The 72,089-nt window shown below is 38.6% G+C and overlaps 3 pseudogenes, besides 1 other annotated feature; 1 reads left to right on the top strand and 2 right to left on the bottom strand.

Moving 5' to 3' along the window:
* LOC100533728 (endogenous retrovirus group FRD member 1, envelope pseudogene) lies at positions 36,606–38,175 on the top strand (annotated as a pseudogene).
* On the bottom strand, positions 43,328–43,434 carry RNU6-867P (RNA, U6 small nuclear 867, pseudogene; annotated as a pseudogene).
* MMADHCP1 (MMADHC pseudogene 1) lies at positions 64,971–65,765 on the bottom strand (annotated as a pseudogene).
* Positions 68,925–69,668: an enhancer, noted in NCBI's record as "H3K4me1 hESC enhancer chrX:75439133-75439876 (GRCh37/hg19 assembly coordinates)". NCBI's record gives its function as "activates a minimal SCP1, AML or CMV promoter by ChIP-STARR-seq in naive H9 embryonic stem cells {active_cell/tissue: H9 hESC(naive)}" and the evidence as "EXISTENCE:reporter gene assay evidence [ECO:0000049][PMID:30033119]".

Raw genomic sequence — 72,089 nt, 5'->3', positions numbered from 1 at the left:
TCAGACCGCTGTGCTAGCAATCAGCAAGACTCCGTGGGCATAGAACTCTCTGAGCCATGTGTGGGATATAATCTCCTGGTGTGCCGTTTTTTAAGCCCATCGGAAAAGTGCAGTTTTCGGGTGAGAGTGACCCGATTTTCCAGGTGCCATCTGTCACCACTTTCTTTGACTAGGAAAGGGAACTCCCTGACCCCTTGTGCTTCCCGAGTGAGGCAATGCCTCGCCCTGCTTCGGCTCATGCACAGTGCACACACCCACTGACCTGCACCCACTGTCTGGCACTCCCTAATGAGATGAACCTGGTACCTCAGATGGAAATGCAGAAATCATCCGTCTTCTGTGTCGCTCACGCTGGGAGCTGTAGACTGGAGCTGTTCCTATTCGGCCATCTTGGCTCCTCTCTCATCACTGGTTATTAGGGAAATGTAAATCAAAACCACACTGAGATACCATCTCACGCTAGTTAGAATGGCGATCATTAAAAAGTCATGAAACAACAGATGCTGGAGAGATTGTGCAAAAATAGGAATGATTTCACAATGTTGGTGGGAGTGTAATTTAGTTCAACCATTGTGGAAGACAGCGTGGCAACTCTTTAAGGATCGAGAACTAGAAATACCATTTGACCCAGCAATCTCATTACTGGGTATGTACCCAAAGGATTATAAATCATTCTATGATAAAGACACATGCATATGTATGCTCCTTGTGGCACTATTCACAATAGCAAAGACTTGGAACCAATCCAAATGTCCATCAATGACAGACTGAACTAAGAAAATGTGGCACATGTACAACACGGAATGCTATTCAGCCATAAAAAGAGACGAGTTCATGGTTTTTGCAGGGGCATGAATAAAGCTGGAAACCATCTTTCTCAGGAAACTAACACAGGAAAAGAAAACTAAACACAGAATGTTCTCACTCATAAGTGGGAATTGAGTAATGAGAACACATGGACACAGGGAGGTGAATGTCACACACCAGGGCCTGTCAGGGGGTTGGGGGCTAGGTTTGGGATAGCATTAGGAGAAATACCTAATGTCAATGACGGGTTGATGGGTGCAGCAAACGACCATGGCACGTGTATATCCATGTAACTAACCTGCATGTCCTGCACATATACCTCAGAACTTAAAGTATAATAATAAAAAAAGAGAAAAAAAGAAAGACTAAACAATGAATCAATCAAAAAGAATAACTACAACAACTTTTTAAGACATATCAGTAGAATAAGATACTAATATATACAAGAAAAAGTTAAAAAACAGGGAGATGAAGTCGAGGTGTAGAGATGTCAGTTTTTTAGTTTTTCTTGTTCATTTTTTGAGATGGAGTCTCAGTCTGTTGCCCAGGCTGGACTGCAGTGGTGCAATCTCATCTCACTGCAACCTCCACCTTCTGAGTTCAAGTGATTCTCCAGCCTCAACCTCTTAAGTAGCTTAGATTACAGGCATGTGCTGCCACACCTGGATGATTTTTGTATTTTTAGTAGAGAGAGGGTTTCACCATGTTGTCCAGACTAGTCTTCAATCCCTGACCTAGGTGATCCACCCACCTTGGTCTCCTGAAGTGCTAAGATTACAGAAGTGAGCCACTATGCCTGGCCATTAGGTTTTTGTTGTTGCTGTTGTTGTTTGTTTGTTTATGCAAACAGTGTTCAGTTGTCATCAGCTTAAAATAATGGGTTATAAGATAGTGTTTGCAAGCCTCATAGTAACCTCAAAGCAAAAAAACATATAACACACATACAAAAAATAAAAAGCAAAAAACTAAATTATATCAATGGAGAAAACCAACTTCACTAAGAGAAAGGCAGGAAGAAAAAAAGAAGGAAGAAAAGACCACAAAACAGCAGAAAGCAAATAACAAAATGACAGAAGCAAGTCTTTACCTTTATCATTAGTAGCATAGAATGTAAATGAACTAAATCTCCAATTAAAAGCCATAGAGTGGTTTAACAGGTGAAAGCACAATGCCCATTGATCTGCTGCCTACAGGAAGCACACTTCACCTATAAAAACACACAGAGTAAAAATAAAGGGATGGAAAAAAGATATTCTATGCCAATGACAACAAAAAAAATAGCAGAAGTAGCTATGCTTATATTAGACATAATAGATTTCAAGACAAAAAACTATCAAAAGAGACAATTGATATCTCTATATAACAATAAAATGGTCAATTGAGCAAGAGAACATAACAAATTTAAATATATATGCACCCAACACTAGAGCACCCAGACATATAAAACAAATATTATTAAAGCTAAAGAGAGAGATTGACTCCAATCCAATAATAGCTGGATACTTCAATACCTCATTCTCAGCACTGGACAGAACATCCAGATGAAAAATCAACAAAGAAACATAGTCTGAACTATATACCAAATAAATGTAGAAGACATTTATGGAATATTTCATCAAATGGCTGCAGAATACATGTTATATTCATCAGCACATGGATTATTCTCAAAGACAGACCATATGTTAGGCCACAAGACAAGTCTTAAAACATTTTAAAAATTAAAATGAGGCAGGTCATGGTGGCTCACACCTGTAATCCCAACACTTTGAGAGGCCAAGGTGGGTAGGTCATCTGAGGTCAGGAGTTTGAGACCAGCCTGGCCAACATGATGAAACCCAGTCTCTACTAAAAATACAAAAAATTAGCTGGGCAGGGTGGTGTATGCCTGTAATCCCAGCTACTCAGGAGGCTGAGGAGGGAGAATCACAGGAAACCAGGAGGCAGAGGTTTCAGTGAGCTGAGATTGCATCACTGCACTTCAGTCTGGGTGACAGAGTGAGACTACATCTCAAAAAAAATTAAAATAATGTCAAGTATTTTCTCTAACCATAATGAAATAGAATTAGAAATCAAAATCAGAAAAAAAAGAGCAGTTTTGGAAAATATACAAATACATGAAGATTGCACAATATGCTCCTGAATATCTACTGCATCATTGAAAAAATTTAGAAGAAAATGGAAAGACATCTTGAAACAAATAATAATGGGGGCATGATATATAAAACCTAAGGTATACAGTGAAAGCAGTACAAAGACGAAAGTTTATAGCTCTAAATGCCTACATCAAAAAAGAGAAAAACTCAAAATAAACAATCTAACAATGCATATTAAAATCACAAAAGCAAGAGCAAGTCAAATACAAAGTTAGTAGAAGAAAAAAATTAAGATCAGAGCAGAAATAAATAAAATTGAAATGAAGAACCAATTCAAAAGATCAGTGCAACAAAAAGTTGGTTTTTTGAAAAGTTAAACAAAATAGACCAATTGTTAGCCTAATCAAGACAAAAAGAGAGATAATACAAATAAAACAAAATAAAAAAGAAGACATAATGACTGATACCATGGAATTTCAAAGGATTATAAGTGGCTACTATGGGCAACTATACGACAATAAATTGGGAAATCTAGAAGAAATGGAAAAATTCCCAGACACATTCAACCTACCAAGATAGAACCTCCAGAAAGATATAAAAATCCTGAGATCACTAACAAGTAATGAGATTAAAGCTGTAATAAAAAGTCTCCCAGTAAAGAAAAGCCTGGAACCCAATGGCTTCACTACTGAATTTTACCAAACATTTAAAGAAATAATACCAATTAAACTCAAACTTTTCTGAAAAATAGAGGAGGAGGTTATACTTTCAAACTCATTCTACAAAGCCACTAGTACCCTAATACCAAAACCAAACAAAGTCACATAAAAATAAAAAACAAACCAAAAGAAAACTATGAGTCAATATCACTGATGAATATTGATGCAAAAATCTTCAACAAAATACTGGCAAACGAAATTCAACAATAGTTAGATAGAATATACAATATGGCCAAGTGGGATTTATTTCTGGGATACAAAAATGCTTCAACATATGCAAATCAATCAATGTGATACACCATATCAACAGAATGAAGGATAAAACCATATAATTATTTAATTAAGGCTAAAAAAGCATTTGATAAAATGTAACCTCCCTTCACTATTAGAAAAGAACTCTCAAAAAACATGGTACAGAAGGGACATACATCAATGTAATAAGAGTTATCTATGAAAGACCCACAGTGAGTACCATACCAAATGGCAAAAAACTGAAAGCCTTTCCTCTAAGATCTGCAACAAGACAAGGATGCCCACTTTCATCACTGTTACTCAACATAATACTGGAAATTCTAACTAGAGGAATCAGACAGGATAAAGATATAAAGGACATTCACAATGGAAAAAAAGAAGTCAAATTATCCTTGTTTACATATAATATGATATTATATATGGAAAAAAATAAGGGCTCCCCAAAAATAAACTATTAGAACTGATAAACAAATTCAGTAAACTGGCAGGATACAATATCAACATACATAAATCAGTCACGTTTTCATATGCCACAGTAAACAATGTGAAAAAAATTAAAAACCAATCCCGTTTGTTAATACAATAGCCACACATTAAATTAACCTAACCAGAAAAGTGAAAAATCTCTATAATAAGAACTATCAAACACTGATGAAAGAAATTGAAAGGAACATAAAAAATAGAAATACATTTCATGTTTATGGAATGGAAGATTCAATATTTTTAAAATGTCCTTACTACTTACAGCAATCTCCAGATTCAATGCAATTCTTATCAAAATACTAAAGACATTCTTCAGGTAAATAAAAAACATTCTCAAATTTATATGGAACTACAAAAACACAGCATAGCCAAAGCTATCCTAAGCAGAAATAATAAAACTGGAGCAGTCACATTACCTGACTTCAAATTATACTACAGAGCTATAGTAACCAAAACAGCAAGGTGCTGGCATAAAAACAGACAGACCAATGGAACAGAATAGAGAAGCAAGAAATAAATACATACACCTACAGCAAATTCACTTTTAATAAAGGTGCCAAAAATACACTGGGGAAAAGACAGTGTATGTTTATTGTTTTTCAATAAATGGTGAAGAAAAACGGGATCTCCATATGCAGAAGAATAAAACTAGTCCTCTATCTTTCACCCTACACAAAAACTAGATCAAAATGAATCAAAGACTTCAGTCTAACACTTCAGTTTATAAAACTACTTCAAGAAAATGTTCAGGAAAATCTCCAGAACATTACTCTGGGCAAAGATTTGTCAAGCAATGCACCACAAGCACAGGCACGCAAAGCAAACATCAACAAATTGGATCACATCATGTTAAAGAGCTTCTGCAAAGCAAATGATACAATCAACAAAGTGAAGAGACAGTTCACAGAATGGAAGAAAATATTTGCAAACTACCCATATAACAAGGGATTAATAATCAGAATATGCATGGAGCTCAAACAACTCTATAGGGAAAAATTTAATAATTCAATCAAAAAGTGCACAAAGATTGGTATACACATTTCTCAAAAGAAAATATAGAAATGACAACAGGCATATGAAAAGGTGCTCAACACCATTCACGATCAGAGAAATGCAAATCAAAACTACAATAAGATATCAACTCGCTCCCGTTAAAATGGCTTATATCCAAAAGATAGGCAACACTGGAAAGAATGTGGAGAAAAGGGAACACTCATACACTGTTGGTGGAAATCTAAATTAGTACAGCCACTATGGGGAACAGTTTGGAGAATCCTCCAAAATGAAATCTAAAAATAGAACTACCATGCAGTCCAGCAATACTACAGCTGGGTATATACCCAAAGTATGAAAACCAGTATGTCAAAGAAATATCTGCACTCCCATATTTGTTGTAATGCTGTTAACAATAGCCGAGATTTGGAAACAATCTAAGTGTCTCTTAATAGACTAATGCAAAAAGGAAATGTGTAAGGTGTAAGGAAGTGGTCCAGTTTCAGTTTTCTGCATATGGCTAGCCAGTTTTCCCAGCACCATTTATTAAATAGGGAATGCTTTCTGCATTGCTTGTTTTTGTCAGAGTTCTCAAAGATCAGATGGTTGTAGATGTGTAGTGTTACTTCTGAGGTCTGTGTTCTGTTCCATTGGTCTATATGTCTGTTTTTGTACCAGTACCATGCTGTTTTGGTTACTGTAGCCTTGTAGTATAGTTTGAAGTCAGGTAACATGATGTCTTCAGCTTTGTTCTTTTTGCTTAGGATGGTCTTGGCTATATGGGCTCCTTTTTGGTTCCCTATAAAATTTAAAGTATGTTTTTCTAACTCTGTGAAGAATGTCAATGGTAGTTTGAAGGGAATAGCATCGAATCTATAAATTACTTTGGGCAGTATAGCCATTTTCATAATATTGATACTTCCTATCCATGAGGATGGAATGTTTTTCCATTTGTTGGTGTCCTCTCTTATTTCCGTGAGCAGTGGTTTGTAGTTCTCCTTGTTCCTTCACATCCCTTGTTAGCTGTATTCCTAGGTATTTTGTTCTCCTTTTAACAATTGTGAATGGGAGTTCATTCATGATTTGTCTCTCTGCTTGCCTATTGTTGGTGTCTAAGAATGCTTGTGATTTTTGCACATCGATTTTGAATCCTGAGACTTGGCTGAAGTTGCTTATAAGCTTAAGGAGTTTTTGGGCTGAGATGATGGGATTTTCTAAATATATTATTATGTCATCTGCAAACAGAGACAATTTGACTTCCTCTCTTCCTATTTGTATATGCTTTATTTCTTTCTCTTGTCTGATTGTCCTGGCCAGAACTTCCAATACTATGTTGAATAGGAATGTTGAGACAAGACATCCATGGATTAAAGACTTAAATGTAAAACCCCAAACCATAAAAACCCTAGAAGAAAACCTAGGCAATACCATTTAGGAAATAGGCATTGGCAAACAATTCTTGATGAAAATGCCAAAAGCAAATTCAACAAAAGCCAAAATTGGCAATGGGATCTAATTAAACTACAGAGCTTCTGCACAGCAAATAAACTATCATCAGAGTGAACAGGCAACCTACAGAATGGGAGAAAATCTTTGCAATCCACCTATCTGACAAAGGTCTAATATCCAGAATCTACAAGGAACTTATATTTACAAGAAAAAGCAAACATTCTCGTCAAAAAGTTGGCAAAGGATATAAACAGACACTTCTCAAAAGAAAACATTTATGTGACCCACAAATATATGAAAAAAGGCTCAACATCACTGATCATTAGAGAAATGCAAATCAAAACCACAATGAGATACCATCTCACGCCAGTTGGAATGGCAATTATTTAAAAGTCAAGAAACAATAGATGGTGGTGAGGGTGTGGATAAAGAGGAACTCTTTTACACTGTTGCTAGAAATGCAAATTAGTTCAACCATTGTGGAAGACAATGTGGTGACTCATCAAGGATCTAGAACCAGAAATACCACTTGACCCAATGATCCCATTACTGGGTATATATCCAAATGAATATAAATCATTCTACTATAAAGACACATGCATATGTAAGTTTATTGCAGCACTATTTACAATAGCAAAGACATAGAATCAACCCAAATGCCCAACAATTCTAGACTGGATAAAGAAAATATGGTACATATACACCATGAAATACTATGCAGCCATAAAAACGAATGAGATCATGAGATTTGCAGGGACATGGATGAATCTGGAAGCCATCATCCTCAGCAAACTAACACAGGAACAGAAAGCCAAACACTACATGTTCTCACTCATAAGTGGGAGTTGAACAATGAGAGCAAATGGACACAGGAAGGGAAACGATACACACCGGGGCCAGTCTGGGGATGGGAGGTAAGGAGAGGAAAGTCATTAAGAGAAATAGCTAATGCATGTGGGGCTTAAAACTTAGATGATGGGTTAATAGGTGCAGCAAACTACCATGGCACACAATACCTATGTAACAAACCTACACATTGTGCACTTGTATCCTAGAACTTAAAGTAAAATTTAAAAAAAGAAAAAGAAAATGTACATATACACAACGGAGTACTATTCAGCTATTAGAAAATAAAATTCAGTTATTTGCCATACACGGATGAAACTGGAGTTTATTATGTTACGTGAAATAAGCCAGGCACAGAAAGACAAACATCACATGTTGTCACTTTTTTTGTGAAATCTCAAAATCAAAGCAATTGAACCCATGGAGATAGAGAGTAGAGTGACGGTTGTCAGAGGCTTCGAAAGGTAGTGGGGCAGTGAGCGGGAGGTGGGGATGGTTAATGGGTACAAAATATAGTTAAAATGAATGAACAAGCCCTAGTATTTGATAGCACAACTGGATGACTATAATCAATAATAATTTAATTGTGTATGTAAAAATAACTAAAATAGTATAACTGAATCGTTTGTAACACAAAGAATAAATACTTGAAGAGATAAATACCCCATCTTCCATGATGTGATTATTATGCATTGCCTGTCAGTGTCTAAATATCTCATATACCTTATAAACATATACACCTATTATGTACCCACATAAATTAAAAATTTTTAAATTTAAAAAATCAAATGGCGATATGGTAGATTATAAACAAATTATATATAAAAATTAGCAGATTCTGAGATATATGCAAAAATACTAAGGGCTAATAATGTCCAGGGAAATCCTAAAGAAGTTAAAGTTTTAACACAAGATGTCAAAAATAATTATAGAGTTTCAATTCTAGCATGGCAATATAGAAGCAAGTTTGTTTCTCTTTCACCCACGAAAAACAAAAACAAAAAAAAAATATATAGCACCAAGATCTTCACAGGCAACAACCCAGAGCTCAAGTATAAGGGTGGACAGTTATCAGGGTCACAGAGCAGTGGAAAAACTCTGAGCAGACCGTAGGAGATCTGGAAATTCACATCCACAATGCCCTCCCCTCCATTCTTCCAGGCACCAACCATAATGAGTAACTCACCTCAACTCATGATTTCTACACTGGGAAAAGTAAAATTGAGCTGGTCAACCATCATTTTCACCTTCTTGGTTCCCTTGGCAAAAAACAAAAAAAAACTGTTTGTGCCTTAATTCATAGGTACTATCACAACATCCAGAGGGAGAACTATCCCTGAGGACAGGCAGAGACAAAGGAAAGAAGAAAGACTAGCATCCTTAGCCAGGAAATTCAGCTCTGTAAGTCAGCCAAAAAGATCCCAAATGAGAGTGGCTGGAGGTACATTCTCCAGGTCCCCAGGGAAAAATCCAGCCAGACTTCCCACTCTGCTGGGATAATCCCTTTAGGATCTTCCACATTTGGAACTGGTAGTGCTCTGACAATTTACTAGAGCTGAGACAAACCTGGGGTTAGGGTGCCACCTAGAGCCAAAAAGGAGACAGCAACCTATCAGTAAACCTAAAGCAAACAGTAAAACTTAAGCAAATATATCTAGTAAAAACCAGAACAAGCTAGATAAAGAAAAGTGGAATAAAAAATAAATACTTCAATGCAAAGACATAGATTTATAACCACAGAAAACTACAGCAAATGGAAACATAACCTTCCCCAAATGACAAAGCAAAAATCCAGTGACTGACCAAAACAAGATAGCAATTTGTGAGCTCTCTGACCAAGAGTTCAAAGTAGCAGTTTTAAGGAAACCTATTGATCTCCAAGATAACAATAAAAAGTAAATTAAAAATTTATCAGAAAAATTTGACTAAGAAACTGACATAAATAATAAAAAGATATGTTGGAAATGAGAAACACATTTGCTGATCCAAAGTCATTAGAGGCTCAAAACAGTAGAATGGATCAAGTAGAGGAAAGAATCAGTGAGCTTGAAGACTGGCTATTTGAAAGTGCACATTTAGAGGCCAAAAAATAAAAAAAGAATAAAAAGGAATGAAGATCAACTACAAGGTGTAGAAAATTACTTCAAATGATCAAATCTAAGAATTATTGGTGTTCAAGAGGGAGCTGAGCAAGAACAAAGGCTGGAAAGGTTATTTAAAGGAATAATAACAAAAAATTTTCCAAAATTTGAGCAATATATAAATATCCAGACACAGGAAGGTCTGATAACAACAGATTCAACCCAAATAAGACTACCTCAAAAGGAAATAACAATCAAACTCTCAAAGGCAAGAACAAAAAGATCCTATATGCAGCAAGAGAAAAGTAGCAAATAACATGTAAAAGAGATTCAATTCATATGGCAACAAATTTCTTAATGGTAACCAAAAATGCTGCAGGAAAAAAAAAGACATTTTCAAAGTGCTTTTAAAAAAAACCCTGTTGGGGGATCTAGAACTAGAAATACCATTTGACCCAGCCATCCCATTACTGGGTATATACCCAAATGACTATAAATCATGCTGCTATAAAGACACATGCACACGTATGTTTATTGCGGCATTATTCACAATAGCAAAGACTTGGAACCAACACAAATGTCCAACAATGATAGACTGGACTAAGAAAATGTGGCACATATACACCATGGAATACTATGCAGACATAAAAAATGATGAGTTCATGTCCTTTGTAGGGACATGGATGAAATTGGAAATCATCATTCTCAGTAAACTATCGCAAGAACAAAAAACCAAACACCGCATATTCTCACTCATAGGTGGGAATTGAACAATGAGATCACATGGACACATGAAGGGGAATATCACACTCTGGGGACTGTGGTGGGGTGGGGGGAGCGGGGAGGGATAGCATTGGGAGATATACCTAATGCTAGATGACGAGTTAGTGGGTGCAGCGCACCAGCATGGCACATGTATACATATGTAACTAACCTGCACAATGTGCACATGTACCCTAAAACTTAAAGTATAATAAAAAAAAAAAGAAGAAAAAAAAAAAACCCTGTTGGAAGGGAGCATCACACACCTGTCGGGGGTCAGGGGCTAGGGGAAGGATAGCATTAGGATAAATACCTAATGTAGATAATAGGTTGATGGGTGCAGGAAACCACCATGGCGGGTGTATACCTATGTAACTAACCTGCACATTCTGCACATGTATCCCAAAACCTAAAGCATAATTTTTTTAAAAAAAAGCCTCTCACCCAAGAATATTGTATCCAACAAAATTTTCATTCAAATTTGAAGGAAAGATAAATTATTTTAGAGAAAAATGAAAGCTGATAGAATTCACCACTGCCACACCTGCATTATAAGGAATGCTAAAGGGTGTACTTCAGTCTGAAAGAAAACAACACTAATGCACTAATGTGCAAAATAAAACTTTTCAAGGCATAAAACCCACTGATAGTAAAGTACATACATGAACCCAGAATATTGCTGTATTTTCAGTGTGCAATCCACTCATAACTCTAGTACAGAGCCCAAAATAAAAATTTAGCAAAAACAATAATAGCTACAACAACTTTTTAATAGATAGATAGTCAATATAAAAATATGTAAATTGAGGCAAGTAAAAGTCAAAATAAGAGAGATGATGGAGTAAAAGAGTAGATTTTTTGTGTTATTCTCCCTTTGTTTCTTTCTTTTCTTTCATTTGTGATTTGAGGTAAGTCATTTTCTCTTTAAAATTGCTTGTTACATCTATAAAATATTTTTCTAAGTCTAATAATAACCACAGCACAAAAACCGATTTTTAGATTCACTAAAAAAAAGCAACAAATTAAAACATAATTCCAGTGATAATCACTTATCCACAAAGAAAGAGAGTAAGACAAGAAGAAAGGAAAAGAGGGGTCTCAAAACAACCAGAAAACAAGCAACAAAATGACAGTAGTAAGTCCTTACTTATTAATAATAACACTGAATGTAAATGGACTCGTCTTCAATTAAAAGACATAAAGTGGCTGAATAGAAAAATACACAAGGCACAATTATATGCTGCTTTAAGGAACCCACTTTACCCTACAAAGACACACACAGACCGAAGTAAAGGCATGGAAAAAGGTATTCCATTGAAATGAAAACCAAAAAACATCAAGAGTAGCCATGCTTATATTGATATTAATACAATAGACTGTAAATCAAAGATTTTTTAAAGTAAGGTCACTATATAATAATAAAAGAGTCAACTCAGAAGGAGGGTATACCACTTATGAATATCTATGCATCCAACACCAGAGCTTACAACACTCTAAAGCAAACATTAATATATCTGAAGGGAGAGATAGACTGCATTATAATAATAGTAGAGGACTTTAATAACCCACTCTTGGTAATGGACAGATCACCTTGACAGAAAATCAAAAAAGCAACAGGGGGTTACACTACACGTGAGATCTAATAGGCCTAACAGATATTTACACATAATATCACCCAATTGCTGGAGAATAAAAATTCTTTTCATCAGCACATGGAATATTTTCCAGAATAAATCATATCTTAGGCCACAAAACAAGTTTTTAAAACTTAAAAATAATATAAGTTACATCAAGAATCTCCTCTAGTCACAATGGAATAAAAAACTAGAAATCAATAATAAGGGGAATCTAGGAAATTACACAGACACGTGGAAATTAAACACCGTGCTCCTGATTGACCAATGAGCCAATGAAGACATTAAGAATAAAGTTTAAATATTTCTTTTTTTTTTTTTTTTTTGAGACGGAGTCTCGCTGTTGCCCAGGCTGGAGTGCAGTGGCTCAATCTCGGCTCACTGCAGGCTCCGCCCCCTGGGGTTCATGCCATTCTCCTGCCTCAGCCTCCGGAGTAGCTGGGACTACAGGCGCCCGCCACCTCGCCCGGCTAATTTTTTGTATTTTTAGTAGAGACGGGGTTTCACCGTGTTAGCCAGGATGGTCTCGATCTCCTGACCTCGTGATCCGCCCGCCTCGGCCTCCCAAAGTGCTGGGATTACAGGCGTGAGCCACCGCGCCCGGCCTAAATATTTCTTGAAACAAATGAAAATGGAATACCACATACCAAAATCTATAAGATGCAGCAAAAGCAGTACTAATAAGGATGTTTATACCAATAAATGCTTACATCAAAAAAGTATGAAGAGTTTAAATCAACAACTTAAAGATGCACCTCAAGGAATTAGAAATGAAAGAGCAAACAAACCCAAAATTAGTAGAAACAAAGTAACAAGAATCAGAGCAGTAATAAATAAAATTAAAAGTAAAAAAATACAGATGATCAGCTACACAAAAAGTTGTTTTTTTGATAAATAAATTAACAGAGCTCCAGCTAGACTAAGAAAAAAAAGAGAGAATTCAAATAAATAAAATCAGAAACAAAAAAAGGAGACATAAGAACTGAGACTTCAGAAAAAGAAAGAATTATTAGAGACTATTATGGACAACCTACACTCCAACAAATTGGAAAACCTAGAAGAAATGGGTAAATTCCTGGACACATACAACCTATTAAGATCGAACCAAGAAGAAATAGAAAACCTCAATGAAGCAATAATGAATAATTAGATTGAAGTTATAATAAAAAATTTTTGTTAAAGAATAGCTCAGGGCCTCTAGCTCAAAGCTGAGTTCCACCAAACATTTAAAGAATACTAGTATTATTCAAACCTCAAACTGTTCAAAAAAATTAAATAGAAAAGGATACATTCAAACTCATTCTATGAGGCCAATTCACCGTCATACCAAAGCCAGATGAGAAGACAACAAAAAAAGAAAACTATAGGCCAATATTCCTGATGAACATAGACTCAAAAATTCTCAACCAAATACTAGCAAATCAAATTCAACAGCACATAAAATAAATCATTTACTATAATCAAGTGTGGCTTATCTCAGGGATGCAAGGAAGGTTGAGCATATACAAACCAATCAATATGACACATTACACCAACAGAATGAGGGACAAAAGCCATTTGATCATCTCAATAGATATACAAAAATTGTTCAACAAAATTCAACATTCCATCATGGTGAAAACATTCAAAAAACTAGAAATAAAAAATGTATTTCAACACATTAAAGACCATTTCTAACAAATCCACAGCAGACATCATACTAAATTAGGAAAAGTTGAAAGCTTATAAAAAATAAAAGGATTCCAAATTAAAAATAAATAAGTAAAATCATTTCTGTTTGAAGATCACATAATCTTATACACAGAAAACTTAAAGACTCCACCAAAATACTGTTAGAACTAGAAGTAAAAAACAAATTCAATAAAGTAAATGAGTTCAGTAAATCAACATAGAAAATTCAGTAGCATGTCTATATATTAACAACAAAGTAATTCAAAAGGAAAATAAGAGAACAATCCCATTTACAATCTCTACAAAACATAAACTGTTCAGGAATAAGTTCAACCAAGGAGGTAAAAGATCTCTACACTGAAAAGTATACAACATAGATGAAAGAAATTGAAGACGATACAAAGAAATGAAAAGACATCTATGTTCATGGATTGAACGAATTAATATTGTTGAATTTGCTGGCAAGATGGCCAAATAGGAACAGCTCCCGTCTGCAGCTCCCAGCGAGATAGATACAGAAGGTGGGTGATTTCTGCATTTCCAACTGAAGTACACAGTTCATCTCATTGGGACTTGTTGGATAGTGGGTGCAGCCCACAGAGGGTGAGTTGAAGCAGGTTGGCATTTCACCTTACCAGGGAAGTGCCAGGGGTTGGGAAATTTTCCTCCCCTAGCCAAGGGAAGCCATGAGGGACTGTGCCATGAAGAACAGTAGACTCCAGCCCAGATACTGTGCTTTACTCATGGTCTTTGCAACCCACAGACCAGGGGATCCCCTCCGGTGCCTATGCCACCAAGGCCTGGGGTTTCAAGAACAAAACTGGGCAGCCATTTGGGAGGACACTGAGCTAGCTGCAAGAGTATATATATATATATCTCCCAGTGGCACCAGAAACATCAGTCAGACAGAGGCGTTCACTCTTCTGGAAAGGGGGTTTAAGCCAGGGTACCAAGTGGTCTGGCTCTGTGGATCCCAACCCCATGGAGCCCAGGAAGCTAAGATCCACTGGCTTGAAATTCTTGCAGCCAGAACAGCAGTCTGAGGTCGACTTGGGATGCTCCAGCTTGGCGGGGGAGGGGTGTCCACCACTGCTGAGGCTTGAGTATGGCATGTTACCCTCACAGTGTAAATGAAGCCACCAGGAATTTGTTTTTTTTTTTTTTTTTGGTCAGCTATTTCAATTTTTTTTTATTATATTTTAAGTTTTAGGGTACATGTGCACATTGTGCAGGTTAGTTACATACGTATATATGTGCCATGCTGGTGCGCTGCACCCACTAACTCGTCATCTAGCATTAGGTATATCTCCCAATGCTATCCCTCCCCCCTCACCCCACCCCACCACAGTCTCCAGAGTGTGATATTCCCCTTCCTGTGTCCATGTGATCTCATTGTTCAATTCTCACCTATGAGTGAGAACATGTGGTGTTTGGTTTTTTGTTCTTGCGATAGTTTACTGAGAATGATGATTTCCAATTTCATCCATGTCCCTACAAAGGACATGAACTCATCATTTTTTATGTCTGCATAGTATTCCATGGTGTATATGTGCAACATTTTCTTAATCCAATCTATCATTGTTGGACATTTGGGTTGGTTCCAAGTCTTTGCTATTGTGAATAATGCCGCAATAAACATACGTGTGCATGTGTCTTCACAGCAGCATGATTTATAGTCTTTTGGGTATATACCCAGTAATGCGATGGCTGGGTAAAATGGCATTTCTAGTTCTAGATCCCTGAGGAATCGCCACACTGACTTCCACAATGGCTGAACTACTTTACAGTTCCACCAACAGTGTAAAAGTGTTCCTATTTCTCCACATCCTCTCCAGCACCTGTTTTTTCCTGACTTTTTAATGATCGCCATTCTAACTGGTGTGAGATGGTATCTCATTGTGGTTTTGATTTGCATTTCTCTGATGGCCAGTGATGGTGAGCATTTTTTCATGTGTTTTTTGGCTGCATAAATGTCTTCTTTTGAGAAGCGTCTGTTCATGTCCTTTGCCCACTTTTTGATGGGGTTGTTTGTTTTTTTCTTGTAAATTTGTTTGAGTTCATTGTAGATTCTGGATAATAGCCCTTTGTCAGATGAGTAGGTTGCGAAAATTTTCTCCCATTTTCTAGGTTGCCTGTTCACTCTGATGGTAGTTTCTTTTGCTGTGCAGAAGCTCTTTAGTTTAATTAGAACCCATTTGTCAATTTTGACTTTTGTTGCCATTGCTTTTGGTGTTTTAGACATGAAGTCCTTGCCCATGCCTATGTCCTGAATGGTAATGCCTATGTTTTCTTCTAGGGTTTTTATGGTTTTAGGTCTAACATTTAAGTCTTTAATCCATCTTGAATTGATTTTTGTATAAGATGTAAGGAAGGGATCCAGTTTCAGCTTTCTACATATGGCTAGCCAGTTTTCCCAGCACCATTTATTAAATAGGGAATCCTTTCCCCATTGCTTGTTTTTCTCAGGTTTGTCAAAGATCAGATAGTTGTAGATATGTGGCGTTATTTCTGAGGGCTCTGTTCTGTTCCATTGATCTATATCTCTGTTTTGGTACCAGTACCATGCTGTTTTGGTTACTGTAGCCTTGTAGTATAGTTTGAAGTCAGGTAGTGTGATGCCTCCAGCTTTGTTCTTTTGGCTTAGGATTGCCTTGGCAATGCAGGCTCTTTTTTGGTTCCATATGAACTTTAAAGTAGTTTTTTCCAATTCTGTGAAGAAAGTCATTGGTAGCTTCATGGGGATGGCATTGAATCTGTAAATTACCTTGGGCAGTATGGCCATTTTCACGATATTGATTCTTCCTACCCATGAGCATGGAATGTTCTTCCATTTGTTTGTATCCTCTTTTATTTCATTGAGCAGTGGTTTGTAGTTCTTGAAGAGGTCCTTCACATCCCTTGTAAGTTGGATTTCTAGGTATTTTATTCTTTTTGAAGCAATTGTGAATGGGAGTTCACTCATGATTTGGCTCTCTGTTTGTCTGTTGTTGGTGTATAAGAATGCTTGTGATTTTTGTACATTGATTTTGTATCCTGAGACTTTGCTGAAGTTGCTTATCAGCTTAAGGAGATTTTGGGCTGAGACAATGGGGTTTTCTAGATATACAATCATGTCGTCTGCAAACAGGGACAATTTGACTTCCTCTTTTCCTAATTGAATACCTTTTATTTCCTTCTCCTGCCTAATTGCCCTGGCCAGAACTTCCAACACTATGTTGAATAGGAGTGGTGAGAGAGGGCATCCCTCTCTTGTGCCAGTTTTCAAAGGGAATGCTTCCAGTTTTTGCCCATTCAGTATGATATTGGCTGTGGGTTTGTCATAGATAGCTCTTATTATTTTGAAATACGTCCCATCAATACCTAATTTATTGAGAGTTTTTAGCATGAAGGGTTGTTGAATTTTGTCAAAGGCTTTTTCTGCATCTATTGAGATAATCATGTGGTTTTTGACTTTGGCTGTTTTTATATGCTTGATTACATTTATTGATTTTCATATATTAAACCAGCCTTGCATCCCAGGGATGAAGCCCACTTGATCACGGTGGATAAGCTTTTTGATGTGCTGCTGGATTCGGTTTGCCAGTATTTTATTGAGGATTTTTGCATCAATGTTCATCAAGGATATTGGTCTAAAATTCTCTTTTTTGGTTGTGTCTCTGCCCGGCTTTGGTATCAGAATGATGCTGGCCTCATAAAATGAGTTAGGGAGGATTCCCTCTTTTTCTATTGATTGGAATAGTTTCAGAAGGAATGGTACCAGTTCCTCCTTGTACCTCTGGTAGAATTCGGCTGTGAATCCATCTGGTCCTGGACTCTTTTTCGTTGGTAAACTATTGATTATTGCCACAATTTCAGATCCTGTTATTGGTCTATTCAGAGAGTCAACTTCTTCCTGGTTTAGTCTTGGGAGAGTATATGTGTCAAGGAATTTATCCATTTCTTCTAGATTTTTTAGTTTATTTGCATAGAGGTGTTTGTAGTATTCTCTGATGGTAGTTTGTATTTCTGTGGGATTGGTGGTGATATCCCCTTTATCATTTTTTATTGTGCCTATTTGATTCTTCTCTCTTTTTTTCTTTATTAGTCTTGCTAGTGGTCTATCAATTTTGTTGATCCTTTCAAAAAACCAGCTCCTGGATTAATTAATTTTTGAAGGGTTTTTTGTGTCTCTATTTCCTTCAGTTCTGCTCTGATTTTAGTTATTTCTTGCCTTCTGCTAGCTTTTGAATGTGTTTGCTCTTGCTTTTCTAGTTCATTTAATTGTGATGTTAGGGTGTCAATTTTGGATCTTTCCTGCTTTCTCTTGTGGGCATTTAGTGCTATAAATTTCCCTCTACACACTGCTTTGAATGTGTCCCAGAGATTCTGGTATGTTGTGTCTTTGTTCTCATTGGTTTCAAAGAACATCTTTATTTCTGCCTTCATTTCGTTATGTATCCAGTAGTCATTCAGGAGCAAGTTGTTCAGTTTCCATGTAGTTGAGCAATTTTGAGTGAGATTCTTAATCCTGAGTTCTAGTTTGATTGCATGGTGGTCTAAGAGATAGTTTGTTATAATCTCCGTTCTTTTACATTTGCTGAGGAGAGCTTTACTTCCATGTATGTGGTCAATTTTGGAATAGGTGTGGTGTGGTGCTGAAAAAAATGTATATTCTGTTGTTTTGGGGTGGAGAGTTCTGTAGATGTCTATTAGGTCCGCTTGGTGCAGAGCTGAGTTCAATTCCTGGATATCCTTGTTGACTTTCTGTCTCATTGGTCTGTCTAATGTTGACAGTGAGGTGTTAATGTCTCCCATTATTAATGTGTGGGAGTCTAAGTCTCTTTGTAGGTCACTCAGGACTTGCTTTATGAATCTGGGTGCTCCTGTATTGGGTGCATATAGATTTAGGATAGTTAGCTCTTCTTGTTGAATTGATCCCTTTACCATTATGTAATGGCCTTCTTTGTCTCTTTTGATCTTTGTTGGTTTAAAGTCTGTTTTATCAGAGACTAGGATTGCAACTCCTGCATTTTTTTGTTTTCCATTTGCTTGGTAGATCTTCCTCCAACCTTTTATTTTGAGCCTATGTGTGCCTTTGCAGTTGAGATGGGTTTACTGAATACAGCACACTGATGGGTCTTGACTCTTTATCCAATTTGCCAGTCTGTGTCTTTTAATTGGAGCATTTAGTCCATTTACATTTAAAGTTAATATTGTTATGTGTGAATTTGATCCTGTCATTTTGATGTTAGCTGGTGATTTTGCTCGTTAGTTGATGCAGTTTCTTCCTAGTCTCGATGGTCTTTACATTTTGGCATGATTTTGCAGTGGCTGGTACTGGTTGTTCCTTTCCACGTTTAGCACTTCCTTCAGGAGCTCTTTTAGGGCAGGCCTGGTGGTGACAAAATCTCTCAGCATTTGCTTGTCTGTAAAGTATTTTATTTCTCCTTCACTTTTGAAGCTTAGTTTGGCTGGATATGAAATTCTGGGTTGAAAATTCTTTTCTTTAAGAATGTTGAATATTGGCCCCCACTCTCCTCTGGCTTGTAGGGTTTCTGCCGAGAGATCCACTGTTAGTCTGATGGGCTTCCCTTTGAGGGTAACCCGACCTTTCTCTCTGGCTGCCCTTAACATTTTTTCCTTCATTCCAACTTTGGTGAATCTGACAATTATATGTCTTGGAGTTGCTCGTCTCGAGGGGTATCTTTGTGTCATTCTCTGTATTTCCTGAATCTGAACGTTGGCCTGCCTTGCTAGATTGGGGAAGTTCTCCTGGATAATATCCTGCAGAGTGTTTTCCAGCTTGGTTCCATTCTCCCCATCACTTTCAGGTACACCAATCAGACGTAGATTTGGTCTTTTCACATAGTCCTATATTTCTTGGAGGCTTTGCTCATTTCCTTTCATTCTTTTTTCTCTAAACTTCACTTCTCGCTTCATTTCATTCATTTCATCTTCCATCACTGATACCCTTTCTTCCAGTTGATCGCATCAGCTCCTGAGGCTTCTGCATTCTTCATGTAGTTCTCGAGCCTTAGTTTTCAGCTCCATCAGCTCCTTTAAGCACTTCTCTGTATTGGTTATTCTAGTTATACATTCTTCTAAATTTTTTTCAAAGTTTTCAACTTCTTTGCCTTTGGTTTGAATGTCCTCCCGTAGCTCAGAGTAATTTGATCGTCTGAAGCCTTCTTCTCTCAGCTTGTCAAAGTCATTCTCCATCCAGCTTTGTTCCGTTGCTGGTGAGGAACTGCCTTCCTTTGGAGGAGGAGAGGCACTCTGCATTTTAGAGTTTCCAGTTTTTCTGTTCTGTTTTTTCCCCATCTTTGTGGTTTTATCTACTTTTGGTCTTTGATGATGGTGATGTACAGATGGGTTTTTGGTGTGGATGTCCTTTCTGTTTGTTAGTTTTCCTTCTAACAGACAGGACCCTCAGCTGCAGGTCTGTTGGAATACCCTGCCGTGTGAGGTGTCAGTGTGCCCCTGCTGGGGGGTGCCTCCCAGTTAGGCTGCTCGGGGGTCAGGTGTCAGGGGCCCACTTGAGGAGGCAGTCTGCCCGTTCTCAGATCTCCAGCTGTGTGCTGGGAGAACCACTGCTCTCTTCAAAGCTGTCAGACAGGGACATTTAAGTCTGCAGAGGTTACTGCTGTCTTTTTGTTTTTCTGTGCCCTGCCCCCACAAGTGGAGCCTACAGAGGCAGGCAGGCCTCCTTGAGCTGTGGTGGGCTCCACCCAGTTCAAGCTTCCTGGCTGCTTTGTTTACCTAAGCAAGCCTGGGCAATGGCGGGCCCCCCTCCCCCAGCCTCGCTGCCGCCTTACAGTTTGATCTCAGATTGCTGTGCTAGCAATCAGCGAGACTCCGTGGTCGTAGGACCCTCCGAGCCAGGTGCGGGATATAATCTCCTGGTGCGCCGTTTTTTAAGCCGGTCCAAAAAGCGCAATATTCGGGTGGGAGTGACCCTATCTTCCAGGTGCGTATGTCACCCCTTTCTTTGACTCCGAAAGGGAACTCCCTGACCCCTGGCACTTCCCAAGTGAGGCAATGCCTCACCCTGCTTCAGCTAGCATATGGTGTGCGCACCCACTGACCTGCGCCCACTGTCTGGCACTCCCTAGTGAGATGAACCCAGTACCTCAGATGGAAATGCAGAAATCACCTGTCTTCTGCATCGCTCACGCTGGGAGCTGTAGACCGGAGCTGTTCCTATTCGGCCATCTTGGCTCCTCCCCCGCCACGAGGAATTTTGAACTGCGTGGAGCCCATCACAGCTCATCAACTCCCCTGCGGCCAGACTGCCTCTCTAGATTCCTCCTCTCTGGGCAGGGCATCTCTGAAAAAAAGGTAACAGCCCATCAAGGACTTATAGATAAACCCCCCCTCTCCCTGGGACAGAGCACTTGGGAGAAGAGGTGGCTGTGGGTACAGCTTCAGCAGACTTAACTGTCCCTGACTGATGGCTCTGAAGACAGCAGCGGATCTCCCAGCACAGCATTCGATGTCTGATAAGGGTCAGACAGCCTCCCCAAGAGGGTCACTGACCCCTGTGTATCCTGACTGAGAGATACCTTCCAGTAGATGCCAACAGACATCTCATATACTAGAGCTCTGGCTGGCATCTGGCAGATGCCTCTCTGGGACAGGGCTTCCAGAGGAAGGAATAGGCCGAAATCTTTGCTGTTCTGAAGCCTCTGCTGGTGATACCCAGGGATACAGGGTCTGAAGTGGACCTCCAGCAAACTCCAGCAGACCTGCAGCAGAGGGCCTTGACTGTAAGAAGGAAAATTAACAAACAGAAAGAAATAGCATCAGCATCAACAAAAAGGAGGTCCACTCAGAGACGTCATTTGAAGGTCACCAACATCAGAGACCAAAGGTAAATGAATCCATGAAGATGGGGAGAAACCAGTTCAAAAAGGCTGAAAACTCCAAAAACCAGAACGTTTCTTCCCCTTCAAAGAATCACAACTCCTCACCAGCGAGGAAACAAAACTGGATGGAGAATGAGTTTGATGATCTGACAGAAGTAAGCTTCAGAAGGTGGTAATAAGAAACCCCTCTGAGCTAAAAGAGCATGTTCTAACCCAATGCAAGGAAGCTAAGAACCTTGAAAACAGGTTAGATAAATTGCTAACTAGAATAACCAGTTTAGAGAAGAACAAACTTTGGGAAGCATGCACAAGTATCAATAGCCGAATCGATCAAGTGGAAGAAAGAATATCAGAGATTGAAGATCAACTTAATGAAATAAAGTAAGAAGACAAGATTAGAGAAAATAGAGTGAAAAGAAACAAACAAAGCCTTCAAGAAATATGGGACTATGTGAAAAGACCAAATCTACATTTGATTGGTGTACCTGAAAGTGATGGGGAGAATGAAACCAAGGTGGAAAACACTCTTCAGGATATTATCCAGGAGAACTTCCCCAATCTAGCAAGACAGGCCAAGATTCAAATTCAGGAAATACAGAGAACACCACATAGATATTCCTCGAGAAGAGCAACACCAAGACACATCATTGTCAAATTCACCAAGGTTGAAATGAGGAAAAAATGTTAAGGGCAGCCAGAGAGAAAGGTTGGGTTACCCACAAAGGGAAGCCCATCAGACTAACAGCAGATCTATCAGCAGAAACCCTACAAGCAAGAATACAGTGGGGGCCAATATTCAACATTGTTAAAGAAAATAATTTTCAACCCAGAATTTCATATCCAGCCAAAGTAAGCTTCATAAGTGAAGGAAAAATAAAATCCTTTACAGAAAAACAAACGCTGAGAGATTTTGTCACCACCAGGCCTGACTTACAAGAGCTTCTGAAGGAAGCACTAAACATGGAAAGAAACAACTGGAACCAGCCACTGCAAAAATATAACAAATTGTAAAGACCATCGACACTATGAAGAAACTGCATCAACTAATGGGCCGAATAACCAGCTAGCATCATACTGACAGGATCAAATTCACAATAACAATATTAACCTTAAATATAAACGGGCTAAATGCCCCCAATCAAAATAAAGGGATGGAAAAATATTTGCCAAGAAAATGGAAAGCAGAAGAAAGCAGGGTTTGCAATCCTAGTCTCTGAGAAAACAAAGTTTAAACCAACAAAGATCAAAAGAGACAAAGAAGGGCATTACATAAAGGTAAAGTGATCATTTCAACAAGAAGAACAAACCATCATAAATAGATATGCACCCAATACAGGAGCACCCAGATTCATAAAGAAAGTTCTTAGAGACATATAAAGAGACTCAGACTCCCACATAATAATAGTGGGAGAAATTAACTTCCCACTGTCAATATTAAACAGATGAATGAGACAGAAAATTAACAAGGATATTAAGGCCTTGAACTCAGCTCTGGACCAAGCAGGCCTGACAGACATCTACGGAATCCTCCACCACAAATTAACAGAATATACATTCTTCTCAACACAACATCGCACTTATTCTAAAATTGGCCACATAACTGGAAGTAAAAACTCCTCAGAAAATGCAAAAGAACGGAAATCATAACAAACAGTCTCTCAGACCACAGTGCAATCAAATTAAAACTCAGAACTAAGAAACTCACTCAAAATCGCACTACATATCAAAATCGCACTACATAGAAACTGAACAACCTGTTCCTGAGTGGCTACTAGGTAAATAACGAAATTAAGGCAGAAATAAGGATGTTCTTTGAAAGCAATGAGAACAAAGATACAACATCCCAGAAACTCTGGGATACATTTAAAGCAGATTTAGAGTGGAATTTATAGCACTAAATGCCCACAGGAGAAAGCAGGAAAGATCTAAAGTTGATACCCTAACATCACATTTAAAAGAACTATAGAAGCAAGAGAAAACAAATTCAAAAGCTAACAGAATATAAAAAAATAACTAAGATCAGAGCAGAACTGAAGGAGATGAAGACAGGAAATAACCTTTAAAAGATCAATGAATCCAGGATCTGTTTTTTGAAAAGATTAACAAAATAGATAGACAGCTAGGCAGGCTAATAAAGAAGAAAAGAGAGAAGAATCAAATGGATGCAATAAAAAAATGATAAAAAGGGTATCACCACTGATCCCAGAGAAATACAAACTACCATCAGAGAATACTATAAACACCTCAGTGCAAATAAACTAGAAAATCTGGAAGAAATGGTTACATTCCTGGACACATACACCCTCCCAAGAGTAAACCAGGAAGAAATTGAATTCCTGAATAGACCAAAAAAATTTATAAAATTGAGGCAGTAATTAATAGCATACCAATGAAAAAAAGTCCAGGATCAGATGGATTTAAAGACAAATTCTACCAGAGGTACAAAGAAGAACTGGTACCATTCCTTCTTAAACTATTCCAAAAAATAGAAAAAGAAGGACTCCTCCGTAACTCATTTTATGAGGCCAGCATCATCCTGATACCAAACCTGGCAGAGACACAACATAAAAAGAAAATTTCTGGCCAATATCCCTGATGAATATCAATGTGAAAATCCTCAATAAAATACTGGCAAAACGAACCCAGCAGCACATCAAAAAGCTTATCCACCATGGTCAAGTTTGCTTCATCCATGGGATGCAATGCTGGTTCAACATATGCAAATCAATAAATGTAATCCATCACATAAACAGAACCAATGACAAAAACCACATGATTATCTCAATAGATGCAGAAAAAGTCTTTGACAAAATTCAATATCCCTTCGCAATAAAACTCTTAATAAATTAGGTATTGATGGAACATATCTCAAAATATTAAAGCTATTTATGACAAACCCACAGCCAATATCTTACTGAATGGGCACAAGACAAGGATGCCCTCTCCCACTACATCTATTCAACATAGTACTGGAACTTCGGGCCAGGACAATGAGGCAAGAGAAATAAATAAAGGGTATTCAACTAGAAAAAGAGAAAGTCAAATTATCTTTGTTTGCAGATGACATGATTGTATATTTAGAAAACCCCATCATCTCAGACCAAAATCTCCTTAAGCTGATAAGCAACTTCAGTAAAGTCTCAGGACAAAAAATCCATGTGCAAAAATCACAAGCATTTCTATACACAAATAACAGACAAACAGACAGCCAAATCATGAGTGAACTCTCATTCACAATTGCTACAAAGAGAATAAAATACCTAGGAATACAACTTAAAAAGGATGTGAAGGACCTTTTCAAGAACTACAAACCAGTTCTCAAGGAAATAAGAGAGGACAAAAACAAATGAAAAATATTCCATGCTCATGGATAGAAGGAATCAATATCATGAAAATGGCCATACTGCCCAAAGTAATTTATAGATTCAATGCTATCACCATCAAGCTCCAACTGACTTTCTTCACAGAATTTTAAAAAACTACTCTAAATTTCATATGGATCCAAAAAAGAGCCCACACAGCCAACAGAATCCTAAGCAAAAAAGCAAAGCTGGAGGCATCACACCATCTGACTTCAAATTATACTACAAGGCTAAAATAATCAAAACAGCATGGTACTGGTACAAAACAGATATATTGACCAATGTAACAGAACAGAGGCCTCAGAAATAACACCACACATATACAATCCTCTGGTCTTTGACAAACCTGACAAAAACAAGCAATGTGGAAATAATTTCCTATTTAATAAATGGTGTTTGGAAACTGGCTACCCATATGCAGAAAACTAAAACTGGATCACTTTCTTACACCTAATACAAAAATTAACTCAAGATGAATTAAGACCTAAAACCATAAAAAAACATAGAAGAAAAACTAGGCAATACCATTCAGGACATAGGCATGGGCAAAGACTTCATGACTGAGACATCAAAAGCAATGACAACAAAAGCCAAAATTGACAAATGGGATCTAATTAAACTAAAGAGCTTTTGCACAGCAAAAGAAACTATCATCAGAGTGAACAGGCAACCTACAGAATGGGAGAAAATTTTTGCAATCTATTCATCTGACAAAGGGCTAATACCACGAATCTACAAAGAACTCAAAGAAATTTACAAGAAAAAAACAAACAACCCCATCAAAAAGTTGGCAAAGGATATGAACAGACGTTTCTCAAAAGACGACATTTACCAGCCAAGAAACATATGAAGAAAATAAAAGCTCATCATCACTGATCATTAGAGAAATGCAAATCAAAACCACAGTGAGATATCATCTCACACCAGTTAGAATGGCAATTATTAAAAAGTCAGGAAACAGCAGATGCTGGAGAGGATGTGGAGAAATAGGAAAGCTTTTACACTGCTGGTGGTAGTGTAAATTAGTTTAACCATTGTGGGAGACAGTGTGGCAACTCCTCAAAGATCTAAAACTAGAAATACTGTTTAACACAGCAATCCCATTATTGGGTATATACCCAAAGGATTATAAATCATTCTACTATAAAGACACATGCACATGTATGTTTATTGCAGCACTGTTCACAATAGCAAAGACATGGAACCAACCCAAATGCCCATCAATGATAGACTAGATAAAGAAAATGTGACATATATACATCATGGAATACTATGCAGCCATTAAAAAATGAGTTCGTCTCCTTTGCTGGGACATGGATGAAGCTGAAAACCATCATTCTCAGCAAACTAACACAAGAACAGAAAACCAAAGGAAACATGTTCTCACTCATAAGTGGGAATTGAACAATGAGAACACACACACACAGGGAGAGAGGTATCACACAATGGGGCCTCTCAGGGGGTGGGGGATAGGTGAGGAATAGCATTAGGAGAAATACCTGATGTAGATGATGGGTTGACAGGTGCAGCAAACCACCTTGCCATGTGTATACATATGTAACAAACCTACACGTTCTGCAAATATACCCCGGAACTTAAAGTATAATAATAATAATAAAAGAATTAATAGAGGATAATTGCTTGAACCCAGGAGGTGGAGGTTGTGGTGAGCCGAGATTGCGCCACTGAACTCCAGCCTGGGTGACAGAGCAATACTCTGTCAAAAAAAAAAAAAAAAAAAAAAAGAGAGAGAGAGAGAGATTTAAGAGCAAGATGGCCAAATAGGAACAGCTCCGGTCTGCAGCTCCCAGCATGATGGACGCTGATGACAGGTGATTTCTGCATTTCCAACTGAGGTACCTGATTCATCTCATTGGGACACGTTGGACAGTGGGTGCAGCCCACAGAGGGTGAACTGAGGCAAGGCGGGACATCACTTCACCCGGGAAGTGCAAGGGGTTGGGGGATTTCTCTTTTCTAGCCAAGGGAAGTCATGACAGGCTACCTGGAAAAAAGGAGCACTCCTGCCCAAATACTGCACTTTTCCCAAGATCTTCCCATGCCTGGCTTGGCGGTCCCATGCTCACAGAGCCTTGCTCACTGCTGGCACAGCTGTCTGAGATCGATCTGTGAGGCAGCAGCCTGGCTGCGGGAGGGGCATCTGCTATTGCTGAGGCTTGAGTAGGTAAACAAAGCTGCCAGGAAGCTAGAACTGGGCAGAGCCCACTGCAGCCTACTGCCTCTAGATTTCACCTCTGTGAGCAGGGCATAGCTGAACAAAAGGCATCAGACAACTTCTGCAGACTTAAATGTCCCTGTCTGACAGCTCTGAAGAAGACAGTGGTTCTCCCAGCACAGCGTTTGAGCTCTGAGAACGGACAGACAGCCTGCTGAAGTGGGTCGCTTAACTCTGTGTAGCCTAACTGAAAAACACCTCCCAGTAGGGGCTGACAGACACCTCATATAGGCAGCTGCCACTCTGGGACGAAGCTTCCAGAGGAAGGATCAGGTAGCAATATTTGCCATTCTGCAATATTTGCTGTTCCGCAGCCTCCGCTGGTGATACCCAGGCAAACAGGGTCTGGAGTGGAACTCCAGCAAACTCCAACAGACCTGCAGCTGAGGGACCTGACTTCTAGAAGGAAAACTAACAAACAGAAAGGAATAGCATCAACATCAACAAAAAGGTCATCTACACCAAAACCCCATCTGCAGGTCACCAACACCAAAGACCAAAGGTAGATAAAACCACAAAGATGGGGACAAACCAGAGCAGAAAAGCTGAAAATTCTAAAAACCAGAGTGCCTGTTCTCCTCCAAAAGATCGCAGCTCCTCGCCAGCAATGGAACAAAGCTGGACAGAGAATGACTTTGATTAGGTGACAAAAGTAGACTTCAGAAGGTCGGTAATAACAAACTTCTGCGAGCTAAAGGAGGATGTTTGAAACCATTGCAAGGAAGCTAAAAGCCTTGAAAAAAGGTTAGATGAATGGCTAACTAGAATATCCAGTGTAGAGAAGACCTTAAATGACCTAATGGAACTGAAAACCATGGCATGGGAACTTTGTGAGGCATGCACAAGCTTCAATAGCCAATTCGATCAGGTGGAAGAAAGGGTATCAGTGATTGAAGATCAAATTAACGAAATAAAGTGAGAAGACAAGGTTAGAGAAAAAAGAGTAAACAAACAAAGCCTCCAAGAAATATGGGACTAAGTGAAAAGACCAAATCTACATTTGATTGGTCTACCTGAAAGTGCTGGGAAGAATGGAGCCAAGTTGGAAAACACTCTTCAGGATATTATCCAGGTGAACTTCCCCAACATAGCGAGGCAGGCCAACATTCAAATTCAGTAAATACAGAGTGTTCTGTATTTAAATGTGTCCAAGAAATTCTGGTACGTTGTGTCTTCATTCTCTTTGGTTTCAAAGAACACCTTTATTTCTGCCTTCATTTCATTATTTACCCAGTAGTTATCAGGAGCAAGTTGTTCAGTTTCCATGTAGTTGTGCAGTTTTGACTGAGTTTATTAATACACCATAAAGATACTCCTCAAGAAGAGCAACCCCAAGACACATAATGGTCAGATACACCAAGGTTGAAATGAAGGAAAAAGTGTTAAGAGCAACCAGAGAGAAAGGTCGAGTTACACACAAAGGGAAGCCCATCAGACTATCAGCAGATCTATTGGCCGAAACCCTACAAGCAAGAAGACAGTGGAAGCCAACATTCAACATTCTTAAAGAAAATAATTTTCAAACCAGAATTTCATATCCAGCCAAACTAAGCTTCATAAGTGAAGAAGAAATAAAATCCTTTACAGAGAAGCAAATGCTGAGAGATTTTGTCACCACCAGGCCTGCCCTACAAGAGATCCTGAAGGAAGTACTAAACACAGAAAGGAACAACCGGTACCAGCCACTCCAAAACATGCCAAATTGTAAAGACCATTGATGCTAGGAAGAAACTGCATCAATTAACAGGCAAAATAACCAGCGAACATCATAATGACACAATCAAATTCACACATAACAATATTAACCTTAAATGTAAATGGGCTAAAAGTTCCAATTAAAAGACACAGACTAGCAAATTGGATAAAGAGTCAAGACCCATCAGTGTGATGTATTCAGGAGACCCATCTCAACTGCAAAGGCACACATAGGCTCAAAATAAAGGGATGGAGGAAGATCTACCAAGCAAATGGAAAGCAAAAAATAAAGCAAGGGTTGCAATCCTAGTCTCTGATAAAACAGACGTTAAACCAACAAAGATCAACAGAGACAAAGAAGGACATTACATAATGGTAAAGAAATCAATTCAACAGGAAGAGCTAACTATCCTAAATATATATGCACCCAATACAGGAGCACCCAGATTCATAAAGCAAGTCCTTAGAGACCTACAAGGAGACGTAGACTCCCACACAATAATAACGGGAAACTTTAACACCCCACTGTCAACATTAGAAAGATAAACAAGACAGAAGGTTAACAAGGATATCCAGGACCTGAACTCAGCTCTGCAACAAGCAGACCTAATAGACATCTACAGAACTCTCCACCCCAAATCAACAGAATATACATTCTTCTCAGCACCATATCACACTTACTGTAAAATTAACCACATAATTGGAAGTAAAGTACTCCTCAGCAAATGTAAAAGAACAGAAATCACAACAAACAGTCTCCCAGACCACAGTGCAATCAAATTAGAACTCAGGATTAATAAACTCAGTCAAAACTGCACAACTACATGGAAACTGAACAACTTGCTCCTGATAACTACTGGGTAAATAATGAAATGAAGGCAGAAATAAAGGTGTTCTTTGAAACCGAAGAGAATGAAGACACAACATACCAGAATTTCTTGGACACATTTAAAGCAGTGTGTAGAGGGAAATTTATAGCACTAAAGGGCCACAAGAGAAAGCAGAAAAGATCTAAAATTGACACCCTAACATCAAAATTAAAAGAACTAGAGAATCAAGAGCAAACATATTCAAAAGCTAGCAGAAGGCAAGAAATAACTAAAAGCAGAGCAGAACTGAAAGAGATAGAGACACAAAAATCTCTTCAAAAAATCAATGAATCCAGGAGCTGGTTTTTTGAAAAGATCAACAAAATTGGTAGACCGCTAGCAAGACTAATAAAAAAGAAAAGAGAGAAGAATCAAACAGATGCAATAAAAAATGATAAAGGGAATATCACCACCGATGCCACAGAAATACAAACTACCTTCAGAGAATACTATAAACACCTCTATGCAAATAAACTAGAAAATCTAGAAGAAATGGATAAATTCCTCGACACGTACACCCTATCAAGACTAAACCAGGAAGAAGTTGAATCCCTGAATAGACAAATAACAGGCTCTGAAATTGAGGCAATAATTAATAGCCTACCAACAAAAAAAAGCATGCACAATTCTACCAAGGTACAAACAGGAGCTGGTAGCTTTCCTTCTGAAACTAGTCCAATCAATAGAAAAAGAGGGAATCTTCCCTAACTCATTTTATGAGGCCAGCATCATCCTGAGACCAAAGACTGGCAGAGACACAACAAAAAAAGAGAATTTTAGACCAGTATCCCTGATGAACATCTATGCGAAAAACCTCAATAAAATACTGGCAAACCAAATCCAGCAGCACATCAAAAACTTATCCACCATGATCAAGTCGGCTTCATCCCTGGCATGCAATACTGGTTCAACATACCCAAATCAATAAACGTAAATCATCAGAAAACAGAACCAATGACAAAAACCACATGATTATCTCAGTAAATGCAGAAAAGACCTTCAACAAAATTCAACAGCCCTTCATGCTAAAAACTATCAATAAACTAGGTTTTGATGGAACGTATCTTAAAATAATAAGAGCTATTTATGACAAACCTACAGCCAATATCATACTGAATGGGCAAAAACTGGAAGGATTCCCTTTGAAAACTGGCACAAGACAATGATGCCCTCTCTCACCACTCCTATTGAACATAGTATTGGAAGTTCTCGCCAGGTCAATCAGGCAAGAGAAAGAAATAAAGGGTATTCAATTAGGAAAAGAGGAAGTCAAATTGTCTCTGTTTGCAGATGACATGATTGTATATTTAGAAAACCCCATCGTCTCAGCCCAAAATCTCCTTAATTGAAGCTGATAAGCAGCTTCAGCAAAGTGTCAGGATAGAAAATCAATGTGCAAAAATCACAAGCATTCCTATACACAATTAACCAACAAACAGAGAGTCAAATAATCAGTGAACTCCCATTCACGTTAGCTACAAAGAGAATAAAATACCTGGGAATTCAACTTACAAGAAATGTGAAGGACCTCTTCAAGGAGAACTACAAACCACTGCTCAACGAAATAAAAGAGGACACAAACAAATGGAAGAACATTCCATGCTCATGGATAGGAAGAATCAATATTGTGAAAATGGATATACTGCTCAAAGTAATTTATGGATTCAATGCCATCCCCATCAAGCTACCAATGACTTTCTTTACAGAATTGGAAAAAACTACTTTAAAGTTCATATGGATCCAAAAAAGAGCCTGCATTGCCAAGTCAATCCTAAGCCAAAAGAACAAAGCTGGAGGCATCACACTAGCTGACTTCAACCTACACTAAAAGGTTACAGTAACCAAAACAGGATGATACTTGTACCAAAATAGAGATATAGACCAATGGAACAGAGCAGAGCCCTCAGAAATAATACCACACATCTACAACCATCGGATCTTTTACAAACTTGACAAAAACAAGAAATTGGGAAAGGATTCCCTATTTAATAAATGGTGCTGGGAAAACTGGCTAGCCATATGTAGAAAGCTGAAACTGGATCCCTTCCTTACACCTTATACAAAAATTAATTCAAGATGGATTAAAGACTTAAATGTTAGACCTAAAACCATAAAAACCCTAGAAGAAAACCTAGGCAATACCATTCAGGACATAGGCATGGGCAAGGACTTCATGTCTAAAACACCAAAAGCAAGAGCAACAAAAGACAAAATTGACAAATGGGATCTAATTAAACTAAAGAGCTTCTGCACAGCAAAAGAAACTACCATCAGAGTGAACAGGCAACATACAGAAATGAGAGAAAATTTTTGCAATCTACCCATCTGACAAAAGGCTAATATCCAGAATCTACAAAGAACTCAAACAAATTTACAAGAAAAAAAACAAACAACCCCATCAAAAAGTGAGCAAAGGAAATGAACAGACACTTCTCTAAAGAAGACATCTATGCAGCCAACAGACATGAGAAAATACTCATCATCACTGGTCATCAGAGAAATGCAAATCAAAACCACAATGAGATACCATCTCACGCCAGTTAGAATAGCAATCATTAAAAAGTCAGGAAGCAACAGATGCTGGAGAGGATGTGGAGAAATAGGAATGCTTTTACACTGCTGGTGGGAGTGTAAATTTGTTCAACCATTGTGGAAGACAGTGTGGTGATTCCTCAAGGATTTAGAACTAGAATTACCATTTGACCCAGCAATCCCATTACTGCGTATATACCCAAAGGATTATAAGTCATGCTACTATAAAGACACATGCAAACATATGTTTATTGCAGCACTATTCACAATAGCAAAGACTTGGAACCAACCCAAATGTCCATCAATGATAGACTGAATTAAGAAAATGTGGCACATATACACCATGGAATACTATGCAGCCATAGAAAAGGATGGGTTCATGTCCTTTGCAGGGACATGGATGAAGCTGGGAACCATCATTCTGAGCAAACTATCGCAAGGACAGAAAACGAAACACCACATGTTCTCACTCATAGGTGGGAATTGAATCATGAGATCACTTGGACACAGGGTGGGGAACATCACACACTGAGGCCTGTCGTGGGGTGGGTGGCTGGGGGAGGAACAGCATTAGGAGAAATACCTAATGTAAATGACGAGTTGATGGGTGCAGCGAACCAACATGGCAACTATATACCTATGTATCAAACCTGCACGTTGTGCACATGTACCCTAGAACTTAAGGTACAAAAAAAAGAAAAAATAAGAATATTGTTAAAATATCAATACTACTGAAAGCAATCTATAGATTCAATTTAATCATTATCAAAATACCAATTACATTTTTCACAAATTTAGAAAAAGTAATTCTAAAATTCTTACAGTATCACAAAAGATGTCAAATCGCTATAGCAATCTTGAGCATAAAGTACGAAGTTGGCTCGGGCATGTCTAAAATGTCATCTGGAAGCTAGGGCCTGGAACAGTGCCCCACAACTCTGAGAAGTGCCCTATGCTGCTTTGGCTTAGCTGGCATTTAAGATGCAAGACAAACTTCTCACCACTCTTTTCTCTCCTCCCTACAACTGGAAGAATGGGGTCTCTTTTGGACCCATGCTTTGCAGCCTAGTTTCAGGGGATGGGTGATGCCAGCACTCTGTTAGTTGCCCCAGCTGGTGTCTCAGTAGGTTGCATGCCCCACTAGTCTACTCTCTCTGGGCCTAGTCCAGTACTAGTACTCATCTAAGAGTTGCAGGCCTTGTGGCCTAGACTGCCTTTCTCCTATGTTACATAAATAACCTGTTAATCTGCATAATAGATTATGTAAATAGCCTATTAACCTATTAATCTATGAATGAGCTGGGAATCCAGCATCTAGTTCAAACACTAAATTTCCTTGCAGGCAGAGGGTATGAAGTGTCCAAGTGTCCAAGTGTCCAAGTCACAACTACTAAGACAAGAGGTTAAATACCCAGAGGGTATGAAGTGTCCAACTATCCAAGTCACAACTACTAAGACAAGAGGTCCAATGCCTGGGGATAATCCTGACCTGTGGAGATCCTAAATTCTCCCCAGAATGAATATAGGTCATCCTTAAAATACCTACCCCAACCACCCAAAAGCTACTTCAGGCCTTTCTGGGAATCACAGGATATTGCAGACTTTGGATACCGGGGTATGATAGAATTGTTAAGTCCTTAATCAGACTTAAAAAAAATGACTAATAGAAACTCGCTTTTCTGGGGAAAATATCAGGAGCAAGCTTTTAGGCAGCTAAAAACTGCCCTCTCACAAGTTCTAGCCCTTGGACCACCCATACTAACCAAACCATTTCAGCTTTTTGTTACTGAAAGACAAGTTGTAGCCTTAGGAGTCCTAATTCAAACCATAGGGCTAATCAAATCTCCAGTAGGTACCTTTTCAACGAACCTAGACCCAGTTGCATGAGGGTGACCACACTGCCTCAAGATAGTGAGTGCAGCAGGGCTCCTATACTAGGAGGCCCTCAAAATCACCATGGGACAGTTAATCCAGATCCTGCCATCACACCATACAGGCCCCTTATTGAACATAAAAGGGCCACAATGGTTCACTGACAACAAACTGTTGAAGTACCAGGGCCTGTTACTAGAAAACCCACAGGTAACAGTTTAGCGGTACTCCATCCTCAACTCAGCCAACCTTACTTCCACTACCAGGAAACAATAACCTGGCACATTTATGCTGTGAAATACTTAACCAAATTTATGCCAGCTTGGAGGACTTAGAGGATCAGCTTCTGGACAATCCAAACAAAATATGATTTTCAGATGGGAGTAGTTTTATCTGGAATAGAGCTAGACATGCAGGGTACTTTATAGTGTCCCTTTCCCAAGTCATAGAGATAAAAGCTCTGTCCCGTGGGGACCTCAGCACAACTAGTGGAACTCATCACGTTGACAAGGGCAGTACAGATCCCAAATCTTAGATCTACTAGATGCTGTTCACTTGACCCAGGAGGTGGCAGTAGTACCCTGTGAGAGACACCAGAGGGGCTCCAATGAAACTGCACAAGAAAATAGGATGACCAACCCCAAACTAAAGAGGCAGCTGTCTCAAAGGATACTTACCTGGGGCCTTACTCCCATTGCTCCCCACTGAATTATCCCCTCTCCAATACACTCAGGAAGAAATAAATTGAACCACCCAACGTAGGTATCAAAAAGAAACCAATAAATGGTACAAACTTGGGGAACTTCTCCATCTACCAAGGGCCTCCCAAGGGTAGAAGGTCATCACGAGTTCACACAACTCCTGCCACGTTGAAAAGGACAATCTACGGCAAATATGTAAATTAATGTTTAGTAGTGTATTATTCCATTCTTGCATTGCTGTGAAGAAATGCCTGAGACTGGGTAATTTATAAAGAAAAGAGGTTTAATTGTCTCATACTTCTACAGGCTGTACAAAAAGGCTAGCTACCTTTCACAAGAACACCACCAAGAGGATGATGCTAAACAATTCATGAAGGATCCACCCCCATAATTCAACAACCTCCCACCAGGCCTCATCTGCAACAATTTGACATGATATTTGGTTAAGACACAGATCCAAACTATATCAAGTAGATAGGAAGAGAATAAACAAAACTATTCAACATGTTTGTCAACCTTTCAACTTGTGCATCATAAGTAATCCCCAAAGAGGGAAGCCCCCAAGTCCAACCCAAAGGACAGGTACATACCCTGGGGAGGACTGGCAGTTGCACTATACTCAGCTCACCACATGCTGCGGGCATAAGTACTTCTTGGTCTGTGTAGACACCTTCACAGGATGGGTACAGGCCTATCCCACAAGGACTGAAAAGACACAAGAGGCAGCTAATTCCTCCTAAGGGAACTCATTCCCCAATTCAGGCTTCCTAGGTCACCGCAAATAGACGATGGTCCATCCTTAATTTCCCAAACGAATCAGCAGGTCAGTTCTGCCTAGGCATAAAAGGGTACCTTCACTTTGCCTGGAGACCACCATCTTCAGGGAACCTGAAAAGAACTAGCTAAACCCTCAAACACATCCTCAATAAACTCTGTCAGGAAACAGTACAGACATGGGTGGACCTCTTACCTTTAGTTCTCCTTCAGATTTGTGTTGCCTCTCAGACCCCTTTGCAATTAAGCCCCTTCAAGGCCTTATATGTTAGGCCATTCCTGTATTCTGACTTACTGCTAGATGAAGAAACTGCTAAAATCAACCAGTATGTCTCTTTTCTAGCAGACCTCCATCAAGCCCTCCAGGAATATGGGTTAAAAACAAACACAAAATTAGAAGAGAAAAAATCTCCACCTCTATATCCTCCAAACTCACTGGTTCTCCTCAAAGCTTGGAAGAATAGAACCCCAAATTCCCAACTAACTCCAGTCAAAGAGAGACCCTTTACTGTTGCATTTTCTATTTCTACCCTCACGGCCATTAAAGTAACAGAGATTAGCAGCTGGATACACTACACCTGAGTGAAGTATTGGAAAGGCCCTTAAACACTGGAACTGAATCCAACGACTTCAACTCCAGAATACATTGTGAACAATTGAAGGATCTGAAATTCCTCTTTAGATGGAAAGATAACCAATGCCTCCGCAGATCCTTTCACCTCAAAGTAATATAATTCCAATATTAGGAATACTGTTTGCAATAGCATCACTTATTCACCTTATTTTAACCCTAACCTGTATGCCCCCCCAAAGTCCCAAGAGAAACTACTTTGTTGCTAATTTTTCTTCACCTTAACTTACTTTCGGGCAATTCCCTTTACAACTTGATTTGTTACTAATTTCTCTTTTTCACAATCTCATTATGGCACCATGGGCCCACTCCTGCTAATTCTCATTTTCACCTCTTTACTAGCAGCACAGTACCATCTTGATTTTTCTTAATTGGAAAAAGCACTACAGTTGCTTCAAAGCACAGAATTTCCTTACTCCAACAACTGCTGGTTATGCACTAGCTCTTCTTCTAAAACACCAGAGATAACTTATCCTGTGTCGCCCAGAGATTGGATGAGAATAGAGGCAGAACTACACATTTTGTATCAATGGCATCGTAATCTAAAAGGAATAATCAGGTCTTCAAATAGGCTTCTTACAAAAGTAAAGCAAGATTTCCCTGATACCTGTGAGAAGTCTCCCATTTTTGAGCCCCTCTTTACTAATATCACCTTAGTGGGGACAGCCCCTATTTGTGTCATAATCAAAAAGGAAAATGGAATGGATGTAAGTGCTCTTCCCAGTACAGTCTATAATGTCACTATCACCATAGACTCTAGCCAACAGATCTACCAAACATACCCCCACAGCCAGGTCCAACATCAACCAGTATTTCCCAAACCTCCAAGTATTACCTTTCCTCAAGGGACACTGCAAGATAAATCCACTCAGTTTTGTCGAGAATGCCCAAACACATGCAGTACTCAAAATTTCTGGTTCCATCCTACTGATTACACCCATGTATGCAAATTGCCAATCTCAGTGCTACAGAAGAAAGGGTTCTATTGGAACAAACTCAAAATTCTCTTTTTTGGGAGAATAGAAACAAGGGAGCTAATCAGAGCCACACCTCATGCACCCAAATCTTGGCGGTCATGACCATATCCACCATCAATCTGAGCAAGTCAGCAACCTCAGGATTTTCTATACCTACTTTTACCCCCTTATTTGGTTTTGACATCTCTATTTGTCTTAAAACCTGAGAAGTCTTTCATATTGTTGGTCATTCAGTTCACCAATGCCTCCCCACTGAATGAACTGGAACTTATACTATATGCTATGTATCCCTGGACATCTTCATAGCTCCTGGAAATCACTCCCTTCCAATACCAATCCATGGGCATTCCATCTTGCCCAGGTTGAGGAGGGCTATCCAATTAATTCCACTTCTTGTGGGACTCGACATCAGAGCCAGTACAGGAGCAGAAATTGCTGGAGTCACACATGCCTCCTAAACCTATAGCCAACTCTCAACAGAAATAGCCAACAGTATTGATGCCATGGCTAAAACCTTAGCAGCCATGCAAGAAAAAATTGACTCTTTCACAGCCATGGTCCTCTAGAAATGCCAAGAGCCATATATGTTAATGGTAGCACAGGGAAGAATTTGTTTAACCTTAGATGAAAAATGTTGTTTCTGGGTAAATCAATTAGGAAAAATGCAAGACAGCATCAGACAACTCAAAAATCAAGCCTCCCATTTATGAGAACAATTTATGAGAAATTAAGAAGGAACCTGAAATGGTTTTTCTGGACTTTTCCCTTTTTAGGCCATCTTTTCATTCTATTACTTTTGCTCCTTTTTGGTCCATATCTTCTCAATCTAATAACCCAATTTTTCTCCTCTTGCATTCAAGCTGTCAAGCTCCAGAAGATCATCAGTGAAGGATAAGTAAAGGATACTGTCCTCTCAATACTCACGAGTCAGCCTTCTATAGGGGACCACTGGATTGCCCATCAGCGGAATATGACAGAGGCAAAACCCTACCTGTGTTCATTGAACCTGGTTGGGCACCACTGTTGCTGGCCTATGGAGCCACCCTTCCCTGACAACTAGCAAGAGTCTGAGACCCATGGGCCAAACACTGCCCCTCTGTCAGCAAGAAGCAGTTACAGAAGACTGACCTTCACCCATTATCCCAAAGAATTGGGTCTCAGACTTTTGAAGGCAGAATGTTAGAGTAGGTAGTTATACAGATATGAGCAGAGTGGGAGAGGGCCCTGCCAAAATGGCAGGCACTCACTGGCTGATAACCGGGTGATTATACAACTTCTTCTTCTAGGATAATAAGTGAGGGCCCTAGAAATGTAGGCACTCATTAGATGATGGTTAGGCAATCATAAAACTGTTTCTCTGAAATGATAAGTGGCCACGACTGGCACTAAGCGGTAGAGAAGTTCCCAAAGGATAGGAGATATCTGGAGCCAGCAAACCACAATTCCTTGATAAGGTCTTAAATATGCACAGTAGGGGGCAAAATGACCAAGTTTGACTGGTATATGGCCTTCCTCTGGGGGCACTCGATCAGTAAAAGAAATGCCCCAAGTGAGCATGGGCACAACCTCAGTAAACACACTGCACATGTGGCCCCTCGAAAGTGATGACAGGTCACTGTTCATGAATCAAAGAAATATCCCAGCCCAAGGGAGGGATAAATCAAGGGAATAGAAAAGAAAACCTGGAACCAATACAGGATATAAAAATCCCAAGCCACAGACTGAGCATGGCACTTGATCTCTCAAGTTCCTCTCTTGGCCATCTTCCAAATGTACTTTGCTTCTTTTAACAAAACTCTGCCTCTGCTTTAAAATTTGCCTCCATCTCTCAGTTGAACTCTTTTTTCTAAGAAGACAAGGGCTGGAATTGCTGTGGAAATGCCACCAGTTGCAGACCCATCGCTGGTAACACACCCAACACTGAAGCACCCAGATATGTGAAAATCGAGCAAGATATAATTAGAGCTAAAGAGAAATATAGAGTCCAATACAATAATACAATAATAGTTAGAGACTTCAATGCCTCACTTTCAGCACTGGACAGATCTTTCAGACAAAAAAATGTACAAAGAAATATCAGACTTCATTTGAACTATAGAACAAATGGATCTAATGATTTACAGATATTTCATGCAATGGCTACAAAATACACATTCTTTGCCTCAACACATTAATCATTCTCAAGGATAGACCATATGTTAGGTTATAAAACAAGTCTTAAAACATTTTAAAAAAGTGAAATAATATTAAGCATATTCTCTGACCACAACGGAATAAAACTAGAAATTAATAAGAAGAGCAACTTTGAAAACTATGAAAATACATAAAAATTAAACAATATGCTCCTGAATTACCAGGGCATCAATGAGGGAATTTAGAAAAAAAAATGAAAAAATTATTAAAGGAAATGATAATGGAAATAAAACATACCAAAATCTATGGGATACAGCAAAAGTTGTATTAAGATGAAAATTTATAGCTATAAGTGGCAACATCAAAAAAAGAAAAACTTCAAAGTAGCAATTTAGTGATACATCTTAAAGAACTAGAAAAGCAAGAGCAAACAAAATATGAAGTTAGTAGAAGAAAAGAAATAATAAATATCAGAGCAGAAATAAATAAAATTAAATGAAAAAATACAAAACATCAATGAAACAAAAAGTTTGTTTTTTTAAAAAGCTAAACAAAATTGAAAAATCTTTAGCCAGATTAACAAAGAAAAAAAGAAAGAAGATCCAAGTAAATAAAATCAGACATGAAAAAGGAGACATTACAGCAGATACTGCAGAAATTCAAAAATCACTAGTGGCTACTATGAACCAATCATTAGTGGCTACTATAAGCCAATAAATTTGAAAACCTAGAAGAAATTGACAAATTTCTAGACACATACAACATACCTAGATTGAACAAGAAAGAAATCCAAAACCTGAAAAGACCAACAACAAGTAACAAGATCGAAGCCATAATAATAAGTTTTTGAGTAAAGAGAAGCCCAGGACCAAATGACTTAACTGCTGAATTCTACCAAACATTTAAAGAACTAATACCAATTGTACTCAAACCATTCCAAGAAATAGAGGAGAGAATACTTCCAAACTCATTCTATAAGCCAATGTTATCCTGATACAAAAACCAAAGACACATGGAATAAAGGAAATTACAGGCCAATATCACTGATGAATATTGATGCAAAAATCTTCAACAAAATATGAGCAAGTGGAATTCAAAATACGTTAGTTAGATTATCACTGGGAAGAGGGATTTATTCTCAGGATGTCAGAACGGTTCAACATATGCAAATCAATGTAATACATCATATCAAATGAAGGATAAAACCATATGATCATTTTAATTGATGCTGAAAAACCATTTGATAAAATCAAATGCCCTTTTATAATAAAAACCCTAAAAAAACTTGGTATAGAAGGAATATACTTCAACGTAATAAAAGGCATATATGACAGACCCACAGTTAGTGTTATCCTGAATGGGGAAAAACTGAAAGCCTTTCCTCTAAGATCTGGAACACAAGGATGCCCACTTGCACCACTGTTATTCAAAATAGTATTGAAAGTTCAAGCTGCAAAATCAGACAAGAGAATGAAATGAAAGGTATCCAAATTGAAAGGAAAGGAGTCATATTTTCCTTATTTGCAAAAGATATAATCTTATATTTGAAAAAACCTAAAGACTCAACAAAAAACTATTAGGACTGATAATTTCAGTTAAGTTAGAGGATACAAAACTAATTTACAAAAATCAGTAGCATTTCTATAGTCCAACAGTGAACAATCTGAAACACAAATTTAAAAACTACACAATAGAATACTATGCATCCATAAAGACGATGGCAATCCTGTTATTTGCGACAATGTGGATGAACTGGAGGGCATTATCTTAAATCAAATAAGCCAAATACAGAAAGAAAAATACTACATGATCTTATTCATATGTGGAATCTTAAAAAGTTGAGAGTAGAATGGTGGTTACCAAAGGCAGGGGTATTTAGCAGGGAGTGGGAATTTGAGAGATGGTGGCCAAAGAATGCGTAGCTATAGTTACATAAAAGAAATAAGTTCAAGAGATCTACTGTGCAACGTGGTCACTATAGTGGTGATGATATATTGTATTTTTAAAAAACACACAAGAATTGAATGTTAAGGGATCTCACCACAAAAATTTTGACTATGTGAGGTGATGCATTTGTCGATTGCCTGGATTTAACCATTTTACAGTATATGTATATACTTAAATGTCATGCTGCACATAATAAATACATACAAATTAATCTGTCAATTTAAATAAATGCATAAAAATGTTGAGAACCTTAAATAATAATAAGCCTTCTCATATATTGAGACAAGATTCTGGAAGAGAGTAAGGGGAAAACAGATATAACTAGGGAGTTTAACTTTGAATTGACCAGTGAAACAATAAGGAACACTTCTGAGAAAAGGCTGAGAAGCCATTATTCACAGTTACTCTCCCCACTTTATCTTCCCCAGAGGAAAACTGGGACTCTAAAATAAAATGTGGCCACTTTGCCGAAAATGAAAAGTTATATTTTCTTTGTACAACTGGGTGCTCGTAGGAGTTAATCTGGGGACCTTAACCAGAATCTATATAAAGTGTCTATCTAAAACATGAGCGGATGATAACTGTGCTAAGTTAGCACAAAGGGAAAAATATGTATGACAGCACCCAGGATAAGCAGCAAAAGCAATACTGTTAATTAGAACATTTTCTTAAACAATAAATTTCTGAAAGGTTAAACCTTAAATTCCTCAGTAGAAAGCATTTGTATTTTTACATAACTCAACTTAAAGTACCCATATCAGCCATGGGCTAAAAACTTAATAAAATCAACTTCAGTTCAATAAATCAATTTTAGTGTTTTCTCAGTCATTTCTCGTTTAAAACAACTCAGGATTTTCTTCCTTCTTCCCTGAGCTCCAACGAAGCTCTGAATTCACTTATATAGAGTCAAAGAGTCAGATTTTGATCAGTGTCCTGCTACAACACTGGTTGGTATTTGCTATTATATTTGTATTCCTATTGCTTTGGTTATTGTGACAGATTATTAGGAGCCCAAACCTGCATATATTAGCATCCTGTGAGGTGTAATCATGTTCTTATTAGACACTCACAAAGACATTCTATTTAGCATCCTCTACTAGGGCTTCACCCAATCCCAAACACAAGAACCCTGCTAACCTGTTAGCCAACACCTCATGTTTTACTTTTTAGATAAACAGCAGGCCTTTTCTGAAACATGAGAAAGTGTATTGCACTCCATGCAACAAATCATGGTGGGCAGGAATCTGTGAAGCTAAGCTCAATAAAGATTCCTCTCACAGTTATTACTAGAGGAAATGGGACTTCTTGTTCAAACTTCTTTTTAGTCCTTAGCTTAAGAAAAGGAGACCACTAGAGAGTAAAGCACTAGAAAACAAATCACTCCCATCTTATTTTCTTCAAAACTTATGACATTTCTGCCATATAAGATGAGAGTTTCAAATTTTGATGATAGTGTGGGATGGCAGAACCCTTCAATTGGGAAAGAGCCATTCTCAGGGATTATATGCATATGTAATTATTCCATCATTCCATCAGCTTTATATTCACCTCCAAGCTTATGTATACCCTTACCTCCAAACCCTAATATAAGGGAGTTATATTAATTGGAAACTACAATCAATTCAATCCCCTTACTCATTATTGCTCTATTTGGGTTTTCTTTTTCTTCATGATTCAGTCTTGGTAGGCTGTATGTTTCTAGGAATTTACACATTTCTTCTAGATTATTCAATTTGTTGATGTAAAATTATTCACAATATTCTCTTATGATTCTTTGTATTGCTGTGGGATCCACTGTAATGTCTCCTCTTTCTTTTCTGATTTTATTTGAATCTTCTCTCATTTTTTCTTAGTCTAGCTAAATGTTTGTTGATTTTGTTTGTCTTTTCAAAAAACAAACTCTTAATTTTGTTCATCTTTTATATTTTCTCCAGCCTCTAATTTATTTCTGCTCTGTTCTTTTTTAAAATATGGAACACTTCAAAAATTTGCATGTCATGCTTGCACAGGGCTCATGCTAACGTTCTCTTTATCGTTTCTATTTTAGTATATGTGCTGCTGAAGTGAGCACTCTGCTGTATTCTTTATTTCCTTCCTTCTACTAACTTTGACAGTAGTTTTTTCTTCTGTTTCTAGTTCCTTCACATGTAATGTTAGCTGGTTTATTTAAGCTATCTTTTAATGTAGAAATTTATTGCTATAAATTCTCTTAGAACACCTTTTGCAGCCTTTTGAAAGTTTTGGTATATGGCCCTTTAAGTTTTCTTTGTCTCAGGATATATATATATACATATATATCCTGAGACAGAGTCTCGCTCTGTCACCCAGGCTGGAGTGCAGTGGCGCGATCTCTGCTCACTGCAAGCTCCGCCTCCCAGGTTCACGCCATTCTCCCGCTTCAGCCTCCCGAGTAGCTGGGACTACAGGCGCCTGCCACCACGCCCGGCTAATTTTTTGTATTTTTAGTAGAGACGGGGTTTCACCGTGTTAGCCAGGATGGTCTCGATCTCCTGACCTTGTAATCTGCCCGCCTCGGCCTTCCCAAGTGCTGGGATTACAGGCGTGAGCCACCGCACCCCGCCGATTCAAGATATTTTTAAGTTTCTCTTTTAATTTCTACCTTGATAGATCGGTTGTTCGGAAGCACGTTGCCGGGCGCGGTGGCTCGGGCCTGTAATCCCAGCACTTTGGGATGCCGAGGCGGGCGGATCACGAAGTCAGGAGATCGAGACCATCCTGGCTAACACGGTGAAACCCCATCTCTAATAAAAACACAAAAAATTAGCCGGGCATGGTGGCGGGCGCCTGTAGTCCCAGCTACTCAGGAGGCTGAGGCAGGAGAATGGCGTGAACCCCGGAGGTGGAGCTTGCAGTAGGCAGAGATCACGCCACTGCACTCCAGACTGGGCAACAGAGCAAGACTCAGTCTCAAAAAAAAAAAAAAAAAAAAAGATAAGAGAAAAAAAATTATTTTGTGGACTAATAAATAATTTAACATTTATCCTGGAGAATGTTTTATGTATATTTGAAAATAATGTGTTTTATTCTTCAACTGGATAGAATTTTCTGTATATATCTGTTAGATTCATTTGGTCTAAAGAGTAGTTCAAGCGTGCTGACTACATATTGATTTCTCTGTTTGGTTTTTCCATCCATTTTGTTTCTTTTTCTTTTTTGTTTTTTGTTTGTTTGTTTTTTGAGACAGAGTCTCGCTCTGTCACCTAGGCTGGAGTACTGTGACATGATCTTGGCTCACTGCAACCTCTGCCTCCCGGGTTCAAGCAATTCTTGTGCCTCAGCCTCCTGAGTAGCTGGGACTACAGGCATGTGCCACCATGCCCAGCTAGTTTTTGTTTTTTTTTTTTTTGTATTTTTTGGGAGAAATGGGGTTTTTACATGTTGGCCAGGCTGGTCTAGAACTCCTGACTTCAGGTGATCTGCTCACACTGGCCTCCCAAAGTGCTGCGATTACAGGTGTGAGCCACTCCACCTGGCCACTATCTGTCCATCTCTTAAAAGTGGGGTATTGAAGTCCCCTACTATTATTTTATTGCAGCCTGTTTCATCCTTTAGATCTACTGTCAGCTTTATATATTTTGGTTCTCTGATGTTGTGGGCATACATATTTACAATTGTTACATTTTCTTGATGAATTATATGAATTATGTCATTATATAATGATGTACTTTGTATCTTTTTAATCTTTTTTACTTAAAGTCTATTTTATTTGATGTGGGTATAGCTATCTTTGATCTCTTTTTGTTTCGATTTGCATGGAATCGTTTTCCATTCCTTCACTTTCAGTACATGTGTATCCTTAAAGATGAAGCAAGTTTGTTGTAGGCAGCATTCTTATTTTCTTCTTTAATCCATTCAGCCACCATGTATCTTTTGACTGAAGAACTTAATCCATTTAAACTCAAGTTAATTATTGATAATAAGGACTTACTACTACCATTTTATTAAATATTTTCTGGTTGTTTTATAAATCTTTCGCTATTTTGTTTCTGTACTCTTGTCTTCCTTTGTGATTAGATAATTTTCTGGAGTAGCGCTTTAATACCTTAATTTCTCTCTTTTTTGTACTTCTTATAGATTTTGCTTTGCAGTTACAATGAGGCAAACATAAAATAATTTATAACTATGACAGATCATTTTCAGCTAATGAGAACTGAATTTGACTAGCATACAAAACTACACTTTTACTCTCCTTTCACGTTTTCTTTTTGATGTCACAATTTCTATCTATATTGTGTATCTCTTACAAATTACTGTAGCTATTATTTTTCTAATAATTGTGTATTTTTAACCTTCACACTAAATATATAAGTGATTTACACAGACCATTGCAGTATTAGAGTATTCTGAATTTGATTATATACTTACTTTTACCCATGAGTCTTATACTTTCATGCTTTAAAGTTTCTCAGTAGTTTCTATTTCTTTCAGCCTGAAGAACTCCCTTTAGCATTTCCTCCAAGGCAGGTATAGTGGGAATGACCTAACTAGGCTTTTGTCTCAGAGATTTTTTTTTTTTTGAACAAGGTCTCACTCTGTCATCCAGGCTGGAGTGTAGTGGTGCAATCACAGCTTACTGCATCATTAACCTCCCAGGCTCAGGTGATCTTCCCACCTCAGCATCCTGAATAGCTGAGACTACAATCATGCTCCACCATGTGCAGTAAATTTTTCTGTGTTTTCCTTTTGTGAAGACAGGGTTTTGTCATGTTGCCAAGGCTGGTCTTGAATTTCTGGGCTTAAGCAATTCACCCACTTCAGCTTCCTAAAGTGCTGTGATGATAGGTATGAGCCACCATGTCTGGTCTCAGAAAGTCTTTATCTCTTCTTCACCTGTGGGGAACAGCATTTTGGGGTAAATTATTCCTGGTTGGCAGGGTTTTCTTTCAGTATCATGAATGTATCATCCAACGCTACTGACTTTTAAGGTTTCTGTGCAGAAATCAGCATATTAACATTTCTTTCTGTGTGATTTTTTAACTATTCCTCCTTTCATGATTCTCTCTCGCATTTGATTTCTGATAGTATGATTGTTAACATGATTGGTGTAGTCTTGTTTGGATTGAACATAATAGGAGATTGTTCAGTTACATCTATATATTTCCCCAGATTTGAAAATGTTTATAATGTTATTTCTTCTTTTTAATTTTTTAAGTTTTGTGGGTAAATATTGGTGTATATATTTATAGGGTACATAGGATGCTTGGATATAGGCATGAAAAAAGTAATAATCACTTCCCGCTAAATGAGATATTCATCACCTCAAATATTTATCCTCTGTGTTGCAAACAATCCAATTGTACTCCTTTAGTTATTTTTAAATGGACAATTACATAATTATTGACTATAGTCACACTGTCGTGCTATCAAATATCAGGTCTAATAATATTTTGATTTTTGATATATCAAATATCAGGTCTAATAATATTTTGCTTGATTTTCACATATGTCAAGAGATAGGGGTCTATTTTAATTCTTCTGCACATAGATATCCAGTTTTCCCAGCACCATTTATGGCGAGACTGTCTTTTTGCAATGTATGTTCCTGGCAACTTTCTTGAAAAAGAGTTAACTCTAGGTGTATGGATTTGTTTCTGGGTTCTATTCTGTTCCATTATTCTGTGTACCTATTTATATGCCAGTTCCATGTTGTTTTGGTTACTGTGGCTCTATAGTAGAGTTTGAAATCAGGTAATGAGAGTCCTCCAGTTTTTCTTTTTCTTTTTTTTTTTTTTTTTTTTTTTTTTTTTTTTGCTCAGGATAGCTTTGACCATTCTGGGACTTTTGTGATTCCATGGAAGCTTCAGGATTGTTTTTGCTATTATATTTCCCTGAATAATGTCATTGGTATTTTCATAGGGATTGCATTGCATCTGTAGATTGCTTTTGGTAGATGGACATTTTAACAATATTCTTCCAAAACATAAAGATAAAATATTTTTCCATTTTTCGGTGTCCTTTTAAATTATTTTCATCAGTTTTTCATAGTTTTTATTATAGAGATCTTTCACTTATTTGATTAAGTTAATTCCTAGGTATTTAATTTTAGGTGAGTCTAAATTAGATTACTTTTTTGTTTCTTTCTCACATTGTTCACTGTTGGCATATAGAAATGCTACTAATTTTTTATGTTGACGTTGTATCCTGCAACTGTACTGAAATTGTTTCAGTTCTAATAGTTTTCTTGTGGGGTCTTTAGGTTTTTTCAAATATAAGGTTATATCTTCTGCAAACGAGGATACTTTGACTTCTTCTTTTCCATTGTAGATGCCATTTATACCTGTCTGTTGTTGTTCTAGCAAGACTTTCAGTTTTTCCCCATTAAGTATGATACTAGCTGTGGGTTTTCATATATGGTTTTTATTTTCCTGATGTATGTTTTTTCTATACATACTTTTGTGAAAGTTTTTTAATCATGAAGGTATTTTGGATTTTAACAAATGCTTTTTCAGACTCAATTGAAAGGAGTATATAACTTTTTCTTCTTCATTCTGTGACATGAGGTGAGGTATCATATTGATTGTTTTGCATATGTTGAACCATCCTTTTATCAATGGGATAAATCCCACTGGATCATAATAACTGATCACTTTAATATATTTGTTTTACTAGTATCTTGCTGAAGATTTTTGCATCAGTATTCATCAATGATATTGGCATGCAGTGTCTTCTAGATAAGTCATTGTTTACTTTTGGTATTGGGGTTACACTGGCCTTTCAGACTGAGGGTGAAAGTATTCCTATTTTTTCAGAACATTTTGAGTATGATTACTACTAGTTCTTCCTTAAATGCTTGGTACAATTCAATTGAGCAGTGAAGCCATAGGATCACCAGCTTTGTTTGCTAGGGGACATTTTAGAATGGCTTCCATCTTATAACTTGCTATTGGTCTGTTCAAGTTAAGTATTTCTTCATGGTTCAATATTGATAGGCTGTATGTGTCTAGGAATTTTTTTAAGTACTGTGATACACATGCAGAAAGTGCAGGTTTGTTACATAGGTATATATGTGCCATAGTGGTTTGCTGCACCTATCAATGCATCATCTAGGTTTTAAGCCCTGCATGCATTAGGAATTTGTACTAAGGCTCTCCCTCCACTTGTCCCACACCCCCGACAGGCCCCAGTGTGTGATGCTCCTCTCCCTGTGTCCATGTGTTCTCATTGTTCAACTCCCACTTATGAGTGAGAACATGTGGTGTTTGGTTTTTTTCACGACTGCATAGTATTTCATGGTGCATATGTGCCACATTTTCTTTATCCAGTCTATCATTGATGGGCATCTGGGTTTGTTCCAAGTCTTTGCTATTGTAAATAGTACTGCAACAAACATACGTGTGGATGTGTCTTTAAAGTAAGATGATTTATAATCCTTTGGGTATATATCCAGTGATGGAATTGCTGGGTCAAATGGTATTTCTGGTCCTAGATCCTTGAGAAATCACCACACTGTCTTCCACAATGGTTGAACTAATTTACACTCCCACCAAGAGTGTAAAGGCATTCTTTTTCTCCACAGCCTCACCAAGATCTGTTGTTTCCTTCTTTTATTTATTTAATTTATTATTATTATTATTTTGAGATGGAGTCTCACTGTGTAGCCCAAGCTGAAATGCAGTGGCATGATCTCGGCTCACTACAACCTCTGCCTCCCGGGTCCTGGTTCAAGCAATTTTCCTGCCTCAGCCTCCCGAGTAGCTGAGATTTCAGGAATACACCACCATGCCCAGCTAATTTTTTCGTATTTTTAGTATAGGTGGGGTTTCACCATGTTAGCCAGGCTGGTCTTGAACTCCTGAACTCATGATCGGCCAACCTTGGCCTCCCAAAGTGCTGGGATTACAGGCCTGAGCCACCACGCCCAGCTGTTTCCTTACTTTTTAATGATCACCATTCTATCTGATGTGAGATTGTATCTCATTGTGGTTTTGATTTGCATTTCTCTAATGACCAGTGATGATTAGCCTTTTTTATATGTTTTTTGGCCACATAAATGTCTTCTTTTGAGAAGTGTATGTTCATATCCTTTGCCCACTTTTTGATGGGGTTGTTTGTTTGTTTGTTTCTTATAAATATGTTTAAATTCCTTGTAGATTCTGGATATTAACCTTTTGTCAGATGGATAGACTGCAAAACTTTTATCCTATTCTATAGGTTGCCTGTTCACTCTGCTGACAGTTTCTTTTGCTTTACGGAAGCTTTTTAGTTTAATAAGACCCCATTTGTCAGTTTTGGCTTTTGTTGTAATTGCTTTTTGTGTTTTAGTAATTAAGTCCTTGCCCATGCCTATGTCCTCAATGGTATTGCTTAGGTTTTCTTCTAGGGTTTTTATAGTTTTAGGTTTTACATTTAAGTGTTTAATCTGCCTTAAGTTAATTTTTGTATAAGTTGTAATGAAGGGATCTATTTTCAATTTTCTGCATATAGCTAGGCAGTTTTTCCAGCACTGTTTATTAAATAAACATTGCTGTTTTTGTCAGGTTTGTTGAAGATCAGATGGTTGTAGATGTGTGGTGTTATTTCTGAGGCCTATGTTCTGTTCCATTGGTCTATATATCTGCTTTGGACCAGTACCATGCTGTTTTGGTTACTGCAGCCTTGTAGTATAGTTTGAAGTCAGGTAGGGTGATGCCTCCAGATTTGCTCTTTTTGCTTAGGATTGTCTTGGCTATACAGGCTCATTTTTGTTTCCATATGAAATTTAAGGTCGTTTTTTCTGATTCTGCAAAGAAAGCCAATGATAGTTTCATGGGAATGGCATTAAATCTACAAATCACTTTGGGCAGTATGGCCATTTTTGAAATATTGATTCTTTCTATACACCAGCGTGAAATTATTTTCATTTGTTTGTGTCCTCTCTTATTTCCTTAAGCAGTGGTTTGTAGTTCTCCTAGAGGAGGTCCTTCACCGCCCTTGTAAATTGTATTCCTAGGTGTTTTATTCTCTTTGTAGCAATTGTGAATGAGAGTTCACTCATGATTTGGCTCTCTGTTTGTCTATTCCTAATGTATAGGAATGCTTGTGATTTTTGCACATTGATTTTGTATCCTGAGACTTTGCCAAAGTTGTTTATCAGCTAAAGGAGTTCTGGGGCTGCGATGACGGGGTTTTTGAAATATACAATCATGTCATCTGCAAACATAGACAATTTGACTTCCTCTCTTCCTATTTGAATACCCCTTATTTTTTTCTCTTGCCTAATTGCCCTGGCCAGAACTTCCAGTACTATGTTGAATAGGAGTGGTGTGGGAGGGCATCCTTTTCTACTGCTGGGTTTCAAAGGGAATGCTTCTAGCTTTTGCCCATTTAATATGATATTGGCTATGTGTTCATTATAAATAGGTCTTATTATTTTGAGATATGTTCCATCAATGCCTAGTTCATTGAGAGATTTTAGCATGAAAAGGTGTTGAATTTTTATCAAAGACCTTTTCTACATCTGTTGAGATAATCATGTGGTTTTTGTCATAGGTTCTGTTTATGTGATGGATTATGTTTATTGATTTGTGTATGTTGAACCAGCCTTGCATCCCAGGGATGAAGCTGACTTGATCATGGTGGATCAGCTTTTTGGTGTGCTGCTGGATTAGTTTGCCAGTATTTTACTGAGGAATTTCACATCGATGTTCATCAGAGATATTGGCCTGAAATATTTTGTTGTTGTTGTGTCTCTTCCAGGTTTTAGTATCCAGATGATGCTGGCCTCATAAAAGGAGTTAGGGCGGATTTCCTCTTTTTCTGTTGTTTGGAATAATTTCAGAAGGAATGATACAGCTCCTCTTTAGTATAATTTGGCTGTGAATCCGTCTGGTCCTGGGCTTTTTTTGGTTGGTAGGCTATTAATTACTGCCTCAATTTTAGAACTTTTTATTGGTCTCTTCAGGGATTCAACTTCTTCCTGGTTTAGTCTTGGGAGGGTGTATGTGTCCAGGAATTTATCCATTTCTCCTCAATTTTCTGGTTTGTTTGTGTAGAGGTGTTTATAGTATTCTCTGATGCTAGGCTGTATTTCTGTGGGATCAGTGATGATGTCCCTTTTATCATTTTTTATTGTGTCTATTTGATTCTTCTCTTTTCTTTTTCATTAGTCTAACTAATGGTCCATCTATTTTGTTAACCTTTTTAAAAAAAACCCGTTCCTGGATTCATGAATTTTTTGAAGGGTTTTTCCTGTCTTCATCTCCTGCAGTTCTGCTCTGATCTTAGTTATTTCTTGTCTTCTGCTAGCTTTTGAATTTGTTTGCTCTTGCTTTTCTACTTCTTTTAATGTCATGATAGGGTGTTGATTTTAGGTCTTTCCAGCTTTCTGATGTGGGCATTTAGTGCTATAAGTTTTCCTCTTAACATGGCTTTAGCTGTGTCCCAGAGATTCTGGTACATTGTGTTTTTGTTCTCACTGCTTTCAGAGAACTTTTTTATTTCGACTTTAATTTCATTATTTGCCCCTTAGTCATTCAGGAGCAGATTGTTCAGTTTTTTTGTAATTTTGTGGTTTTGGGTGAGTTTCTTAATCCTGAGTTCTAATTTGATTACATGTGGTGTGAGGGACTGTTTGTTATGATTTCCTTTTTTTTTTTTTTTGCATTTGCTAAGGAGTGTTTCAATTTCAATTATGTGGTCGATTTTAAACTACATGCTATGTGGCACTGAGAAGAATGTGTATTCTGTTTACTTGGGGGTGGAGAGTTCTGTATTTGTCTATTAGGTCCACTTGATCCAGAGCTGGGTTCAAGTCCTGAATATCCTTGTTAATTTTCTGTCTCATTGATCTAATATTGACAGTGGGGTGTTAAAGTCTTCCACTGTTATTATGTGGGAGTCTAACTCTGTTTGTAGGTCTGTAAGAACTTGTTTTACAAATCTGGGTGCTCATGTATTAAGTGCATATATATTTAGGATACTTAGCTCTTCTTGTTGAATTGATGCCTTTACCATTATGTAATGCCCTTCTTTGTCTTTTTTGATCTTTGTTGGTTTAAAGTTTGTTTTATCAGAGACCATGATTGCAAACCCTGCTTTTTTTTTTTTTTTTTTTTTTTTTGCTTTTCATTTGTATGGTAAAATTCCTATTCCTCCATCCCTTTATTTTGAGCCTATGTGTGTCTTTGCAGGTGATATATGTCTCCTGAATACAGCACATCGATTGGTCTTGACTCTTTATCTAATTTGCCAGTCCGTGTCTTTTAATTGGGGCATTTAACCCATTTACATTGAAGGTTAATATTGTTATGTGTGAATTTCATCCTGTCATCATGATGCTAGCTGCTTGTTTTGCACATTAGTTGAAGCAGTTTCTTCATAGTGTCATTGGTCTTTATATTTCGGTGTGTTTTTGCAGTGGCAGGTACTAGTTTTTCCTTTTCATATTTAGTGCTTCTTTCAAGAGCTCTTTGTACGACAGGTATGGTAGAAACAAAAATATCTTGGTATTTGCTTTTCTGGAAAGGATTTTATTTCTTCTTTGCTTATGAAGCTTAGTTTGACTGGATATGAAATTCTGGGTTGATTTCTTTTCTTTAAGAATGTTGAATATTGGCCCCAACTCTCTTCTGGCTTGTAGGGTTTCTGCAGAGAGATCCACTCTTAGTCTGATGGGCTTCCCTTTGTAGGTAACCTGACCTATCTCTCTGGCTGCCCTTAACATTTTTTCTTTCATTTAAACCTTGGAGAATCTGATGATTATGTGTCTTGGAGTTGCTCTTCTCTAGAAGTCTTAATGGTTTTCTCTGTATTTTCTGAATTTGAATGTTGGCCTATCTTGCTAGGTTGAGGAAGTTCTCCTGGGTAATACCCTGAAGTGTGTTTCCAACTTGGTTCCATTCTACCCATCACTTTCAGGTATATACATCAATCGTAGGTTTCATCTTTTCTCATAGTTTCATATTTTTTGGAGGCTTGGTTTGTTCCTTTTTATTCTTTTTTCTCTAATCTTGTCTTCATGCCTTACTTCAGTAAGTTGATCTTCAATCTCTGATATACTTTCTTCTGCTTGATGAATTCGGCTATTGATACTTGTGTATGCTTTATGAAGTTCTTGTGCTCTGTTTTTCAGCTCCATCAGGTCATTTGTGTTCCTCTCTAAACTGGTTTGTTTAGTTAGCAGTTACTGTAATCTTGTATGAAGGTTCTCAGCTTGTGTTGGTTAGGACATGCTCCTTTAGCTCAAAGGAGTTTGTTATTACCCACCTCTGAAGCCTACTTCTGTCAATTCATCAATCTCATTCTCTGTTCAGGTTTGTGCCCTTGTTGGAGAAGAGTTGCGATCATTTGGAGGAGAAGAGTCACTGTGGTTTTTGGAATTAGCATTTTTGCACTGGTCTTTCCTCATCTTCATGGATTTATTTACCTTTGGTCATTGAGGCTGATGACCTTTGGATAGGATGTTTATGTGGGGGTTCTTTTTGTTGATGTTGATGTTGTTCCTTTCTGCTTGTTAGTTTTTCTTCTAAGAGTCAGGCCCCTCTTCTGCAGGTCTGTTGAAGTTTGCTGGGGGTCCACTGTAGACCCTGTTTGCTTGGGTATCACCAGTGGAGGCTGCAGGACAGCAAAGATTGCTGCCTGCTTCTTCCTCTGGAAGCTTTGTCCCAGAGGGGCACTGACCTGATGCAGCCAGAGCTCTCTTGTATGAGGTGTCTGTCAATCTCTGTTGGGAGGTCTCTCCCATTCAGGAGACACAGGGGTCTGGGACCCACTTGGGGAGGAAGTCTGTCCCTTAGCAGAGCTTGAGTGTTATGCTGGGAGAGTCTTGTCAGGATCAGATTCTCTCTTCAGAGCCAGCAGGCAAGAATGTTTAAGTCCACAGAAGCTGCACCCACAGCTGCCCATTCCCCCAGGTGCTCTGTCCCAGGGAGATGAGAGTTTTATCTAAAAGCACCTGGCTGGGGCTCTTGCCTTTCTTTTAGAGATATCCTACTCATGAAGAAGGACTCTAGAGAGGCAGTCTGGCCACAGCTGCTTTGTCATGCTGTGATGAATTCCACCCAATCCAAACCAACAGGCCTACTTAGCACTGCCAGGGGAAAACCACCTACTAAAGCCTCAGTAATGATGAACGTCCCTCCTGTCACCAAGCTCAATCATCCCAGGTCAACTTCAGACTGCTGTGCTGGCAGTGAGAATTTCAAGCCAGCGTTTCTTAGCTTGCTGGCCTCCATGGGAGTGGGATCTGCTGAGTGAGACTGCTCGGCTCCCTGGCTTCAGCCCCCTTTCCAGGGGAGTGAATGGTTCTGCCTCAAAGGGGTTCCAGGTACCACTGGGTACAAAAATAAAATAAAATAAAAACTCTGCACTAGCTCGGTGTCTTCTCAAACAGCTGCCCAATTTTGTGCTTGAAACCCAGGGCCCTGGTGGTATAGGCACACAAGGGAATCTCCTGATCTGTGGATTGCAAAAACCGTGGGAAAAGTGTTGTACCTGGGCAGGATAGCACAGTCCCTCATGGCTACCCTTGGCTGGGGGAGGGAGCTCCCTGGCTCCTTGCACTTCCTGGGTGAGGCGATGCCCCACACTGCTTCTGCTCACCTTCCGTGCGCTGCACCCACTGTCTAACCAGTCCCAGTGAAATGAACTGGGTACCTCATTTGGAAATGCAGAAATCACCCTCCTTCTGCGTTGGTCTCGCTGGGAGCTGCATATCGGACCTGTTCCTATTCGGCCATCTTGCCAGATCTCCTCTGTGTCTAGGAATTTATCCATTTCCTCTAGATTTTCAAATGTACTGACATATAGTTGCTCATAGTAGCCACTAATGATTTCTTAAATTGCTATAGTGTAAGTTGTAATGTTTCCTTTCCATCTCTGATTATACTTATTTGGGTCTTTTCTTCTTCATTAGAATAAATTCTATACATTTTGTTTATCTATTCAAAAAAACCAACTATTCATTCTATTGATTTTTGTATTGTTTTCTTTATTTCTATTTCATTTATTTCTGCTCAATCTTTATTATTTCTTTTCTTCTACTAATTTTTGTTTTGGTTTGTTCTTGCATTTTTAATACTTTGAAATACATTGTTATTATTTTGAAGTTTTTCTACTTTTTTGATGTAGGCACTTATAGCAATAAGTATTCCTCTTTATACTGCTTTCACTATATCTGATGCAGTGGTTTTGGTATGTTGTGTTTCCATTTTCATTTGTTTCAATAGTTTTAAAAATTTTCATCTTAATTTCTTTATGACCCATTCATCATTCAAGAGCGTGTTGCTTAATTTCCAAGTGTTTGCATAGTTTTCAAAATTCCTCTTGTGCTCGATTTCTAGTTTTATTTCACTGTGGTCAGAGAAAATGCTTGATATTATTTCATTTTTGAAATGGTTTAAGAGTTTTGTTGTGACCTAATATATGGTCCTTCCATGAGAATAATCCCCCTACTGAGAAGAAGAATGTGTATTCTGCAGCCATTGAAAAAAATGTTCTGTAAGTATCTATTACATCTATTTGTTCTATAGTGCAAATTAAGTCTGATATATCTTTCAAATTTTCTTTCTGGAAGATCAGTCCAATGCTGAAAGTGGGATGTTGAGGTCTCCAGCTATTGTTGTAGTGGTGTCTATCCCTCTCTTTAGCTCTAATAATGTTTGCTTTATATATCTAGGTGCTCTATTATCAAATGCATATATATTTCCAATTAGTTTTTTTGCTGAATTGACCTGTTCATCATTATATAATGACCTTATTTATCTCTTCTTACAATTTTTGTCTTGAAATAAATTTTGCCTGATATAAATATACTTACTCCTGCATTTCTTTTTGTTTCAATTGCCATGAAATATCTTTTTCCATTCTTTTATTTTAAATCTACGTAAAGCTTTATAAGTAAAGTGTGTCTCTTTTTGTCAACAGATGATAGGTTCTTGTTTTTTATCCATTCATCCAGTCTATGTTTTTGGAGAGTTTAGTCAATTTACATGTAGTGTTATTATTGATAGTAAGGGTTTACTTCTGCCATTTTTCATTTGTTTTCTGTTGTTTTGAAGCTTCCTCTTCTTTTCTTTCTTCCTGTCTTTCTTTTAGTGAAGGTGATTTTGTATGGTGGTATGATATACATTTTTGCTATTTGTTTTCTTATGTATCAACTGTTTATTTTTCAATATGAGGTTACCTTGAGGCTTCCAAATATTATCTTGTATCCCATCATTTTAAATTGATGACAACTTACCACTTATTGTCTAAACCACACACACACACACACACACACACACACACACAAATAAAACTAATGGAAACTCTACACTTTAATATCATTCCCCCACTTTTTAATTATTTGTTGTTTTCTTTTATATCTCATTGTATTCTCTATGTTGGAAAAACTGTATTTATTATTTTGAATTGGTTCATTATTTAGTATTTCTACTTAAGATAACAGTAGTTTACACACCACAATGACTGTGTTATACTATTGCTGGGGTTCACCTGGAACCAGATTCAGTTGTAGTGGGCCTGGTGTCTGGGGCTGCAGGGGCTGATGTGGAACATGGATTTACAGATGTGGTTCTGGAACCTCAGCTAATACTTCTCTTAAAATTCTAATAATTAAATTGATTAGAAAAACTACATGAAAAGCCCATTTAAAGATCAGTGAGTATATGCAAAGTTTTTTATGGCAAAAATGGTTTTTCAGTTGAGTGGAAAAATAATGGATTGTACAATAAATAAGATTAGAAACTGTGCTACCTATATGGAAAAATAAAACTAGATTTCTATTTGGTAACACATATATAATTGAATCTTTTCTAGATTAGGAATTTGAGTATACAAGATTTTTAAATAAATGGCAAGAAGTCATAAAAATTATAATGTTGCATCAAGATAGTCTTTGATAAGAAGCAGCACATGGGAAAAACAAAAGATAAGATTGAGAAATAATGTTATAATATTGGGTGCTGAAAAGAGAAGAATTAAGTTTTTAGTAATGCCAGAGTAGCTTGTATAGAAATGACCTGCCCACAGATAAACATTATAAAATCTGCACAAAGTATACTCTTGAAATGACAGCAACTCCAGTGGAACTGGAGAGCTACCAGAGCAAGCAGAAACTGGAGAGGAGTCAATAGCAAAGAAGTAAAGAGGATACAAATTTATGTTTAGAGAGACTTTTGCTTTTTGCTTGAGGGCATATCCCAGCCCCTGTGGCCCAAAATACCTATAACTCCATTACAAAACTGCAATGATGGAACCTGTGGCTACTATGGTGGTTGAAAAGTGACATAGTAAAATCCCAGAAAATAAGAACCCACCATAAAGTCAAATATTAAATAAGCCTGTCATGGACTTCACAACTTAGGACCTGAGAGCCAACTCTTTGAAGTATAAAATAATACCTGATCTCTCAGTCTTCTGGGAGATAATGGGCCTAATTTTAGCTGTCACCTGACTCCAAACTGCAAGCTCTACTTATATGATAAAAATAGTATAAAACTAGCAATTTTATTTTGAAAGCATGAATGTAATGGGTTGTATCCACTTTGCTATATACAAGTAAGTTTTCATTCTGTCTTCAGTATCTCAAGTGAATTGCCTTATATGTGTATCACAGCCTGGTTTAATGCTTATTTAATTTTAAAAAGTGTTCTTTTTTTCTACCTTTGTGAAGAGGTTTTCAGATTGAGGGCAAGTTTTGTTTTAAATTATGTATTTCCCAAAATTTTAGTGATGAGGATGAGATTGGCAGTCGTTGAATTTAGCAGACCAATTGAAAGTTTTGTGATTCCATAAAAGTCAGGTAGAGCCTTAATTGTATATATTAAAAAATCTCCCTTCTATTTCCATACTTTTTAGAATACTAGCTGAATAAATTGACCCTTCCAAATTCAGTATATTGCTATTGAAAAAGCATGGTAAAATAGCCTTTAAAATCTCATCAAGGTCATCACTAGTTTTGATCATGGAAAAGTACTGGAAGCCAGAAAGGTTACTTCCAGTTATTTCTGTTTAAGAACTAAAATATCTCTGTCCTGGTTGGAATGAGTATACATGTGATAATCTAGTCTTGTAATGGCCCAAGAATAGTTCTTTTGATTGGTATAAATTGACATATTTGTGGAGGTTCTTGGCAGGGTCTCATTTCAAGTAAATAAATTACTAGTATTTATGGTATTGCTACCATTCTAAGAGTGAAGTTAAAAATCATTTGGATAGCCAGAAAATAGTTAAAGGAAATGGAAAATATATATGAAAATTAAAGGCACCTTGTCTTTTAAAAAAAACCCTTTCTACTTTTTTCTGCCATTTCTTCTCTCTATGATGTCCTTGCATTAATCTGACTACTTTAAAAAAATAGAGAGATGCTAATATTTCAGATGGCTACTTCATTAGTGGATTTCCCTGAAAAAAAAAATAAATGAGGGCACAAACTGTTTCATTGGTAGTACATTTTCTGCTCTGTATGAGGACATGGGTTTGTGTGCTTTATGACCTAGCCAAGTCCACTTCATATCTGAGCCCAGATTCCACATCCAAGAGTCTGTTCTCATTCACACACCATACAGCTAGGAAAACAGACATAAAAAAATAAACATGACCACAGAATAATTGATAATTTGAAGATCAGGCTGTGTCTTCATATATAGGCAGAATGATGGAGAGTATTTTTATTAGTCACTTGAAAAAAAGAGAAAAAAGGTATTAGACTGCTCACTAATACAGAAAAGGGGACAAAAGTGCCATATAACTCTATATTTTTTCTTTCTCTAGACAAAAAATAAATCAATCCGTTATATTCAGATCACCAACAAAGCTTATGCCATTGAGAGGTTACCCACACCCATCGGGGGTAAATTAATTAAGAATACACATGTGTGGCCAGGCACGGTGGCTCATATTTGTAATCCCCGCACTTTAAGAGGCCGAGGTGGGTGGACCATTTGAGGTCAGAAGTTTGAGACCAGCCTGGCCAACATGATAAAACCCAATCTCTACTAAAAAATAAAAAAATAAAAAATAGCCTGGCGTGGTGGCAGGTGCCTATAATCCCTGCTACTTGGGAGGCTGAGGCAAGATAATCACTTGAACCCAGGAAGCAGAGGTTGCAGTGAGCCAAGATCATGTCACTGCACTCCACTCCAGCCTGGTCAACAGAGCGAGACTCTGTCTCAAAAAAAAAAAAAAAAAGAAAACAAAAGAAAAGAAAAAGAATATACATGCTTTTCTCACTGGTTGGTATCAATTATCTAAAGACTTCTTTTTCTGTGACCTGGAAGACTCATAGAAGTTTGCAGAAATACTGCACAGCATGTTTTGTGTTTACAGACCCAAGCATGGTTGCTTACACTGGTTGTTGTAGAAGATTTTGCAATCAGCAGACTTTCTAGCAACAAGTAGACAGTCTAAAAATAGGTCCCCTACATGAAAAGTCACTGTGACCAAGAGAGGGCTATTATCCACCACCACCTACAACTACAGAAGAATTAAGTGCACTAGCAGCCCACTGAAGGGATTTCTTGGTGACTTTACTTGAAGGCTTTCTACAAAGGTGAGCTAGAAAATGTTACAGCATTGTACCCAGAAAAGGGCGAGTGCCTCCACTGATTTCTATAAGTGGTTTGTTGAGGCTTTTTGAAAAATCACTGGCATGGACAGAGTTGAGGACCAAAACTGCACTCTAGTCTTAGCAAACTGAGTATTGGCTATCTTGACAACTATCCAAACCCAGGTTGAGTAAAAAATGGCAGTATGACAAGGACAGACTATTGCTCAGCAGCTATTCAGTTTGGGGACAATCTAGAGAAATATAAAGAAGAAATGCAAAACTACTGTTTTAACCACTCAATTAGAACATTTTACTAACAGAAGTAATTCCTATATTTGTCAATATATAAAGGGAGAAAGGAAAGAAAACTATATGTTATTTTTAAAAAAAGAACATTTTAGGAAAATCTATAGATAAAAATACCACAGGATGAATAAATTTCAGGAATAAGAAAATCAGTAAAGCCAATAGAAGGATAAAACCCTCAGCTAAGAAAACTTTACAATTGGCTCTAAACTGATAGATTTAAAAATCTTGGAAATAAAAACTGGTGAATCATATGTCTCAATAACTTTTCCTTATGTTAATATATCTTTTTTGGATAGACACTTGTGGTACTTACTCTGCAATTTCCATGGAAATGTAGGTTAATATATCTTTTTTGGATAGACACTGGTGGTACTTACTCTGCAATTTCCATGGAAATGTCTTGTTTTCCATCTGGCAACAGATCAATAGAGGTTGCTAGTATTTCAGGTCAACATTATACTTGTTCCATTTTCTCCATGGTTCACACAAATATAAGTATATTGCTTAGGGCAGTAAAAATATTTTAACAATATTAATACTTCTGGTTCATGAACACACAGTAACTTTTCATCTATTTGTGTCATCTTCAATTTTTTTCACAAAGTTTTATAGTTTTATGTGTACAAGTCTTTCACCACCTTGGTTAAATTTATTCCAACATATTTTATGCTATTTTAAATAAGATTGTTTCATTAAATTCTTTCTTATGTATAGAAATGCTACTAATTTTTGTATGTTAATTGTGTTGCTTATAACTTTACTTAATTTATCAGCTCTAACAATGTTTTAGTGGAGTCTTTAGGATTTTCCAACTATAAGATCATGTCATCTGCAAACAATGATAATTTGACTTCATTTCAAACTTGGATGAACTTTATTTTATTCTCTTGCTTGATTGCTCTGGTTTGTATTTCTGGTATTACATTGGATAAAAGAGATGAGAAAAATCATCTTTGCCTAGTACTAAATCTGAGAATAAAAACTTTCAGATATTTCTTATTATCATGATAGAAAGGATGTTAAATTTTGTCAAATGCTTTTATGTAGAGACATCACCAAAATGGTAGAGTAGAAGCTAGCAGGCTTCTCTCCCCACTACCAGAAAATCAAAACCAAATATGCAGTGCCAAGCTTATCAACAGCAAAATTCCAGAACTCAAATATGAGGATAAAATAGATGTTGTGGTCAAGTAGAAGTGAAAAAACTTCATACAGATAGTAAGATAATTGAATATAGCTCTGATGCCCATCCTACATTCTGCCAGACACCAAGCATCCAGAAAATTTTCCCATAACTCAGTTACTATACTAGAAAAAAGTGAAATTGATGTTGACAATGAGCTTCCCTGCAATGTTGGGATCCTAAAGATTTGTTTCCACCTCAATCCACAGAAAACATTGCAAGTACCTGAAGGGAGAAAAAATCCTGAAAACAGCCAAAGAAAAATGGTGAAAGCAGGACCTGCTCTGTTTCTAGGCCAAAAGAGAGGTCAAATCAGAATGGCTGTTCAGTGCACCGTACTGTAAGAAGTGCATTCCACATGTGCCCTGGGTGCAAACCTCTAACCAGACTTCCCACACTGCTTTCATATGCCCTTTGGAGCCTTCCCCATCTGGGACCAGTAGCTGGGCCATTTACTAGAACCCAGACAAACTTGGGCATAAGGGGTCATCTAGTGCCAAATAGGAGGCAATGACCTAGCAAAAAAGTATATTCCAAAGTTATATTGCAAATAAATATCAAAGTAAACATTTACAATAGAAATTTAAACAAGCCAGGGAGAGAAGGGTAGTAACTAATCCTTCAGTGTGAAGATGCAGACATATGTACAAAAGAAACAATAGCAATCAGGGAACCATGACCTCCCCAAAGAGACAAAGCAAGGAGTCAGTGACCAATTATAATGAAATGGCAATAGGAAAGTTCCCTGATCAAGAATTTAAAACAGCTGTTTTTACCTATTTGGCACTATGCTCACTACCTGGGTGATGCTAACACCTGTATCCCAAGCCTCAGCATTATGCAATATACTCATGTCACAAAACTGTACATGTACCCCCTGAATGCACAAAGTTGAATTTTAAAAAAACACAAAATACAAAATAAAAGTTTTAAGAAAACTCAGCATTATATGTAACACAAAAAAGCAACTCAGAGATTTACTAGAGAAATGTAACAAAGATATTAAAATATTTTGTTAAAACTCAAACAAAAATCCTAGAACTGAAAAATTCGTTTGCTGAAGTGAAAAACTTATTAGGGGCTCTCAACAGCAGAATGGGTCAAGCAGAGAAAATAATCAGTTAGCTGAAAGACAGACTATTTGAAAATACACTGTCAGACTTCTCAAAAGAAGACATTTATGCAGCCAACAGACACATGAAAAAATGCTCATCATCACTGGCCATCAGAGAAATGCAAATCAAAACCACAATGAGATACCATCTCACACCAGTTAGAATGGCGATCATTAAAAAGTCAGGAAACAACAGATGCTGGAGAGGATGTGGAGAAATAGGAACGCTTTTACACTGTTGCTGGGACTGTAAACTAGTTCAACCCTTGTGGAAATCAGTGTGGCAATTCCTCAAGGATCTAGAACTAGAAATACCATTTGACCCAGTGATCCCATTACTGGGTATATACCCGAAGGATTATAAATCATGCTACTATAAAGACACATGCACACGTATGTTTATTGTGGCACTATTCACAATAGCAAAAACTTGGAACCAACCCAAATGTCCATCAATAATAGACTGGATTAAGAAAATGTGGCACATATACACTATGGAATACTATGCAGCCATAAAAAAGGATGAGTTCATATCCTTTGCAGGGACATGGATGAAGCTCGAAACCATCATTCTGAGCAAACTATTGCAAGGACAGAAAACCAAACACCGCATGTTCTCACTAATGGGTGAGAATTGAACAATGAGAACACTTGGACACATGGTGGGGGACATCACACACGGGGGCCTGTCATGGGGTGGGGGTTGGGGGAGTGATAACATTAGGAGAAATACCTAAAGTAAATGACAAGTTAATGAGTGCAGCAAACCAACATGGCACATGTATACCTATGTAACAAACCTGCATGTTGTACACATGTACCCTAGAACTTAAAGTATAATGATAAAAAAAGAAAATGAAAAATACACAGTCAGAAAAGAAAAAACAAAAAAAGAAACTAAATAAAAAATGCCTACCAGATATATAAAATTACCTCAAAATAGAAAATCTAAGAATTATTGATGTTCAATAGGGATCTGAGCAAGAGCAAGGAGTAGAAACCTCATACAAAGAAATAAAAAAAAAGAAAACTTAAAAACTTGAGGAAGATATAAATGTCCAGATACAGGAAGTCTGAGAACAGCACAGAGCACAGAGATTCAACCCAAATACAACTACAACAACATAATAATCAGACTGTCAAAGGTCAAGGACAAAGAGAGGATTCTAAAAGGAGCAAGAGAAAAAAAGCAAATAACATACAAAAAAGCTCCAATTCATCTGGAGCTCATTTTCATCTGGATTTTATTTTTAGTGAAAATCATATAGGACTGGAGGGAGTGGGATGACATATTCAAGTGTCTAAAAGAAAAAAACTACCAACCAAGAGTTCTTTACCCAGCAAAACTCTTCTGCAAACATGAAGGAGAAATAAAGTATTTTCCAGATAAGCAAAAGCTGACAGAATTTATCACCACCAGAACCAACTTACAAAACATGGCGAAGGGAGTTCTTCAATCTGAAAGAAAATAAAAACAGTAACATGCAAAATGAAAACATTTAAAGGTATAAAACCCACTAGTAAAAGTAAATACATAGCAAAATAAAAATACTTTAACACTGCCATTGTGGTTTGCAATCCACTAACTTGAACCTGGGAGGCAGAAATTGCAGTGAGCTGAGATCACACTACTGCACTACAGCCTGGGTGACACAGTGAGATTCTATCTAAAAAAAAAAAAAAAGACAAAAAATTTTGAAGACAGTGAAGGTGAAAGGCCACATACACATAGGCTGAAATAGATGGAAAAAGATATTCCTTGAAAATGGTAAACAAAAGACAGCTGAGTTGGCTATATTCATATCAGATAAAATAGACTTTCAGTCAAAAACTGTTGCAAGAGACAAAGGTCACTACATAATGACAAATAAGTCAATTTGTTTAGAAGATATAACAATAGCATGTATGTATGCACCAAATATGAGAACACCTAAATATATAAAGCAAATAATAAACGCGAAGGGAGAAATAGACAGCAATACAATAACAGAAAGGGACTTCAATACCCCACTGTCAAAAATAGACAGATCATGCAGACAGAAAATCAATATGTAACATTGGGCTTGAACTATAGACCACATAGTCCCAACATACATATTAAGATCATTCCATTCAATAGTTGCAGAATATACATTCTCAAATGCACTTAGAACATGCTCCAGGATAGATCATATATTAGGCCACAACACAGTTTAAGATTCATAAAATTGTTTGTTTGTTTGTTTGTTTGTTTGAGACGGAGTCTTGCTCTGTCACCCAGGCTGGAGTGCAATGCTGTGATCTCGGCTCACCACAATCTCCACCTCCCGGGTTCAAGCTATTCTCCTGCCTCAGTCTTCCAAGTAGCTGGGATTATGGGTGCCTGCCACCACACCTGGCTAATTTTTGTATGTTTAGAAGAGAAAGGGTTTCATTGTATTGGCCAGGCTGGTGTTGAACTCCTGACCTCAAGTGATCCACTTGCCTCCCAAAGTGCTGGGATTACAGTCATGAGCCACCATATCCAGCCATCAATAACCAAATGTGTGATTTTTTTTGATAAAAATAATTAAAATGAGGGTTTTTTCCAATAAAGAAGAGAAATAACAATAACAGATTATATCCTGGTTACAAGCTAATTACCACATCCTATACAATGTGGTTGTGCTCAACATGTAGTCAATGATAATATGAATAATGAACATTTGAAATTTTAAAATCCCATTATTACTTGTCAATGTTGTAAATTCATAAATGTTGAAATAAATACTTACAAATAAGTATCTTTTAGAGACTTTAGTTTGACAGTGCCTATATATTAACCCCAAGGTTACATAAAAATAGTACAGCTAATGAATTAATATTACTGCTAATTTCCCCTTAATTTCTCTATAATATGGCTGTCTGGTGTTGCATTAGTGAACATACTTCCGACAAATACATCGGTGCCCCAGAGACTATGATAAATCGCTTCACATTATCCAAGATCATCAACAGATAATCCTAAATGTTAGTAGCTTTCATCTGTTTTAAAAAGAGGGTTGTTTATACATGGTCCAAAAAATGCCAAACCAATTAATTCAGCCCACTATCCTCAGCTTGAAGTGCATAGCAAATTTCTTTAGCACTATTGATAAACTTTTCCAAGAGCGTTTCTCTTTCAATTTCTACTTCTTCATGTCAAACTATCATATCATTCTTGGTTTTGTGGTGTTATAGTCAGAATCATTAGTTTGCTATTAGCCACTTCTGGAAATAATGATTCAAAATCTCTTCACAGCAATTCTGGACATGCTTGGGTTGCACACTCTACTCTGGCACTTTCAAAGTGAAAGACTGGTTTGGACCATGTGGGAAAATGAAGGTTGGACATGTCTCATTACACCCTTCCAGCATTAACATTAACACAAGCCTTTAGTCTGATTAAAAACATTTACAGTCTATTCTCTCTAAAGCCTGCTACTTGGAGGCTTCATCTACATGATAAAACCTAGGTCTCCACAACCCCTTATCATAATCAGACATTTCTTTCTACTAATAATAACTCTTTCAACCAATTGCCAATCATAATAAGTTTAAATATACTTATGGTCTACCTATGGGCCTGTAATCTGAGCTACTCGGGAGGCTGAGGCAGGAGAATCACTTGAACCTGTGAGGCGGAGGTTGCAATTAGCTGAGATCATGCCACTGCACTCAAGTCTGGGTGACAGAGCAAGACTCCATTAAAAAAAAAAATCTAATCGAAGAAATAAAAACCACTAAAGTATCTAAACCAGAAGGACTTGAGAACATTGGATCATGACGAAGGGGAGGCAGGACTAGATTGCCCTCCAGACAGAGCAGCATGCAGAGTCTCACATTGTGAATTTTAGCAAGAACAATCCAGCAATCCTGACAGGACTCACAAACCCTCTGAAGGAAGTAGACTGCTCCTGCTGGACCCAGGAGGTGCCCCAAATACTGTGAGTGCTCCATCTGCAGAAGTGGGAAACTTCTCTCCCAAACACATCCACCCACAGGAGAAACTAAAGGTCTGTTTGTGGGAGATGTTTCCGACCTCACCTGGAGCTGAGTCAATTTAGAGAGCCAAGTGAAACTCAGGGGTAGAGGAAGCAGTGGAAAGGCCCTTGAAGCTAGCTGGGTCCCCAGGCAGGCCATTCCTGCCTGGCACCACAGAGATCCATCAGGAGGGTGGCCAGAGAAGCAGGGAGCAAAACTTCACAGGGAGAAGGAAGTATCCAGCTGAAATTTGTAACAACTTGAACAAAGCAAGAAGCCTCCTGACCAGAACTCAGGGGAGGGCACAAATCCAGTGTGCAGACTACACAGGTAGGAGAAGAACTAAGCCGTTTTTCTTTTCTTTTCTTTTCTTTTCTTTTCTTCTCTTTTTTTTTCTTTTTTTTCTTTTTTTCTTTTTTCTTTTTTTTTTTTTTTTTTTTTTGCAGCTGGGAAGTGGGTACCCTGGGGTAAGTTTTCAAGGCTGTCTTGCCCACCACCTAGAAACAGACTCGGGAGCTGTTGGGGGTTCACGGTGAAAGTCAGTCTGGTCCTTCAGTTTGCATGGGAGCTGGATGAGGCCTGAGACTGCCAGCTTTCCCTCACTTCCCTGACAACCTGCAGGACTCAGCCGAGGCAGCCATAATCTTCCTAGGTACACAAATCCAGACCTTGGAATCTCATCCACATCTCCCACAGCAGCTGCGTCAAGACCTGACTGAAAAAAGAATCTGAGCTCAGACATGCCTACCCCTGTCTCCACCTCCTGGTCTTTCCCTACCCACCCTGGTAGCAGTAGACAAAGGGAATATAAATCTTAAAAGTTCTAGGGCCCTGCCCACCACCAGTCCCTCTCCATACCACTACAGCTCATGCTATCTGGAAAGCACCACCTCCCGGCAGGAGGCAAATCAGCACATAATAGAGCATTAAACCACCAAAGGTAGGAAAGCTCATGAAGTCCATTGCACCCGCCCACCACCTCCACAGGAAAAGGCACTTGTATCCATGGCTGAGAGACCCATAGTCAGTTCACCACACAGAACTTTGTGCAGACAACCCCCAGTACCAGCCCTGAGCCAGGTAGACTCACAGGGTGGCTAGACCCAGAAGAAATGCAACAATCAATGCAGTTTGACTAACAGGAAGCCACATCCATAGGAAGAGGGGAAAAGTACTACATCAAGGGAAAAACCAATGGGACAAAAGAATCTGAACAACAGCTTTCATCCTTAGATCTTCCTTCTGACAGCGCCTACCCAAATGAGAAGGAACCGGAAAACCAACTATGTTAATATGACTAGTTGACCAGCAACAGATCCAAACCAAGAAGAAATCCCTGATTTATCTGAAAAAAAAAAAAAAAAATTCAGGAGGTTAGTCATTAAGCTAATAAGGTAGGCACCAGAGAAAGGCAAAGCCCAATGAAAGAAAATCCAAGAAACAATACAAGAAGTGAAGAAAGAAATATTTTAAAAAAAGATAGCTTAAATTAGAAACAATCAAAAATTCAGGAAAGTTTGGACACACTTTTAAAAATACAAAATGCTCTGGAAACTCTCCGCAATAGAATTGAACAAAGAAGAAAGAAATTCAGAGCTCAAAGACAAGGTCTTTGAATTAACCCAATCCAACAAAGACAAAGAAAAAAGAATAAGAAAATATGTACAAAGCCTCGAAGAAGTCTGGCATTATGTTAAATGACCAAACCTAATAATAATTGGTGTTCCTGAGGAAGAGGATTCTAAAAACTTGGTAAACATAGTTGGGGAAATAATAAAGGAAACCTTCCCTGGTGTTGCTAGAGGCCTAGACATCCAAATACAAGAAGCACAAAGAACACCTGAAAATTTCAGAACAAAAACATCATGCCTAGGCACATTGTCATCAGGTTATCCAAAATGAAGACAAAGGAAAAAATCTTAAGAGCTGTGAGACAGAAGCACCAGGTAACCTATAAAGAAAAACTAACAGCAGAGTTCTCAGCAGATACTCTACAAGCTAGAAGGGATTGGAGACCTATCTTTAGCCTCCTCTAACAAAACAATTATAAGCCAAGAATTTTGTATTCAGTGAAACTAAGCATCATATATGAAGGAAAGATATAGTCTTTTTCAGACAAATAAATGCTGAGTGAATTCGCCATTACCAAGCCACCACTACAAGAACTGCTAAAAGGAGCTTAGATCTTGAAAATAATCCTGGAGATATATCAAAACTGAGCCTCTTTAAAGCATAAATGACACAGGACCTATAAAACAAGTATACAAGTTAAAAAGCAAAAACAATACACACAAAAAAGTACACAGGCAACAAAGAGCACAATGAATGCAATTGTACCTCACATTTCAATACTAACACTGAATGCAAATGGCCTAAATGCTCCACTTAAATGATACAGAACCACAGAGCAGATACAAACTCAACACCTAACTATCTGCTGCCTTCAGGAGACTCACCTAACACATAAGGACTCACAAAAACTTAAAGTAAAAGGGTGGAAAAAGGCATGTCATGCAAATGGACACCAAAAGTGATCAGAGGTAGCTATTCTTATATAACACAAAACAAACATTAAAGCAACAGCAGTTTAAAAAGATAAAGAGGGACATTATGTAATAGTAAAAGGCCTTGTCCTACAGGAAAATATTACAATCCTAAACATATATGCACCTCACATTGGAGCTCCCAAATTAATAAAACTGTTACTAATAGACCTAAGAAATGAGACAGACAGCTCTCCCTCTCCCTCTCCCTCTCCCTCTCCCCACGGTCTCCCTCTCATGCGGAGCCGAAGCTGGACTGTACTGCTGCCATCTCGGCTCACTGCAACCTCCCTGCCTGATTCTCCTGCCTCAGCCTGCCCAGTGCCTGCGATTGCAGGCTCACGCCACCACGCCTGACTGGTTTTGGTGGAGACGGGGTTTCGCTGTGTTGGCCGGGCCGGTCTCCAGCCCCTAACCACGAGTGATCCGCCAACCTCGGCCTCCCGAGGTGCCGGGATTGCAGACGGAGTCTCGTTCACTCAGTGCTCAATGGTGCCCAGGCTGGAGTGCAGTGGCGTGATCTCGGCTCACTACAACCTACACCTCCCAGCCGCCTGCCTTGGCCTCCCAAAGTGCCGAGATTGCAGCCTCTGCCCGGCTGCCACCCCGTCTGGGAAGTGAGGAGTGTCTCTGCCTGGCCGCCCATCGTCTGGGATGTGAGGAGCCCCTCTGCCTGGCTGCCCAGTCTGGAAGGTGGGGAGCGTCTCCGCCCGGCCGCCATCCCATCTAGGAAGTGAGGAGCGCCTCTTCCCAGCCGCCATCACATCTAGGAAGTGAGGAGCGTCTCTGCCCAGCCGCCCATCGTCTGAGATGTGGGGAGCGCCTCTGCCCCGCCGCCCCATCTGGGATGTGAGGAGCGCCTCTGCCCGGCCGAGACCCCACCTGGGAGGTGAGGAGCGTCTCTGCCCGGCCGCCCCATCTGAGAAGTGAGGAGACCCTCTGCCTGGCAACCACCTCGTCTGAGAAGTGAGGAGCCCCTCCGCCCGGCAGCTGCCCCGTCTGAGAAGTGAGGAGCCTCTCCGCCCGGCAGCCACCCCATCTGGGAAGTGAGGAGCGTCTCCGCCCGGCAGCCACCCCGTCCGGGAGGGAGGTGGGGGGGGGTCAGCCCCCCGCCCGGCCAGCCGCCCCATCCGGGAGGGAGGTGGGGGGGTCAGCCCCCCGCCCAGCCAGCCGCCCCGTCCGGGAGGTGAGGGGCACCTCTGCCCGGCCGCCCCTACTGGGAAGTGAGGAGCCCCTCAGCCCGGCCAGCCACCCCGTCCGGGAGGGAGGTGGGGGGGTCAGCCCCCCCGCCCGGCCAGCCGCCCCGTCCGGGAGGTGAGGGGCGCCTCTGCCCGGCCGCCCCTACTGGGAAGTGAGGAGCCCCTCTGCCCGGCCAGCCACCCCGTCCGGGAGGCAGATGGGGGTGTCAGCCCCCCGCCCGGCCAGCCGCCCCGTCCGGGAGGGAGGTGGGGGGGGTCAGCCCCCCTGCCCGGCCAGCCGCCCCGTCCGGGAGGTGAGGGGAGCCTCTGCCCGGCCGCCCCTACTGGGAAGTGAGGAGCCCCTCTGCCCGGCCAGCCGCCCCGTCCGGGAGGGAGGTGGGGGGGTCGGCCCCCCGCCCGGCCAGCCGCCCCATCCGGGAGGGAGGTGGGGGGGGTCAGCCCCCCCTGCCTGGACAGCCGCCCCGTCCGGGAGGTGAGGGGCGCCTCTGCCCGGCCGCCCCTACTGGGAAGTGAGGAGCCCCTCTGTCCGGCCACCACCCCGTCTGGGAGGTGTGCCCAACAGCTCATTGAGAACGGGCCAGGATGACAATGGCGGCTTTGTGGAATAGAAAGGCGGGAAAGGTGGGGAAAAGATTGAGAAATCGGATGGTTGCCGTGTCTGTGTAGAAAGAAGTAGACATGGGAGACTTTTCATTTTGTTCTGCACTAAGAAAAATTCCCCTGCCTTGGGATCCTGTTGATCTGTGACCTTACCCCCAACCCTGTGCTCTCTGAAACATGTGCTGTGTCCACTCAGGGTTAAATGGATTAAGGGCGGTGCAAGATGTGCTTTGTTAAACAGATGCTTGAAGGCAGCATGCTCGTTAAGAGTCATCACCAATCCCTAATCTCAAGTAATCAGGGACACAAACACTGCGGAAGGCCGCAGGGTCCTCTGCCTAGGAAAACCAGAGTCCTTTGTTCACTTGTTTATCTGCTGACCTTCCCTCCACTATTGTCCCATGACCCTGCCAAATCCCCCTCTGTGAGAAACACCCAAGAATTATCAATAAAAAAATAAATTAAAAAAAAAAAAAAGAAATGAGACAGACAGTAATACACTAATAGTGGGGGACTTCCATACTCCACTGACAACACTAAACAGGTCATCAAGACAGAAAGTCAACAAAGAAACAATGGATCCAAACTATACCTTGGGCCAATGGGCTTAACTGATATATACAGAACATTTCATCCAACAGCCACAGAATACACATTCTATTCAACAGTACCGAAAACCTTCTCCAAGATAGACCATATGATAGGCCATGAAATGAGCCTCAATAAATTTAAGAAAATTGAAATTATATCAAGTATTCTCTCAGACCACAGTGGAATAAAACTGGAAATCAACTCCAAAAGGAACCTTCAAAATCATGCAAATACATGAAAATTAAATAAACTGCTCTTGAATGAGCTTTGGATAAAAAATGAAATCAAGATGGACATTAAAAATTTCTTTCAACTGAATGACAATAACCATACAACCTACAAAAACTTCTGGAATACAGCGAAGACTATGCCAAGAGGAAAGTTTACAGCCCTAAATGCCTACCTTAAAAAAACTGAAAGAGCAGAAAATGACATTCTAAGGTCATACCTCAAAAAACTAGAGAAACAGGAGCAAACCAAACCCAAACCCAGCAGAAGAAAGGAAATAACCAAGATCAGAGAAGAATGAAATAAAATTGAAACAAGAAAAACAATAGAAAAGATAAATGAAACAAAAAGCTGGTTCTATGTGAAGATAAATAAAATTGATAGGCCATTAGCAAGACTAACCAAGAAGAGAGAAAATCCAAAGAACCTCACTAAGAAACAAAACAGGTGAAATTACAACTGACACTACCGAAATACAAAAGATTATTCAA

Source organism: Homo sapiens, chromosome X, assembly GCF_000001405.40.
Source record: "Homo sapiens chromosome X, GRCh38.p14 Primary Assembly".
Lineage (NCBI taxonomy): Eukaryota > Metazoa > Chordata > Mammalia > Primates > Hominidae > Homo > Homo sapiens.
The sequence above is the reverse complement of the archived record's forward strand: the minus strand, read 5'-3'. Positions and strand labels throughout refer to the sequence as shown.